This window comes from Mus musculus, chromosome 10, assembly GCF_000001635.26.
Source record: "Mus musculus strain C57BL/6J chromosome 10, GRCm38.p6 C57BL/6J".
NCBI lineage: Eukaryota > Metazoa > Chordata > Mammalia > Rodentia > Muridae > Mus > Mus musculus.
This window is the reverse complement of record NC_000076.6, coordinates 6,437,080-6,509,168: the sequence shown is the minus strand read 5'-3', so window position 1 is coordinate 6,509,168 and position 72,089 is coordinate 6,437,080.

The window sequence follows — 72,089 nt, the reverse complement described above, 5'->3', positions numbered from 1 at the left end:
TTGAGTATAGCCTTTTGTAGAAGGATCTGATGGTGTTTTGGTTTTCTTCAGGATCTGTTGTTATGTCTCCCTTTTCATTTCTGATTTTGTTAATTAGGATGCTGTCCCTGTGCCCTCTAATGAGTCTGGATAAGGGTTTATCTATTTTGTTGATTTTCTCAAAGAACCAGCTCCTTATTTGGTTGCTTCTTTGAATACTTCTTCTTGTTTCCACTTGGTTGATTTTGCCCCCGAGTTTGATTATTTCCTGCTGTCTACTCCTCTTGAGTGAATTTGCTTCCTTTATTCTAGAGCTTTTAGATGTGTTGTCAAGCTGCTAGTGTGTGCTCTCTCTAGTTTCTTTTTGGAGGCACTCAGAGCTATGGAATGCTTTCATAGTGTCCCATAAGTTTAGGTATGTTGTGGCTTCATGTTCATTAAACTCTAAAAAGTCTTTAATTTCTTTCTTTAGTCCTTCCTTGACCAAGGTATCATTGAGAAGAGTGTTGTTCTTTTTCCACGTGAATGTTGGCTTTCCATTATTTATGTTGTTATTGAAGATCAGCCTTAGTCCATGGTGGTCTGATAGGATGCATGGGACGATTTCAATATTTTTGTATTTGTTGAGGCTTGTTTTGTGACCAATTATATGGTCAATTTTGGAGAAGGCACCATGAGATGCTGAGAAGAAGGTATAACCTTTTGTTTTAGGATAAAATGTTCTGTAGATATCTGTTAAGTCCATTTGTTTCATCACTTCTGTTAGTTTCACTGAGTCCCTGTTAGTTTCTGTTTCCACAATCTGTCCATTGATGAAAGTGGTGTGTTGAAGTCTCCCACTATTGTTGTGTGAGGTGCAATATGTGCTTTGAGCTTTACTAAACTTTCTTTAATGAATGTGGCTGCCCTTGCATGTGGAGCATAGATAGTCAGAATTGAGATTTCCTCTTGGAGGATTTTACCTTTGATGTGTATGAAGTGTCCCTCCTTGTCTTTTTTGATAACTTTGGGTTGGAAGTCGATTTTATCCGATATTAGAATGGCTACTCTAGCTTGTTTCTTCAGACCATTTGTTTGGAAAATTGTTTTCCAGCCTTTCACTCTGAGGTAGTGTCAGTCTTTTTCCCTAAGATGGGTTTTCTGTAAGCAGCAGAATGTTGGGTCCTGTTTGTGTAGCCAGTCTATTAGTCTATGTCTTTTTATTCGGGAATTGAGTCCATTGATATTAAGAGATATTAAGGAAAAGTAATTGTTGCTTCCTTTTATTTTTGTTGTTAGAGTTGGCATTCTGTTCTTGTGGCTGTCTTCTTTTTGGTTTGTTGAGGGATTACTTTTTTGCTTTTTTTAGGACGTGGTTTCTGTCCTTGTATTGGTTTTGTTTTTTGTTTTTTTTTGTTTTTTCTGTTATTATCCTTTGAAGGGCTGGATTCGTGGAAAGATAATGTGTGAATTTCGTTTTGTCGTGGAATATTTTGGTTTCTCCATCTATGGTAATTGAGAGTTTTGCTGGATATAGTAGCCTGGGCTGGCATTTGTGTTCTCTTAGGTTCTGTATAACATCTAACCAGGATCTTCTGGCTTTCATAGTCTCTGGTGAAAAGTTTGGTGTAATTCTGATAGGCCTGCCTTTATATGTTACTTGACCTTTTTCCCTTACTGCTTTTAATAGTCTATCTTTATTTAGTGCATTTGTTGTTCTGATTATTATGTGTTGGGAGGAATTTCTTTTCTGGTCCAGTCTATTTGGACTTCTGTAGGCTTCTTGTATGTTCATGGCATGTCTTTCTTTAGGTTTGGGAAGTTTTCTTCTATAATTTTGTTGAAGATATTTGCTGGCCATTAAGTTGAAAATCTTCATTCTCATCTACTCCTATTATCCATAGGTTTGATCTTTTCATTGTGTCTTGGATTTCCTGGATGTTTTGAGTTAGGATCTTTTTGCATTTTGTATTTTCTTTGATTGTTGTTCTGATGTTGTCTGTGGAATCTTCTGCGTCTGAGATTCTTTCTTCCATCTCTTGTATTCTGTTGCTGATGCTTGCATCTATGGTTCCAGATTTCTTTCCTAGGGTTTCTAACGTTGCCTCACTTTGGGTTTTCTTTATTGTGTCTACTTCCCTTTTAAGTCTTGGATGGTTTTATTAAATTCCATCACCTGTTTGGTCGTGTTTTCCTGCAATTCTTTAAGGGATTTTTGTGCTTCCTCTTTAAGGTCTTCTACCTGGTTAGCAGTGTTCTCCTGTATTTCTTTAGTGAGTTATCAAAGTCCTTCTTGATGTCCTCTACCATCATCATGAGATATGCTTTTATATCAGGGACTATTTTTTCAGGTCTGTTGGGGTGCCCAGGACTGGGTGGGGTGGGAGTGTTGCGTTCTGATGATGGTGAGTGGTCTTGGTTTTTGTTAGTAAGATTCTTATGTTTGCCTTTCACCATCTGGTAATCTCTGGAGTTAGTTGTTGCAGTTGTCTTTGGTTAGATCTTGTTCCTCGGGTGTTTATGTTAGCCTCTATTACCAGACCTGGGAGACAAGCTCTCTTATGAATTTCAGTGTTCAGAGTACTTTGCAGGCAAGCTCTCCTTTTGCAGGGAAGGTGCCCAGATATCTGGTGTTCGAACCTGCCTCCTGGCAGAAGTTGTGATACACTCACAGAGGTTTTAAGATCCCATGGAGGGTCCTGTGTATACCTTGTGGGTGTCTTTAGACTCCATGCCCAAGGTACCCCGGTGCTGGCGTGGACCGGAAGGGACTTGTGCCCCTGATCAGGCTGGGTTTTCTGCTTCCCTAATTAATGCAGTCTCAGGACCCGGGCAATTGGATTGGAGCAGCAGCTGTGTTCCACTCACCAGAGGTCTTAAGATCCCGTGGCAGGTCTTGTGGGTAGCTTGTTGGTATCAGCAGTCTCCGTGCCCAAGCTACCCGGTGCTGGTGGGGACCAGAAGGGTAATACATAACTTTCTGTTTTGAATTTTTAAGAAGCTCATTGAAGAATATTCTTTGAATCTCAGAAAACTGGAAGAGCACATTGCCCAATGTCAATCATGTTGTATGTCTGGTACTCTTGGGCGGGACTGAATGTCCTCTTTATTGTGAGATATGTAGTGTGTGTGAGTGATTGGAAGTCAACAGATCATTAGAGTTCCAGTCTGGAATGTCCTATAAAGATCCAAACTGTTAAAGGATTTGGTTGAAATGTGATAGAAACTTTAAGTTAAGAAATGTACCTAGGATGATAAAGTCTGGCCTTCAGGAAGATGCATTTAAGAAGACAGTGGACTCTTAGTCTTTATCTTTGGTTACATAATATTTATACTATATAACAGTATATAGTATATATAAAATATATAAAAATTGTTTTGGTTCGTTATGTGTTCTTTGCATGTTGTATTGATTTACTACAGGTCCAAAGCCAATGATCACAGACTGAAACCTACAAAACTATAAGCTCAAATGAACATTTTCTCTTCACGATTTTTGTCACATAATGTATTTTTCATAGCAAAGAAAGTCCTTAAACAGTAGAAAGGGGACCATGAAGCCAGAATTAGCTAGTGTGTATTCACTATTTATATACATTATGTTTATATACTATGGGCATACCTTCACAGTGAAACCTTTACAATAGATGTTTGCACTCAGATGGTAACCTTGGAATAGACTTGGCCTCTTGCAAAGTGTGGGAACTTAGGGGCAAGGGCTAGACCATAGGCATGAACATGTTTTCTCAAAGCCTCTTGTAGTTTACAAAGTGATTCCCAGTGTATCTTTTATTATTGAGATTTAGACAAAATTCCTTTAGGTCCTTTGAAAACGAGTTTATCTCTCTTACTCAAGATGTAAAACCACCTGCTTTTAGTACAACCCCATAATGAAATGACCTAGCCTTATATTTTGAAAGAACTTGGTGACATTTTCTACATTGTTAAGGGCTATTTTATTGTTGAGAAGTAAAGAGAGGGGAACACGTGGCTTGTGTCTTTATATTTCTAATTCACATTTGTGACAGAGACAGGGATTCATGAGTAATATATTATAGACTTTAAATTTCTCATTGTGTTTATATACTAGGTGTATTGAATATTTTTATGATAACTTGACACAAACTACAGTCATCTGAGCAAAGGAAACCTTGATTGAGAAAATACCTCCGTAAGATGGGTATGTAGGCAAGCCTGTATATTTTAAATTATTAATTGATGAGGGAGCACCCAGTCTATTGTGAGTAGTGCCATTCTTGTGAATAGAAGAAAGCAGGCTGAGAAAGACATGAGGAGTATATGATTATGCATAACTATATAAACATAGTAACTACAAATAAAAGAAAACCTGATATGTTTGTCTGCAATCTGATTCATTTGCTATAATGAAGTCAAGTTGTGTACATTTTCTAGAAAATGAAATAATTCCATTCTTCTTCATGCATGAATAAAATTCTATTTTACATCCTACACATTTGTTATCCATTTATCTACTAATGAATACCTCCTATGATCCCACAGCATGGCCACCATGAATAACTATGCAGTATCAATGATTGTGTAACTACCACTCAGGAGTACTGACTTGGCATCCTTCAGGTTTAGACCCAGAAGTGAGGTAGTCAATCAGAGTGGATCAAAGACCTTAATGTTAGAGCTGTAACTCTGAAGCAGAAGTAAATATAGAGGAAGGTCTTCATGGCATAGGAACAGGTAAGGACTTTCTGAAAAGGACTTTCATGTCTCTAGGAAACACACCAAGAGTTGGCAAATGAATGGGACAGCTTCTGCACAGCAAAGGAAATAACTGAAAGAAAACACAAGTAAAAGGAGGCATGGAATATCTGTCAACTACATATCTGACAGGAATCCATACATATTCTGACTAAAACTCAGAAAACCAAACACCAGATACAACACTGTCTTATTGGTTCTGTTAAGCTATTATCTTTTTTTCTTCATAATGTACTCTGGTAGGATGAAGAGAGAGAGAGAGGGAGAGAGAGAGGGAGAGAGAGAGAGAGAGAGAGAGAGAGAGAGAGAGAGAGAGAGAGAGAGAGAGAGAGAGAGAGAGAGAGAGAAAGGAACAACAAAAGGAGAAGTGCACTGCTTTTCTTTTTCCATGCTTTATCTTCTCTGGTGTTCCTGATATGTTTTGTGGGTTTGAGTTACTGCCTACCATTCCTTCCTTGCACAGCCTGGGTGGGAACAAAACCATGCAATGGGCTAAACTGACTACTCTAAAGTGCACAAATTGAAGTTATAACTCCAAACATTGTCAATGGTAACTGCATTTGGAAATAGTCTTAAGGAAGTAATACAATTTAAATGAGATCTTTGAAATAAGCCCTTAGGCAATGTAGCCACTGTTCTTAAAAGAAATGGTATTTGGACACAGACCTGTGTGTACATGTAGGAAAGACAGCAGGAAACTAGAGGGCGAAAGAGAATGTCTCAGAATTCTAGAAAACATAACAGAAAATTTAAGGATGTAGAACTGTTTACTGTTAAGGCTATCCCACTGGTAGTACCTGTGCTATGGAACCCTAGCAAATTCATACAAGTCAGGATGGTGAGGACCATTGGTGGCTACAAATAAATCCATAGGAGGAACATCAAACAAAGAAAATCTTTTCTCTCACAACAGTAAATGAAAAGCAACAAGAGAGGTCATTTGACTCACACTTGGCAGAAGAACATGAATGCTTAATGTTGTACATTAAAGGAATGAGCAGATAGAACATAGAAGAACATGCATAGTTGGGTTTTGAACACACTGACATCAAGTTGCTTAATGAAGAAATAGGAAAAGATACCTGGGTTTATTTATTTATGTTAGTATGAAACCGAGGCTAATATATATTTCACAACTCATATTTCACATCCATTTCACAACATAATTTCAGCTATGAAAATTAAATCTGGAATAATGCTTATAAAGAGCCCAAGATGTGTATGTTAAAAAAAACACCAAAAACCAAAACCATGAGGACTGAATTCCATTCACTGGTCCCTTAGCAATTGAGTGGGTGACAGCTACTTTGCACAACATCCAGTACACACGTAGTTCTATCATAAACGCTCTAACTAAGCACTTCATTGTGAAAATGAGATTTATGTTAGAATACTTATTACCAGGGAAAGGAAACAGTTAAAAGGACTCTGCTTCTATGTTCAAGTTCATCTTATTTGGAGTTTGCTAGGCTTTTGTAAATCTGGATTCATTATTGCTTTCAAATTTGTAGATATTTTGTGTTAGAACTCATATTTAAATATCTTAAGGAAAGGCCATCTAGAGACTGGCCCCACCTGGGGATCCATCCCATATACAGTTACCAAATCCAGACAGTATTGTAGATGCCAACAAGTGCTTGCTGACAGGAGCCTGATATTGCTGTCTTCTGAGAGGCTTTGCCAGTGCCTGACAAATACAGAGGTGGATGATCTCAGCCAACCATTGGACTGAGCACAAGGTCCGGACCCAAGGAGCTGAAGGGTTTTGCAGCCCCATAGGAGGAACAACAATATCAACCAACCAGTACCCCCAGAGCTCCCAGAGACTAAACCATCAACCAAAGAGTATACATGTAGGGACCCATGGCTCCAGCAGCATATGCAGCAGAGGATGGCGTTGTCAGACATCAATGGGAGGAGAGGCCCTTGATCCTGTGAAGGCTCTTTGCCCCAGTATAGAGGAATGCCAGGACATGGAAATAGGAGTGGTGAGTTGGAGAGCAGGGGGAAGGGATAGGGGGTTTCTGGAGGGAAAATGAGGAAAGGGGATAGCATTTGAAACTTAAATAAAGAAAATATCTAATAAGAGAAATTTTTTAAAAAGATATGTCTTTTCTGCAACTTTGTCTCTCCTGAGATTCTGGGGTTTTATTTGTTTGTTTGTTTGTTTGTTTGTTTTTCTGGCTATTGTTTCAAGACAGGGTTTCTCTATGTAGCCCTGGCTGTCCTGGAACTCACTCTGTAGACCAGGCTGGCCTCGAACTCAGAAATCCACCTGCCTCTGCCTCCCAAGTGCTGGGATTAAAGGTGTGCACCACCACTGCCCTGCTGAGATTCTGTGTACATGGGTACAGTATGTATATACTACTGATTCACTTATGTCAAGACTTGGTGAATCTATTGGTTCTCTGCAGGGCTCAATGGTTCTATTCCGCTCCATCCTTCCTCCCTCCCTCCCTCCCTCCCTCCCTCCCTCCCTCCCTCCCTCCCTCCCTCCCTCCCTCCCTCCCTTCACTCCTAGATGAGCCACAGTGAAGCTAGCTGTTCACTTCTCTCTCACCCATTACTCTCTTCTCACAAACATTCATTTTTCTTATTTTCCAAAGCTTGGTTTTATATTTGAATCTCTTTATAATGTTCCCACTTTCTGGTATTTTAGGGAGCACAGTTGTATATGCCAGTTCCTTGGCGAGGCTCACCTGTTTAATGGATATTAACAATCAGAACAGCTTATTAAAAATGTTTTCTACCAGATCCAAATCTAAGGTCCTTCATTCACGGTTTCTATTGACTGCTTTTTAATTCATTTCCTGAATATCTTCTAAATGTTTCTGAAAAGGACATATTTTTAACGCTAGAAATCAGAAATTTTTCTTTGCTTCAACTGGGGCTTGCTAGTTCCTTATTTGGTGACTTTTCTGGATTCATTCTATGAAGTATGCACTGGATGCTGTGTGAAGGGGCTGACACTTATTCAATTAGTAAGTGACCAGTGAATGGAATCCAGTTTTTTTTTTTCTTGAATAAACTTTTCTTAGGTTGTTTATAAGCATCAGTATAGAACTAATTTTCAAAATTGAGGTTGTGTGTGGAGCAATGGGCTATGAACAGACAGCCTGGTCTCCAGTTAAGCGTAGGTCTTGAACCCCGGTGGGATGCAGTGGGTGTCAATTTCCACCTACATAGGGCAGAAGGTGTTCAATCACATCTCCTGGACTTCTGTGGAAGTTACCACTCCTACAGCCCCCACAGGAGAGGCATGTGGATATCAGTCACATAGACAATGTCCTAAGGTTCTGGCATTCTGGCTAGACTCCTCCCCACAGTTACCTAGTAACAGCAAGATAGTAAAGCCCACTATAAAAAGGTGTTTAACCCCTCCTCGCTCTCTTAAGCTTTCACCTTTCTTACTTTCTAGCTCTTTTCTCTCTTTCCCTCCCACCTCTCTCCACGTGGCCATGGGCTGCCCCACCCCCCTCTCTTTCTACCTTCTCTCTTTCCCCCTGCCTTTCTACAATAAAGCTCTAAAACCATACTGTCTCTCTGATCTTGAAGGCCCGCAGTGCTTGAACAATGGGATAGGCTTTCTCCTAAGGAGCCACATCTAATATCCTGTCAGAAGGCCATCCTATGAGCTTTGGGCCCCCTGTACCATCATTACACTAGCATATCCTGCAGGCAGTATATCATTGTGGATAAGGGGTTTGTGGCTGAGTTGGTGTTTAGATTACTCCTTTGATAGTGTGCAGAGTACCATTCTGTACTAAAGATGCTGGAACTTAGAGGTGAAACCTCTCTGTCTATAGGCATCAACTCAATACCTCCATGTTAAATATAAGTGTTGTCTTCAGCAATGAGGACTTGCTGTCCATTGGTGACAGGAAACCTATAGTTTTTGCAAAAGCCTGGGTTATTTGGGGATACCCATGGGTCCTTTTGGCCAACAACTCAATAAGCTTTGTTGGGTGACAAGATATGGCCAGTTGGGATTCCATTTTCCCTATTACTTGGTGATTGATTAGATCACCTTCATATCTATATATATTTTAGGAAGTTTCTACTGTATTAGGTTTCCATGCAACTTTTCAATTGCCCCTTAATTCTAGCTACGTCTCCCTATGTTCCCTCCCACAACACCAGTTCCTTTTCTTCCTTGCTTGATCCTCCCATTCCAGCACCCTTTCCATCCATAGCTACATGTTTTATTTCCCTTTACTAATGACATTTATCCATTTCCTCTAGTCTCCTAGCCTATACCCACCCTTGTGCTTCTTTGGATTGTAGTTCATTATCATTGACTTAACAGTTAATATCCACATATAAGTGAAACATACCTTATTTGTTTTCCTAGGTCTATCTGGGATACATCACTCAGGAATATTTTAAGGGAATTTACTTAAGAACAAACAAGTAATATTGAAGGGTATTTGTATATATACTATCAATTCAATTACATTAATGCTTTTACTATATTTAGTCATATACTCTGTGATTCCAGAAGTCAGATGAGCCTCGTTCACTTGAGCTTCCAATAAAACAATGGTATGGTAAGCAGTTTTGATCAAATATGACAATGCTTCTTGCTGTCACTGTTTTGAAGGGTGCATATCCACACATTGTGCTCTGTTTGAAAATTGGCTTCTCTGTCTTATGACTAGACTTTTAGATGCTTAACTTACCCAAAGGAGGAACATTAATCAAACACATCTTGTCACATTTTCTTTTTAATAAACTTACATTTATGACTAATAAATCATCAGTATTGACTCTCTAATTCTAACATGGCCTGATAACATTTTATATGGTACAGGAATGGTTCCTTCTGATTAATTATAGCAGGTACAACATGTGAAACCTAGTTCATCATCCATAATTAATGATTATGTTACAATTTAATGTAGTAAAGTTTAAAATGCTAAACAGAAATCACCAAGTCTATAAAGATGTCAAAACCAAAAGTATCTAATTAAGTCACAGCACTGTTTTATAATATGTGGGTCCCTCTGGGTTTAATCATTAAATAACTATAGGATCTATAGGATGCATCCCAATTCTCTTATTTTTGACTTAAATGTGATCACAACATTGTTTTTTACTTTAAGACATTTTTGAGATTATAATATAATTACACTATTCCTCCCTTTCTTTTTTTCCTTCCAACCCCTCACAGGTACTTCTCCTTTCTCTTTTGAATTCATAGCCTCCACCCACAGTTTTATATATGCATATTCTTAAATGTAACCTGCTTGGTCTGTATAATGTTACTTGTATGTATATTTTTAGGAATGACCATTTATTATTGGATAACCATTCAGCATGCTCTTCCAGGGTGAAAACTGCTTTTCTTGCTCTCAACAGTTGTTAGTTGCCTGTAGTTCTTTGTAAGTGTTTGAGGCCTTTTGGGTTCTCACCTCCCTGACCCCATCCCATGTAGCATGTCTACTTCTGTTGTCCTTGTTTAGTTTATGCTTGAAAGGTCATGTAGGCAAGGCTTTATAGATGTATCTTCTGACATTCCTAAGATACACAATCTCACAGAAACTCTCTGATCCTCTGACTATTAGAATCTTTCTGTTTTCTCTTCCACAATGCTTTTAGAGTATTAAAAATGAGATTGCTTTGGAAATGTATCTATGGGGACTCTGCATTTTGATTAGTCTTCTACAACAGTGTATGACTGCTGCAAAGAGGTTTTTCTTGATGAGAAGTAAAGACTATACTTACTTGTCAGTATAAGAACAAATATTTAGTTTGTTTTTTAGGGGTTGTGCTGGCTTAGTAAAGTTACTAAGTGGTTATAGGTTACCTTAGTGGTTATAGGTTCTCTAATATTTATGTCAATAGCATCAAGAATTTAGCTAGATTTCCGGTAACAGTCATGGTTTCCCTTTTGCTGAATGGGTTTTAAGACTAATTAGAGAGCTGTTAGTTGCTGCCAAGATGGCAGTGCCAGCACTGTACCCTTAAGGTTACTGTGACATGCTGTATCTTGAATCAGCTTCTTCTAATACATTTTGGACAGTTGGTGTGGAAGTGTGTTGACAGTCAAATTCAAACTTCAGTTATTGAGCTCTCTAGAAAGTTCACAAGTTACAGTGAGTTTGCTGAGAAATACGGACATATATACATATATAGACACCTCAGAGAGATGACCAGGATGTAATGTGAGGCTGTTACAAATCACTGAAGTAGAAGATCTTACAGGCAGATTCCTACGGAGAGTGTCTCTAGGTGTGTGAACACTGGAAGATGAGAGAATCCAGAGAATTATCCTTCCTGGCCATTGAGGTTTACTGGCATGATCTGTCTTAGGTATAATAAATGTTTCAGAAATCATGAAAAATTTATCTCTTATACTTTAGAATCTCATCTTAGGAGTCAGAAGATGTCTTTTAATGTACTCATGATAGTTAGTTTGAAATGTCAACTTGGCACACTCAAGGATCACCTAGGGAGAGAATTTCAATGATGGGTTATCTAAATCAGCTTTGATTATTTTAACTGAGGTGGAAATCCTCAAGCACTGTTGGGTGTACTATCAGTTGAGTTTGAGTCGTGAATGGTATAAAACAGAGACGTGAGTAGGACACTACACTCATTCTCTCCTTGCTCGTAGGTGGGATGTTGACCAGATCCTCTTTTCTTTTCTTCTTTCTTTTTCAAGAAAGACTACCGCACAAGCATGGGCTCTAGTCTGCAACTAATATAAACTCCTTCTTCTTTATGTTGTTTAACCAGGAAATTTCATCACAGCAAGAGGAATGAACCCAGTACAACACTTCATATACATGGGGGAAACTTGTTGGATAATTTTTATTTTATAAATTTATCCTAATAAGTACACGGGAAGCAAATGCCTCATTATGTTGATAGGTGTCCTTAATAGGAACACTTCTGAGGGTTTAATTATGGATCCTCTCATAAGTAATTAAAATTATTTTCATTTTTAGCTCGGAATATGTTTTTCACCATACAGCTTTGATTGATCAAAATGTGATCTGATGCTAGATATGATGTTTTATCCATCTTTCACCTTTTAAGTTAAGCTATGTTTCTCCATTTGGTGGCTGTTTTCAAGAGCTATTGCTTTATTTGAGGGTCAAAATATTGCATTAATGTATCCAATGTTTGATGTCAGTGGGAGTCAATGTTCTGTGAAGCATTGTGACTAATGTCTCACTTGATGCATATACATTCTATTAAATAATAAAGAAAATAAATTAGTTAAAATAGAAGAAGGTGTCAAAGTAAGTGGATCTGCGTCAGGTGAGATGGTCCTTTAAGAAAAACAAAAAGGGGGTTTACTGTACTGAAGATGTGGACAGAGGGCTATACTGTGCCTGCCCAATGACAGGGCTTTTTATAGAGAACAGTGAACTAGACTAGAAAGAACCAGGTGCATGAAAACAGTAAGAACCAGCATAGTGTTCTCTCTGTAAAGTCCTTTAATAAAGAACTATACTGTGTTCCAAAGCTGGAGGGTGAATCACAGTGCAGGTGGAGAGAGGGAAGCCTGATTCAAATTTGACTAAATTTGTAGGCATTTTGTTCTGCTCTTTCCAAATAAATGGAAAGATGAGCTTACAGGTTGAGAAGTAAGGAAAGGGATTAAGAAAGACCTATGCAGGGCCTGGTCCTGAGTGAACACATGGTTGGTCCAGGCATATTCTCTGACTCCTATGTAGTAGGGCTATTCTTTATATGATGCTGTGCTCTGGACCAGTGGTGGTGAGATGTCTATATTCCTATGTTCCAAGGAGCCAGCTAAGCTAAACTTGTACTTATTATTCTGCACTGTCCAGATGTTCAGAGTGCTGTGCAAACAAGTAAGAAAGATAGGGAGGACATGAAAGCAAATTCTACCAGAGGAGGATACAAAGACAAAAGTGGCTACCTCCTGGAGCCAGGCAGATCTTATAGAGGAGGGAGGAGAACATCAATGCACCCACAAAACTTTCAACCCAAAATTTGTCTCACCTACAAGATGTACAGGGATAAAGATGGAACAGAGATTGAGGAAACAATTAACCAATGACTGCCCCCAACTTGAGACCCATCCCGTGGAAAAGAGCCAACCCCTGGTATTATTAGTGATACTCTGCTATGCTTGCAGACAGGAACCTTGCATAACTGTCTCCTGAGAGGTTTCATCCAGCAGCAGATGGAGTCAGATGCAGAATCCCACAGCCAAATATCAGGTAAAGCATAGTCTTGTGGAAGAGTCTGAAATAGAAGTGAGCAAGCTAGAGAGGTAAATGACACCACAAGAAGATTCACAGAGTCAACTAACCTGGAACTCTGGGCCTCACAGGGCCTGGGCCACCAATGAGGGAAAATGTAGGAGCTGTACTTAGACCCTCTATACATTTGTAGCAAATGTGTAGATTGGTCTCCATGTGGGTTCCCTAACAAGTAGACAGAGGACTGTCTATGTCTCTGTTCCCTGCCATTAGATCCCCTTCCTTCTACCTGGACTGCCTGGTTGGGCATCAATGTGAGAGGATGTTCCTAGTCCTGCTGGGATAAGATGCCTCACGGTGGAGTGGTACACAAGGGGAGCTCCCCTTTTCTCATGAGAAGGGGGAGAAGGGAATAGGTACAGGAATTTGTGAGGGTGGGACTGGGAAGAAAAGAGGGAGGGGCTGTGATTGTGATGTAAAGTGAAGGCAAAAATGAAAATGAAAAAATATACACATTAAAAAATTCTCATTCTAAGAATTCTTAGGAGTTAAAGGGGCAGACAGATCAGTGAAATTAAAGGCAGAAGGGAGTCATAATGATTAGAGGTTCTAAGAAATTCTTAGTTACATGAGTTCAAAGGTGACATGCTTCCAATATATTTAATAATAATAATAATAATAATAATAATAATAATAATGTAAAATAGGCAAGCTACAAGTCATATCTTTTAATGTCAACTTGACACAGAGCTTAAAGTCATCTGAAATGGTAATCTCAATTTGGTGATCACCTAGGCCAATTTGGCCTCTGGACATGTCTGTGGAGGGCTGTCTTAAATATTAATTAATGTAGAAGCACCTCACCCACCGTAGGCAGTAGAATTCGCTATGTAGTTGATCCTGAGCTTAATAAGAAAGCTAGCTAAGTATGAGTCTGCTCATCATCAACAAGCAGCATCTTCCAACATTCCGGCTGTCCTTCTGACTGTGAAGTGGTTTCCTTAGTTGGAATTAATGGTGCTTAGAGTACCAGATGGGCCTGGCTTTGTGTTTCTGCTTGGCTTCCTTCTCTGCTTCCCTCCATTGTTGACTATAATCCAGAAACTGAAATAAACCCTTTCCTCTCCTAGGTTGCTTTTGGTGATAGTGTCTATCCTAGCAACACCATGGAACTAAAGCACAAAGTATACTATGTAGCAGAACACAGGACTGGCAAGAAGGCATTGCTGCTGTGTAGCTGAACAAAATGGGGTGAATTCTACAAATGAAAGAGCTTAAATAACATTCCTTACAGTCTCGTTGTCTTGTGTGATTGTAGTCTCACTTTTGTATTCAGAAGGCAAATCGGGAGAATTTGTTTATCAGGATGCGCCAAGCAATTAGAAATTAGAAAGCAGTTTCTAATTTCTGAGACCCAACTGGGTTATGTGAACACCCAACTAGAACTCAAAAGCATAATTCTGTAGGTATTAAGTAGAAGGGAGAGATTACATGTGTGGTCAGGACATATGCATGGGGGGGGGGGACCCATTGTCTGTGAGATAATGAATCTGGATGGGAGGCATGAAGGGAAGGAGAGTTGCTTGGATCCACGTGTATCAGGGCTGGTAAATAAATGTAACTCTATGATCACTGCTCCATTTTAATACTACCATTTTGAAGTATTTCCTGCTTTGATCAGATCAACCTGAGGTTACACTTTGCCACCAATAGTGGTTTTTAAACTTTGTCCAGAATATAGGGTGTGTATCAATTCATTCAGCCTTCTCAGCAGGCTTTGGATCTGTGCTAGTGAGCACCGTTTAGAGAGGAGGAAACAGAAACACAGGAGCTTCATAATTTCTCCAGGCTTCCAGGAAATGATGATAGTCACATGACATATTCAGGCAGCCTGGCTCATGTCTGAGCTTTTCCATACCACACTACACTGCCCTGCTCATGCATAGTGACCAACGTCCGAGGAGCAAAGGGAGATCCAGGGATGTGGTCCAACCTGAAGTCCAAGTGCAGACGATGTCTCTAGCTTGAGGCTCTTTCCCACAGTCTGTGTCTCGAATATATTTATTAGAGCAGAGGCAAGAAGACATGTTTCTGTATGAATGCAAATGATTACACATTGACTAGTAAATTACCAGTTCTCTGAAGAAGTTCAGCAGGTACTATGAAAAGAGGAATGTGGCTGGAAAGAAAATCTGTTTATATTTCCACAATCTTGTTCACCTTGACTAGACCTGAGCCCTGAATTGGAAGACAGCTTTGCTGTTTCATTCACTTGATACTGATAAAAGAACCATGACAGATGGGTCTATCTCAGTTGCTCAAGAGTGTCTTTGGAATAGCAAATCAACATAGATATACATTATCTATATCCAACATCAGCAAACAATCCTCCCTCACAATCCCATGACAATATTTCATCTGAAGACAAAGAGTTTTACAGTACTTTTCCTAATTGAATTTTAATAAAAATTCTTAAGTTTTTAAAGAGCAAATGCCAAATGAAATCCATCACTTTCAGTCAAATGTGTGAGTGGCTGATTCATAGACCTACTTGGAATATTGAAGGGGAGGTATGGATTCTTTCTTTGTCTTTTTTTGTGAGACTCTAACTTGTTGAAGAGTGCTTCCACCTGGACCAAGGACTCTGCTGCATTGATTATCATGCCTTAGAAACTCAGAGGAAGTAGGAAGCAGGTTTCTACTCCAAACTTTAATGTTTCCCACAACTAATAATCTTTGGACCTCTCTATCCTGACTTCACCTACTCTTTGTTTAAGTCCATGCAAAAAGAATATTTTGTTGTGATATTATATTGATAAAAGTTTTGTTTAGTAGATATAATGAGTGTGGTTAGAGGACTTTTCATTTGTATGGACTAACTTCTTTGTCATTTATTTCTTATATAATTTTATTTTACTTAGTACCTTCCTATGAATACCTCCTATATGTCTCTGTCTTCGTTTGAAGTTGGATTTCATGCTCTTGGATATATCTGTATGTCATGTGAACATAAATAAATCATCTTGTAATGTTCTGTTCAATAATTCATGGTTCTTGGTAATACAAACTATATATTTAGTAATTTAAATGTTTTTAGATATTTCATGCATCTTTACATATAATTTTATGAACTTATAAACTTTATAACACTTCTCTGTATAATTTTATACATTTGGAATCTTATAAGTATCTTTATTTATTTTTTTGAGACAGATTGAAACAATCACTTTTCCTGCCTCCTGAACGCTGGAATAACAGTGTACCCATCTATATGAGTTTGCCACAGTATTGTTTCTTAGATAGCATTAAGTTAAGCAGGTGGATTTGCTGGGCCCATTAAGCTGGAAAAGGTCCATGGCAATGCCTATTTATACAGAATCACTGATTTGAGGTTGATCTGAGCAGACAGCTGCTAGCACAAGCATTTGGCCTTTTTCCTCACAGGCCGTAACGGAGGGAGATACTTGGAGTAGTGATTTCATTTGCCATGTCTGCACGCTGGTTCAATAATGATCTTGAAATGAAAGGACACAATTCCAATAGGCAAAGGGAATGCTCCTAAATGCACACCACTCAGTATTGAAAATACACAGTAGCCATCTCCTTGAGACACGTACTGTACGCAGAGATAAGAAAAGATACATTGTATGTGCTGATCTCTCCAGCCTGTTCTGGAAACTCTCCTTTGCAAAGCATAGGAAATGGATTCAGTTTGAATGTGCACGCTGTGAGAGAAAGCAAGGGACCAAGCTCTCCCATGTGAAGGGACAGCAGACCTGGTTCAGCATTACAGCTGAGAGCACACACACACACACTTATCATTTTTTATTATCAGCAAGAGCATTTTTATAGTTGTTAGCATTTCCATTTGCCTCCAGTTACATTTTTTTGTGGTTAAAATGTTGAGAGATACTTTCTTCCAAGCAAGGATTCATGAACAACCTCCCTATTATATCTTGGATAACCTTGTGAACTTTCAAGTTGAATTTCAATTTTGGGACCATTCAGATTTTCTGTTCTCTTTGGATCTAAGTGGGTGGAATGCAGAAGAAAGAAAAATACTCTAAGTATTTACCGAGATTAAAGTTCCAGAAACTAGAATTTTCTTTTGAATGTGCATGGATAAGATAAAACCTCACATTTTAAGTGTCCTGTTAAGCCCTTTAAAGTGCTTAAATTTGAACTTTTTCCTTACTGGTGCTAAGGCATCCTCTGCCTATATGTGTGTGGGTGTTCCCTCTGAGCACTGTGTTTGGGTGAATAATATTTTTATCCCTCCAGAGTCTTTGTTTTTCATATTAAAGTCACTGACATTTGGTGTAAAATATATGTATTGATGCATCTCATTGCATTTTAAATAGCTTGTAGAATTGAACCCTGTCAGACTGAAATTCTTATGCCCCATAGCATCTGTCATGAGTCAAAGCATAGTGAGAATCTTGTAAATATGAATTTAATGCACGAATAAGCAAATAAATTAACGTCAGGGATGGACATGTTAAACGATGGTAACTGTCAAATGTGTGGATGATGTTTAGTTTTCGTAAATGAAATCATTTATTTTATTGATCATCTTGGATAGTTTACTTTAGAAAATAGAAAACCAATAATAACCAAAGGAAAAGAGGCTATCAACTTGAGAGTTGGAGGGAGGGCATGGTAAGAGTCCTGGAGAAAGGAAATAAGAAGTGCCGGAGGAAGGAAGAAAATGGAGAGAATGATGTAGTTAGTTGCATTCTAATTAAAACTTTAAAGAACTTCAAAAATTAAGTCTTGAACTTAGAGACAGTACTTTACAAAACTAGTTTTAGATTGAATAGTTTCAATTATGTATGTGTCTGTGTTCCTAGGTTGGCCACAAAGAAGCTCAGAAGCATGAGTAAGTCAATGTTTCAGACATGAGCCACCATGATGCACCTGTTCACAGCTGGGATGCATCCTTGGAAATGTAGTACTAAATGACTTTGCCATGGTGCTAATGTCACCAAATGGCAGTATACAAATCTAGAGTGTCTAGCTTACTACATACCTAATTTAAGCATTTGGCTATTTTTAACTTTATTCTTCAGTTGTCCTTGTTTATCATTATTATTATTATCACTACTACTACTGCTATTATTATTATTATTATTATTATTATTATTAATTTTAAAACTTAGGCAAGTCATTCCCACAGACCTAAAGTGGATCAGGATAGCATGTCACTATTGTCTGTCTTCATGTCTTTCCCCACTGTGAGATCTTCACAGGCAACAAGTGCAAAGTACTGTCATCTGCTAAGACTATTTCTTCCAGAATCATCCCTACAGGGCCTGTGTGAGGCTGTTGTACAGTTAATTATAGAGAAATATAAGTGTGAGGTATATAAGATAGTGATGAAACTTATTGTATTGTATGCAGCTGGTATCATATGAACCATCATAATTGACAGTGTGCACTGTGCCTCTCATGAACTGTAGCCTTAGGAGTGTGGCAGATGCTGGTTCATTATTGTCAGCATCAGGACAGATGTGGGTCATACACAAGCTCTGCTGATAGGATATCATTAGTGTCACTAAGTGAGAGGAATGTGTCTCCTTTACTATAGTCTTAAACATCCATTAGGAAGAGATAGAGGCAAGTAAGCTCTGCTACACTGATGAGCTTGTTGGGCAGAAATTGTGAAACCTCCATCAGGATTGGGAGGCCTCTGGATTAGAGGCTGTTTCTGCACTCACAGCAATGTGCTTCTGTGCTCTGTGGCATGTGGCTCCACTCCCTTTGGATTTTATTCTGGAATATCATGTTCCAAACCAGTTCTATGACTAGAGCTTAAGCCCTTCATTCTGTTTGGGATTTCATTGCCTTTAGAAAGTCCTTGAGCTAAAGAGATCTGCAACCCTATCGGTGGAACAACATTATGAACTAACCAGTACCCCAGAGCTCTTGACTCTAGCTGCATATGTATCAAAAGATGGCCTAGTCGGCCATCACTGGAAAGAGAGGCCCATTGGTCAGGCAAATTTTATATGCCCCAGTACAGGGGAATGCCAGGGCCAAAAAATGGGAATGGGTGGGTAGGGGAGTGGGGGGGGGGGATATGGGATATGGGGGACTTTTGGGATAGCATTGGAAATGTAATTGAGGAAAATACATAATAAAAAAAAAAGAAAAGAAAAAGTTAAAAAAAAAAAAGAAAGTCCTTCTCTGGGTTATTAATTTGAAAGATACTGAAAGTTGCTTTAAACCTAGACAATGAAAATGTCATTTCAACCCATAGGATTTTTCAAGTATGTAGTTACATAAAAATCAAAGTGTAACCCAACAAACTGCCCCCACACCAAAATCATTAGTCATGCCTGGTGGAGGATTGCTCAGAGTTCTTAGTTTCAAGGTCAGCTTGATCTACCTTGTGAAATCCATCTCAAAAATAAACCAGGGCCAGGCAGTGGTGACGCATGCCTTTAATCCCAGCACTCGGGAGGCAGAGGCAGGCAGATTTCTGAGTTTGAGGCCAGCCTGGTCTACAGAGTGAGTTCTAGGACAGCCAGGACTTCACAGAGAAACGCTGTCTTGAAAAAACAAAAACAACCCCCCCAAAAAATAAGCCAGTCAACCAATCAAACAAACAAAAACAAAACTGCCATGACCATCTTCATAAACAACAAAAACTTCAATGTTGGTTCCACCCATCATTCCCTGAGGTCCTACATCCACTAAACATCTTCAGAATTCTTTCTATGTGTACTTCTCTATCCTCAGCTAAACAGTGTCTAGTGTTCTAACTCCCATTCATCTTTTCGATTCAGGATGTATTGGCTGCATTATTGCAGGCATTTGAAAATTTAGGTGAGATTTTCATTGTTGTTTTGTTTTGTGGCTGTCACACGTTTCATTGAGAATCTCTGCAGATCTTAAAGGCTTACTATTTGTGACTTGGGCTACAGGCTCAGCTGGATTTGCAACCTTTGAGGGCATGTGACATCATCTCAGTACTTTCTATTCTATACAAGCATTGCTTGCTTCTTCTTTTTTTTTTTTTTTTTTTTTTTGCTTAAGCTTTGGAATATGTTTGCCTTGTAATGCCTTGCAAAAGGCAGTTAAGTGTGTCCAGCAAAACAATGCCTCTCTGTTCCTAGCACACATGAGCAGTACTTTCTAAGGACCTGCAGACAATTGTGTGTCCCATACTGTATTGGTACTCTATATTCTTCTGGCTTGTGGCCTGTGCATAACACATTCTGGGAAAAGATGCTTTCAGATACTGTAGATCTCTTAATTAGAGAACCTTGGCCTTATGCTTATTCAAACATCCATTATTGAGAAATTGAATTTACAATATGAGGACTTACTGTATTTTAGATAAACTAATTGTCTATCATAAGAACTAGCCCTCTCATAGGTTGATGGAACATTGCTAAGCTTTTTATTTACACTTAACTGTTCAGAACTCTTTGCTTCAGCTCTAAAATAAAGAGGCTGATGAGTCATCTTCCTGCTTTTGTGATCCAGTTTTTCTCTCATCAGACAACTGACACACAAAGCAGAATTTATCCGTGTGAAGCAGTGAGCTTGGATACATCTCTCTACCTTACTTTCTTTCTTTGTTCTGTTACTTCCCAATGGCTAATTCTTCAAAGAATCTACAAAGAGGTTAAGGCCTCACTCATGCCTTTATGGACTCATTAAAGTGAATCTTTATTACCAAATTAGAACATTCTACCTTGTGATGTGGCTTAACAGTAGTTTGTGCAAAATGCTATGAAGGGAGTTCATCTTCTTAATGAAGATCAAATGTTGTACCTAACAGAAAGGGAACTTCCAAGTGGCATTTTAGGAAGCTAATGGGATTCCTTTAGGGTAGGAACACGAAGAAGGCCATTTGGGCAAGGAAATAAGATGCAGAGAGGACATGGAGTTATAGCAATGCTCACTGTTACCTGTCCAGAGTCAGGAAGGTGCTATGTTTATGTACAATAAGATGAACAGTATTATAACCTACAGTCAGTTTCACTGTGGGTTACAGAGAAACCCTCACTTGAAAATTCCTTGCTTATTGAAGAATTGTATTGATCATCTTTTAAAAAGCGTATTCCCATTTTCTTCTACCTTTACTGAGAACTGTGCCATAGTTCATTGTGGGCACTAAAGGGGGCAGGAAGAGGGGGAGGAAAGATAGCTTACATCTGGCCAGAACTTCTGTGCTCTGGGCAGGCAGATGCAGGAGGGCTGCCAGGTGCTTTCCACTTGGCCCCAGGTGGGCATCTAAGCCACTGACCCCACTCGGCGGGTGTGGACAAGGGGCAGCCCCCAATACCAGGGGCTACGGGGCAACACCCTTCACCCCAGGGATATTTGAGAGAGGGCAGAAGGAGAGAGGTTCCCATGCAGGCGAGAGTCCTTAGTCCGGTCTGAGGCCTTCCATCAGGAGATTAGAAATGGCTCATTAGGAGAAAGCCTATCCCATCATCCAAGCGTAGCTGGCCTTGATGAAAAGAGACAGGCTGTGGTTTTAGAGCTTTATTGTAGAAAGGAAGGGGGAAAGGAGAGAAGAAAGAGAGAGAGAGGGAGAGAGAGGGAGAGAGAGAGAGAGGGAGAGAGAGAGAGAGAGAGAGAGAGAGAGAGAGAGAGAGAGAGAGAGAGAGAATGGTCATGGCCAAAAGGAGAGAAAGGGGAAAAGGAGAGAAAGAGAAGAAAAGCTAAAGTAAGAGGGAGAGAGCAAGAGGGAGAGAGAATAAGAGATGAGAGGAGAGGCTGAGGAGTGAGTGAGGTGGGGCCAAGCAGCCCCATGTATGATGGGCTGTTATCTTATGGTTGCTAGGTAACTGGGAAGAGTCTAACCTGAAGGTCAGAAGCTTGGGACATTGTCTACGTGACTATTAGCCACAGCTTCTCCTGTGGGGGTTGTGGGGGTGGTAACTTTGACAGAAGCCAGGTGTCCAGGAGACATGGTCGAACGCCTACCATCCCATGTTGGTGGGAATTACCACCCATCGCATTCTCCCGGGGTTCAAGATCTAGCCTCAACTGGAAAAAAGGCTGTCTGTACATAGCCCATTGTCCCACAGTTCATGAATTCCTACAGGCATGCACTTATTTTTATGCAGTTCTTCCGTGGACTTTGGTTTATTTCTCTTTTTCATATGAAGCATAGCAAGGTTCCAAGATTAACAACTATGCTACTAATAATGCACAGGAGTTGGGGTGTGGCTCAGTCAGGAGATTACCTGCTACACAACCATCAGGACATGGATTGGGCTTCCTGAACTCCTACAAGAGCTGGCAGCCTATGGCAAGTGTGCCTCATAGTTTTAGCACTGAAACAGGAAAGACATGGACCTCACTAGCCAGCCAACCTAGCCAAGCTGGTCAGTTTTAGGTTTCTTGAGAGAGCCCATCTAAAATGCTAAGTGGACTGTGACTGAGAAAGAGCTCCTTCCTCCTTCCAGCCTAGCAAGGCTGGCCTCAGACCATCCAGGCTGAGCCACAGGCTGTGCTGCTTCTCATCCCTCTCCTTTGATGTTACACTGCCTGCTACCTGCCTGAGGCTGAACCAGTTCTCCAAGATTTTCTGGAGTTAACACCGAACTGTGATCTTTGCGAGTTCCTACTAAAAGGCTAATCTGACAGCTTCAAAGGAACTTTGCATGACTGGGAATGGGCCTCCCCTCTTCTTTATAAAGCATGTTTGCCGACATTAAAGTGGAGCCTTGATCAGAATACAGTCTTGACTCCATTTCTTTCTTTACCCGCCTAGATTCCCTCTTTTCTTTCAGTTCCAAGATGCATCCCAGGCTCGAACCCAGACATGAGAGCTGCAGGCCGGCCCCAACAATTCAGGGCCATGCATGTGCACCCACACAGACAAATAAATACACAAACACAATCATAAATTCATGTGTATTATTGCATTGTCAAAAACTGACTGGTTTTGTATGTCAACTGTCAAGTTGACACAAGTTAGAGCCATTAGAGACAAAAGAGTCTCAGTTGAAAAAAGGCCTCCAAGAGATCCATCTATAATGCATTTTCTTAATTAGTGATTAATGGGGGAGGGCCCAGCTCACTGTGAGTGGTTTCATCTCAGGGGTAGTGGTCCTCGGTTTTCCAAGAATGCAGGCTGAGCAAGCCATGAGGAGTAATTGATCACCCCTTCCATGGCCTCTGTATAAGCTGTGCCTCCAGATTCCAGCCCTGTTTGAGTTCCTGTCCTCACTTCCTTTAGTGATGTAAGTGTAAGCCAAAAAAGCTTTTCCTCTTCAATTTGTTTTTTGGTTATGATGTTTCATTGTAGCAGTAGGAACCCGAACTAAGAAAGGCACCAAGGGGGCAGGCGGGGGGGGGGGGGGGTGTCCAGCATTGTGTGTGTGTGTGTGTGTGTGTGTGTGGTGTGTGTGTGTGCGCGCACACACAGAAATTTGAAGAAGCTAGAGATTTAATCCTAGTATCCTAGTATAGTTCCTCAGGTACTGTCATTGTTTACCTTGCTTTTGAGACAATGTCTGAAGTTCACTGATTAGGCTAGGTTGGCTGGCTAGCAAGCATCCTCATCTGCTTATCTCCACCACTCTGGGAGAACATTTTAATGTACTTGTTCAGGGGATTAGTTCTTTGTGCCTATGTGTTAAACACTGTACTAAGTTGCTTCTAAAGCTCCAAATTCAACTCCCATTTCTTTCTTCCTGAATAATTTATTGTTCTTCTGCTAGAGAGGAAGGAATAGGTAATAGCTCTTCACCATTCTGAACAAGAACAAAGAAAGAATTTCCTTCAGGGAGCCTCACTGAAGAAGAGCACGAGCCCCAGAGATTACTCTAGAGTACAAGAGTGATATTTGAAAGCTGATGTTCACAATCACTGCCAAAATCTATACTCTCTGGGGAGCCAAATTCTCATCTCAGATGTGAATGACCACAACTGAAAGATTTATATAAAATGTTCTCCATATCACTGCTGAGTCATTTACAAGTCTCTTGGCCTATTTTATCTGTGGGGTGTGCAGTGGTCTTATCTTTAGACTGATTTCCAATGTCTAACTCCAGAATCCAGCCTCAAGAGACCAATTACTAATAAATACCAGATGGTATTCAGCTATCTCATCCTCTGAACTGTTTGGAACAAGCTTGGACTGTGTCTGATATGTATATGTGTATGATATTTATGTATATGTTTGTGTTTATCTATATCTATAACCCATCTATCTCTGTATCTATATCTAACATATATATTTGTATTCCAGATACTGTTAGATTTATAGCTAGAAGATATTTTTCTCCGTCTTTATACGCTGTCTCTTTACTTGTTTTTTTTTTTTTTTTAAGCAGCAGCTTTTAAATTTCCTGAAATCTCATTGGTCAAATGTTGGTTGTAGTTCCTGTGCTACTAAAAATCTCAATCTGTTAAACCCATGAGTTATATACAGGATAACTTGTACCTACTTATTTTTTATTGTAACCAGTGCCCTTAAGCAGCTGAATACAATGAATTCATCTTTTCAGTTGCTTTTTATAATCTAAATTATCAACCAAACAGACAAGTTGGTATCTATTTCTGACTGAATAGCAAGTACCTGAATTGTTGCCATGTTATACCATGTTCTTAGAAATAAGATTTGAAGTATAGCTCATTATTTATGGCAATACTTAAAGACATAGAATTTTAAATCATTTTTCTACTGTGAAGAAACAAAAGAAACAGAAATTTAAAATTAAACTATTTGAGAGCTGAAGAAAACACAAAATAACATCAATTGAGAAGAACATGAAAAATGGAAATTCAGTAGCAAAAGTTTTAAGGTTAGACTGCAAGGATGAATTCAGAAAGATCTATGCTCAAATTGACACGAATAATGGTAGAAAATTATATATATACATATATATATATACATATATATACATATATAAGTATATATATGTACATATATACACACACATATGTACATACACATGTGTGTATACATATATACAATTTGGCAAGAGAAAAAGAAAAATGATGAGACAGGAGAACAAAAGTGTGGTTTTGTTATCTATGTATATTTAAATAAAATTGAGAAAATGATAGGAATCTTCAAAACTGCATCCATTTTGACATTGTAAAATGCAAGTCAGGTTTTACAAGTACACGAGGAGTATAGATGCCTCACCTCTATGGGCTGATGATTGTTGCCAGAGGAGAGTTAGCTTTCTCCTAGCAACAGGAAGCTAGAAAATTGAGTTTCAGCATCCTAAGTGGAGAGAAATGCCATGAACCAAGGCATGGGAATAAAAGTGATGCATCAGGGGGTGATTAGCAGGTCAGGTTCTATGAAAAGTGGTCACTGAGGAAGGACAGATAGATGATGACCAGCCTGGCAGGAAACATAGCTGCAAGGAGCCCAGAAAGGGCTAGGATTTCAAGTGTTATTATTTCCCAGTCAATCACATCCCAGAGCACATTGTATCTTTAGTTGAAAATAAAACTACAGTTTCCCTTAGTAAATTGATGCAATGCACATAGATGGAGATCAAAGTTGCATTTCCAAAGCAGTTAGTTCTAAAGGATTAGAAAATATTTCATGTGGGCTGGAGCATCTTGAAGCAATCTGATCCCAAGACTGATTCTTAGAATCCACTCAAGTGGTTCACAACTGCCTATGACTCTGGGGATCCAAGGCTCTCTCTACCCTCCATGGGCACCCGGATGCACATGCACATACATAACCAACAGACATACTCCTTAATAATAATGAAAAGTAAAAGTGAGTGAGCTGCACAAAATTGTAGGAACTGACATGAATTTACCTACTTGTTTCTTTTTTCAAGTACATTAAGCAAAGTTTAATGTAGATTAATAATATTACCCCCTTTTTTTTTTCAAAGAAAAGAATTTATTTAGTTTTCCTGCTTAAGAATACTCGACTTTTTCTATTGAGAGAATGGATGCACAAATTAACAGCTAGGCTAGCTGCAGAAGTTCTCCTGAATTAGTTGGGATTCTCATTTTTTGGAGCCCTAGATAGTATGGATGCTGACATATCTTTAATCTAAGAAAAAAAAATTCGATGGATAGAAACTATTTGGTGAAATAAATAGCAATGGGAACAAAATTGTTTTGGACTTTTTGGGGAGTTTTTACAGAGATTCTTGTCAAGTCCTCTCACTGTATTTAGGAAATGAAATAATGCAACAGTAGGGATCATTGTCACGCTTAAACACCAGTGACAGATAACTCCCTGATATCAGGATGCTAAAGGCAGTGATTCTGGTTGTGTCTCTTTGCATTAATCCTAGGGGGAGCAGAGCTTGCAAAACCAGTTGGTCACTTTTCATGTTCTGCAAGACAGCAAGACAATTGGGTTAATAAGAAATCTGCAGGAAGCACCTGGAGCAGAGAATTTTCAGTGGCAGGGCGTGCAGCTCCTCAGAGGCAATTCTTCTCGAGCAGCTACAAGTTTTGTCTCTGTCTAAGTAATTTACCTTGGAAATGGAGCCAAATTGGATACAGAAAAAAAAAAATCCATTCGTATTTGAGAGGATAGAATCAAAATAAATCAAAATATTTATAAAAATATGCTCAGTTTTGCACAATGACACCTTTGTGTACAAATTTTATATTGTACTTTTCCTGGATAGAAATCTTCAAAGAATACATAAAAGTTATATTGGTTTGTATTAACAATGTATGATACTAGACATGGTTACACGTATCTTTATACTTCATTTATCTCAACTGGTAAAAGTATTGAATGATTTTAAGGAAATTTGATCAAAGTTCTATTCATTTATATTTAATTTCCTTCTGCTAAAAGGAAATTTAAACATATTGTAAATAAAAACTATTACTTTCCACATCTTTAATATTCTAGTGTCAATTTCTCAACAATACTATTAATTTGGATTGCCAAAATACGGCTATTATTCTGGATACGGACCTCTGTGAATTATGATTGGTTTCATACAAAATTTTAACTTATATTTCTATTTAGTGTTTTTTTCAAACTTATTAGTTTCCAAAGTTTTTATATATTTTTTTCTATATCCCTATATTTACTAATGTCAAATCTTATCTTTGTGTCTCTCAAAATCCTCTGTAAAAGCTTGCATTTGTACAGTATCTAATGCTTTAAACAAGTTGATTCTTATTCTAAGCAATGGGTCTACCTTTCGCAAGAAATAAGGAGAGACAGATTGGTTGGTATGACCTATCTCTCCAGCCCCATGGCTCCTTCTTTAACATTAAAATACTATAAAGACTTGAAGGAACAGAATGAAAACCCTGCACATGTCTTTCATCACCAGATCTGGATTAGGTGCCCCAAATCACCAATGTTCAGCTTTCCATATGAGTCACTGGTGATCTTTTAAATCTAGACATAAGAAACACGTAAGTTTTAAAGAATTATCAAAAAAACTAGTCTTAAGCAAATACAATATCAGAAACCCAGAGACTTTCATATTCAGCAGCAGTGGATGTTTTGTGTTTACTAAGTACTCGTGAAGCTGTGGGTTAGTTCTCTAGCACGAGAAACCAATGTTGAGGAAATATATATGTTATTTGATAGATGTGTACATGCTATAGAATAAAAGCTGTGAATTGTACTCATCTCAAGACTGAGTCTGAGAAGTTTCTGTCTGTCCTCACATCTATCAACAAGCTGGCCTCTTTGATCTTAAAGCTCCTCTGTTTCTTCAGCTCCCTGGCCTCTACAAGGAACACCAGATTAGTGTTTATGGACATAGATTGCTTTTGTCTTTTAGTGGGCTTCATAAAATGAGTCTCCATGCAGCCATTCTAAGAGGTCTGAGCGCCCCTCCTCCCCGCAGTATTTGTGCTTGAGAGTCACATTCAACTAGCTGTCCTCATCCCTCATCATGAAGTGGATTTTGGAAACAAGTCAGATCCAACATTACACTCACTTTAACTCCAGACCTAACATACTTGTACAGACAACTGTTTCTGAAAAATTATAATTAGATGTGCAAATTAATAAAAACTTATTTCACATAAGTTTTAAAACGTATTTTCTGTGTCCTATATGCTGATTTTTCAAATAAAATTCTGTTTAACAAAACGTTTTCTGTTTTATTTCCTCTCCCATAAAAAAGAATTTATTATTACATTTTTATGGAAGGAACTTTAAAGGAATTATTTTTCTCCTGAGTTCTATTAAAGATCATGTGTTATTATTTTATTTTATTTGTATTTTATTTGTTCATGTCATTGCTAATCTGTGCATACAAAGATAAGGATTTAAAGAAATAAAATGTGAAGAAGCTAATCTATCCAGTTATCACTCTGCTAAGTACATTCTGAAAAATGCATTGCTTTTATCTGTTAAATTGGTTTTTTGATCATATAATAAGTATCAATATTTATAACTCTCTGCTACACAATAATGAACAAAAATTATAACTAGTAAAAAAGTATCATTATTGTTAAAGTTAGTGATTACAATGAGCTTAGGCAAACATAGGCTTAATCAAGATGAAGGAAATAAAACAGCCCGTGCCTAGAATTGGATAAAGCTTAAAATTAAACCAGGAGCTACGTGGAAATTTTCCCATAAAAGGCAACTCCAAACGGGGAAGCACGAGTAAAATGACCAAGAATGGTTTATTGGCAACACACCTTTGGAAAAGACCTCACTTGGTTGTGTTAGGTTATTTCTCTGCTGGTGAAGTGACCCAGTTCAAACCAGATTAAATTTTATATATAAGCAGGTTTATTGGCAAGCTGCTCTCCTGATGGTTCACTGGCCCCAGGGACCCTGGCCAAGAAACTCCCAGAGTGAAGGGCAGAGGGGGAAGCAAAAGACAGAAATAACACCTGCATGGAAAAGAGAGTGCTAGGAGACCAGAATATCTGGATTACATAGGAAGAGCATCTGGGGAAAGGGCAGCCCAGCCCCTGGGCTAGGAGAGTTCAGGATTTGAGACAGGGTGTGACAGGTAGGGACTGAAGGGTGTTGGAACATTGTGCTTTATGAAAGGGTGTAATAATGCTGGAGGAAGCACCTCAGCAGACCCAGCCAAGGGGATAAAGGGCACAGAGAGCAGAAACCAAATGACAGCCTCGCTCTGTCTGAACAGGTGCTAGTTATTAATGGAGAAAAAAGAGATAGATGAGAAGAAGGAGGCTTGGAATGATTTGGAACACCGAAAGTCTCAGGATATCTCTATCTACATATCTACATATCTACATATCTACACATCTACACATCTACATATCTACACATCTACACATCTACACATCTACACATCTACACATCATCTACACATCTACACATCTACACATCTACACATCTACATATCTACATATCTACACATCTACATATCTACACATCTACACATCTACACATCTACATATCTACATATCTATCTACACATCTACACATCTACACATCTACACATCTACACATCTACACATCTACACATCTACACATCTATACATCTACACATCTACACATCTACATATCTACACATCTACATATCTACACATCTACACATCTACACATCTACACATCTACACATCTACACATCTACATATCTACACATCTACACATCTACACATCTACACATCTACATATCTACACATCTACACATCTACACATCTACATATCTACACATCTACACATCTACACATCTACACATCTACATATCTATCTACACATCTACACATCTACACATCTACACATCTACACATCTACACATCTACACATCTACACATCTACACATCTATACATCTACACATCTACACATCTACATATCTACACATCTACACATCTACACATCTACACATCTACACATCTACACATCTACATATCTACACATCTACACATCTACACATCTACATATCTACACATCTACACATCTACACATCTACATATCTACACATCTACACATCTACACATCATCTACACATCTACACATCTACACATCTACACATCTACACATCTACATATCTACATATATCTATATCTATATCATCTATCTCTATGTCTATCTCTATCTCTATCTATCTCTATCTCTATATCTATGTGTGTGTTTGTGTGTATCTGGTTATGATTGCTTTTTGAAAACCAGAACAAATAATTTAGTCATCAATTTGATTTCTTTACATTAATAATTCATATTAAAGCTTGTATATGTAACTTAGAAATCTTAGCTTCATGAACAGGATGAAACATGGGTCACACTGCAAGCTTCACAGAGCAAACTTTTCCACTAAGCCAGGTGATGAGAACTGACTGTATGTGAGCTTCTGATTCTATTTTGGCCACGAACAAAACATTAGCATCCCAGGAATATGTCTACTGAGCACCAGTAATGTTGAGTACAGTAACACCCAGAAGTTTAGAACCCTTGAAATGCTCACTACACAGAGAAAAATTTCAAGCCATGGGATGTTGACATCTGTATGTTGCCTCAAATTTATTTGTTCAAGTGACTCCAGATTATCAATTAACTTTTAGCTTCGTAATTGGTCAATGCTCTCTATTGTGAAGTTATTAAAACACCATTTTCTAAAACATCATATTTGATACTCTTAGGTTTTCAAGGATTAGTTTTCTAAGGCATGATATTTGGTAAAATCAGCTCAGATTTGGAGCCTTTCTTCCTTTCCTCTGAGTCTACATACATAGCTTTGCTCTCTCACATTTTCTCTCTGCCCTATGATATCTTGCTAAGACTGCGAATAAAGTATTAAATTTATTTCTAGTTCTTACAGTTGTGCTTAACCTTCTCTTATTCACCTCTCAGTTTCCTTTTGATACAGACATGATGTTCTGTTCAAATCTATTTCTAGACCGTGCACTATTTTAAGGTCTCTGGGGATTGGCTTTTGCTGCTGGCACCAGGGAATAAAACAGGGTGTTTGTTAAGCTTGTTTCAGAACAAATTCATTAGATCCTTTTTCAGTGGTCTTGAAAGACATGCTATTTTCTGCTCTCCCATTCATAGATGTGCCTTGTTGACACAAAACTTAATAAGGCTTGAAGACACACAGGAGGAGATAACATATTTCTTAAATTTCATTGACAGGCCATCTGCCTATAATGGCAACGTCATTAAATACCCACTATTTGGAAAGATTATTGAGCTTGTCATGTCAAATGGATTTTATAAAAATCTTTTCCACTATGTATGCGTTGTTGAATCATAAACAATGGGGACCTTCACTGGATATAAAGGTTTCCCCCAAAACTTTCCTAAAAGGAAATAGTCATTCTATATTACATGATGTGATCCTTATGTAATTTGAAGACTTCATTTGAAGACCTGTAAAAATGATATTTTGTATATAGAGATTTATAATGTTTTTTCCAAAGGTTAATAGATCCAGGACATAGAGAAGATACACCCATTTTGTGGATTTTAACAAAGACTCTTGAGCATTGATCATATCCTAACTTGAGCTCTAGAGGTCCTGATGATTTGGACCAGTGAGGTAATAGGAAATGCCAGAAAGTGGTTGCACTGCAAAAATAGAGTCCACAGCGTTGTTTGATAAATACATGTCCTTTAGGTTCTGCAGGACTTTGGTCTGGAAAAATAGCAGGGATTTGTTATTTGGAAAAATGGGCAAGCTGATTCCCTAGACTTTAGGGTAAATCTAGAGGTTTGTTTGTAGAGAAAATTGTTTGAAATCACTGTGACATTAAAACAGTGGTAATAATATTTATAATAATTATCAGTTTGTTATGCAAACACGTAATTTAAAGAGAAGATAGGAAGACACTCACTGTAAGCATTTATCAGAAGCTGTCAAATACATAGGTGTTATTCAAAGTATTGAGCTGGAAGGAATCAGGAAAATAACCAATTGTCAAAGAGGAGAATTTCAATGGTGAATTATGTTCAATGTTTATTTCTTGCAGCATCATCCTAAATTTCGATTTAGAATGAAGTATATAAAGTATAATTTCATCAAAGGATTTCTATGCTATGGTGTACCGTGTTTTCCTTGCAATATTGAGCACAGAGCCAGCCGTCATTTGTTATTATTGTAAGTCTTAAATATTTACAGTTTAGTAATTGAAAGGAAACACATTGGGGTTTTGCAATGACAATATAGAATGAAATGTCACAAGAAGAAGAATGAGTGTCCCAAGTGTAAGTATAGGACACTGTAGATCTCTGGAAAATAGATTTCCCTGAAATATTTTCTTAGGAAAGGAGAGGAGGAACCAGAGTCTCTCAGAGCAACATGATGAATACTGCGTTGGGTGGGAGCAGTGTTTGTGTCGTAAGTTGTCACCTGTCACTGAGACAACATTGCAAACACACTGACTTCAAGCAACAAGGAATTGCCCCTGAAATCCCATGGTTCTAATTTAGTAAAACCATGACCTGATTTGGTGCTAAGGACAATCATCAGATTCCAGACATGAGAGCTAGCAGGTAAGGGAAGGAAACCTCAGAGACAAAACAGTAAAAGCAACAAGAACAAAGTACCCCCATGGCAAGAAGGGAAGATGGATAAGACCTGAGGATGCAGGAGAAAAGGCATCTGAGGAGTAGCAGTCTCTAAGGAATTCATCAGTGCTTGAGTTCAGTATTTCAACACAGGCACTAGGTCCTCCATTGTTTCCTCTTAACTCCTTCTCCAAGGGAAGTAACTACTGTAAAAGGTGCTGCTGCAAAGTGTTTAAATCCAAGATTAAAGAAACCATCCTGGTCATGCTGTGTCCAAATAAAATGGGTTGTTTTCCGGAAATAAGTCTTCTCTAAGGAAATGAAAGTTTAGAAGATGAACAGGAGATACGGAGGGAATCAAATTTCAGCACAATTGCTCTGTAGTTCTTTTAGAAGGGAGCAGATCTAAATGGCAAATGGAGTGGGTCTTCCATACTAGTAGGCGTCAGTCAAAAAAGGCTAAAAATATACAGTAAAATGAACTTAATAGAGTCAGAACTGAAAAATAGATAAACCATGTTAAAATCTAGAACTTAAAGGTTTGTAGATAGGAAGATGAGGAAGCACTGGGAGTTGAGGGAAGGGAAGACATACTCAAAATATATTGTAGCAAAAATTAAATTAAAAAATAATAAGCAAAAAAGGCATCAAGAAGAAACTAGGCTGTTATGAAAAAGTATTCTATCAATGACAGTGATTTTAGTTTGCTGTTTCTTTCACTTTTTAAATAATCTCTTTTATTTTTGAGATTATAACGAGGTCATTTCTCCCTTGTCTTTGCTCCCTACAAACTTTCCCACACAGTCCTCCTTACTCTCTTTCAAATGCATGGCCTCATTAATTGTTGGTGGTATGTGGGTGTTGGGTGTTCGTATATGTGTGTGTATTTGTGTATGTGTGTTTCTAAGTATAGCCTGCTCAATGTTACTTGCATGCCTGTTTTCATGGCTGATCATTTGGTACTGAACAACTAATTGGTGTGCTCTTCTTTAGGGAAGCATATTGATTGATCCTGAGCTCTGCCTGTCTTAGATGCTTGTAGCGCTTTCATTTTTATCAACCTTCCAGGATTAGGTATAAGTGAGAAACTGCCTCATATTCACTTCATTGATGGGAAATATTTTCCTAGCACTCTGCTGTGGACCTGGAGACTTAGTGCTTACATTGATGGTCCACAGATAGCGGCGCTGGAAACAGAAGAAAACCCTCTGGTTTCCCTAGTCCCGATATTGCCAATTAAATTTCCCTTTAAGAATATTTTCCTGCTGAAGTTTTAGTTAAAGACTCATCATTTTTTAACTTGTATCAAGAGAGTATACAATAATTTTTTTCTTTGAAAATAAGCACTTCTACTCTCTCTAGTCAGAGAAACAGATCAGTCTTGGTCAGCCATCTTCAGAACAGCTTCCTTCTCAGCAGATGGGAACAAACACAGAGAGCCACAGCCAGGCAATGTGCAGTGAGAGACCTTGGAAGTCAACAGCATCTTAAGCTGGATGGCTTCATCAAATCCCTCCTTTCAGAATGCAGGAATAGTGTAGAAGCCCAAGGGGAGGAAGGATGAGGATGACAAGAAAACAAGGCTCTCTAAATCATCATGATTGTCACACACATATAATCTCACAGAGATTGAGGCACCATGTGTAGAGCCTGCACAGATCTGCATCAGATCTGTGGGACCTTGAGCTGAAAGAAGTAGACACATAGCACCTGTACTGGCTAGTTTTGTGTCAACTTGACATAAGCTGGAATTATCACAGAGAAAGGGGCTTCAGTTGGGGAAGTGCCTGCACAAGATCCAGCTGTCAGGCATTTTCTCAATTAGTGATCAAGTGGGGAGGTCCCCTTGTGGGTGGAACCATCTCTGGGCTGGTAGTATTGAGTTCTATAAGAGAGCAGGCTGAGCAAGACAGGGGAAGCAAGCCACTAAGCAACATCCCTCCATGGCCTCTGCATCAGCTCCTGCTTCCTGACCTGCTTGAGTTCCAGTCCTAACATCCTTTGATGATTAACAGCAATGTGGAAAGTATAAGCTGAATAAACCCTTTCCTCCCCAACTTGCTTCTTGGTCATGATGTTTGTGCAAGAATAGAAACCCTGACTAAGACAAATTGGTATCAGCATAGTGGAGTATTCCTGTGACAACCTGACCATGTTTTGGGGAGGACTGTGGAAGGACTTTGAAACTTTGGGCCAGAAGATCCGTTCCGTGTTAAGAGCTCTGTCAGATGTTGTGTAGGAGCTTGGAAGATAATGTTGAGAACAGTGCAGAAGATGGAGGCCTGGCTTGTGAAATTTCAGAGGGAAGATTAATGACTTTTTTCAGGGCCATTGCTAATTTGACTGTGAAGATTCTGTGGTTCTGGTTAGCTGGGGCTGAAGAATCAGCTGTGACTAACAAGATACCAGAACTACTAAAGTGAAACCTTTGCATTGCTGGGACTATTGATGCTGGTTAGCTGGAGCTAAGAAATTAGTGGTGATTAAGAGACCAGCATCACTGAGGTGAAATCTTCTGGGAAGTGTTTCCTGAGAGCAAAAAGAGGCTGTATTCCAGAGATAGCCAAGGTTGTACCTTGTGCTGCAGTGGGACTTGGTAATGTGTAAGAGTCATCCAGGCGGTACTGGTTTTGAAGGCATAAAGGGGTCATGCAGAGCAACTGAGGCTCGGCACTGTGAGAGAACATGGAAGGCCATTGGTGAAGGTGCAGCCTCAGTTGCAATTGATGGCCCAGGACTGAAGGGATCATGCAAAGGAGTTTAGGCTTAGCACCATGAAGAGAGCCTATGAGAGGCTATTGTTACAGCCAAGTTACAGTGAAAGACAGCAGCATTTTGAAGATGCCAGTACCAAGAGATGACTACCAAGAACAGCAGCAGCAGTGGAGTACAGGTGGCTGGATCCTAGAAGACAACATGTGTGCTACAAAGCGCATGGCTGGAGAAGTGACCTCAGCCCTTGGAGGAGTCTAGAAGATCCTGAGTTGGATCCCAGATATTGGATGGTTGGAGGTTGATTTTTGCTTTTGATTGTGACTGTGCCCTGATATTTTTCCCTTTAGAGGGAAGTTTTGTTTTGTTTTGTTTTTAGTGAAACCCACAGTTAAAAGACTTTGAATTTTAAAGTACTTTGAATTTTAAAAGATACTAGATATTTTAAAAGGATTGAACTTTTAATATATAAAGACTGTGGGACATTTAAAGTTGTTTAGATCTTGGGGATGAATAAGAAACTAAGGGTTGAGGCTTACTAGTGATATGTTTGTATGGCAAGTTGACAAGGGGTCAATTGTACTGTCTAGTTTTATGCCAACTTAACACAGGCTGGAGTTATCACAGAGAAATGAATTTCAGTTTAGGAAATGCCTCCACGAGATCCAGCTGTAAGAAAATTTCTCCATTAGTGATCAAGGGGGGAGGTCTCCTTGTGGGTGATGCCATCTCTGGGCTGGTAGTCTTGGTTCTATAAGAGAGCAGGCTGAGCCAGCCAAGGGAAGCAAGCCCGTACAGAACACCCCTCCATGGCCTCTGCATCAACTTCTGCTTCCTGACTTGCTTGAGTTTCAGTCGTGCACCCTTTGGTGATGAACAGCAATGTGGGAAGTGTAAGCTGAATAAACCCTTTTTTCCCTAACTGCTTCTTGGTCATTGATGTTTGTGCAGGAATAGAAACCCTGACTAAGACACCACCATTCCTAACCAGAAGCAATTGCTATTTGAAAACCTCTTGCAAATAAAAATTTAGTTTCCCCCAAGGGATTCTCAGCAGAGAAACAAATCCCTCCTAAGGGCAGGCTATGCCCAGCAGTAGATGGACAGAAAAATGAACTCAACATCTTTGGAGGTTCCTTACTTCACAATTTCCTGCTAGGGCTTTCCCTTTCTTAGAAAATATATTATCTTTTAAGTTTTATTATTTATTATATATACTATATATATATATTACACGCAGTAGATAGTGCATATATTTTTTCTTTCATTTTCACTCTATAGATGTTTTGTGTATGTCTTATGTCTTCTGGTTTATTGTTTTCATGGTATTCCTGAGTATGCAAATAAGCGAGCTCTGTTTCTTATGCCTTCTCTTGGTGTCTTAGTCAGGGGTTCTATTCCTGCACAGACATGACCAAGAAGCAAGTTGGGGAGGAAAGGGTTTATTCAGCTTATACTTCCATACTGCTATTCATCACCAAAGGAAATCAGGACTGGAACTCAAGCAGGTCAGGAGGCAGGAGATGATGAGAGGCCATGGAGAGATGTTCCTTACTGGCTTGCTTCACCTGGATTGCTCAGCCTGCTCTTTTATGGAATCCAAGACTACCAGCCCATGTATGGCACCACCCACAAGGGGCCCTCTCCCTTTGATCACTGATTAAGAAAATGCCCCACAGCTGGATCTCATGGAGACATTTTCTCAACTGAAGCTCCTTTCTCTGTGATAACTTCAACTTTTATCAAGTTGACACAAAACCTGCCACTACACTTGGGCTCTATTTGTTTTTTTGTTTTGTTTTGTTTTTTTGTTTTGTTTTGTTTTTGTCTAATTCTGATGTGTTAGATATTATTATATTATATTATATTATGTTATATTATATTACCTTAGAAGCCTGTTTGTTTCCTAATGAGAGATAGAAAAGGAGGATCCGGGTAGGGGGGGAGGTGGGAGAAACTAGAAGGAAAAACGTTAATCAGAATATATTAAGTTAGAAAAAATATTCAATAAATGGGAAAAATTAGGTTGCTCAACCCAAAAGAAAATACACTCCCTATCTATGCAATATAGTACTTGAAGTCCTAGCCAGAGCAATTCAACATCAAAAGGAGATCAAGGGGATACAAATTGGAAAGGAAGAAGTCAAAATATCACTATTTGCAGGTGCTATGATAGTATACATAAGTGACCCTAAAAGTTCAACCAGAGAACTCCTAAACCTGATAAACAGCTTCAGTGAAGTAGCTGGATATAAAATTAACTCAAACAAGTCAATGGCCTTTCTGTACACAAAGAATAAACAGGCTGAGAAAGAAATTAGGGAAACAACAGCCTTCACAATAGTCACAAATAATATAAAAATACCTTGGCGTGACTCTAACTAAGGAAGTGAAAGATCTGTATGATAAGAACTTCAACTCTGAAGAAAGAAATCAAAGAATTTCTCAGAAGATGGAAAGATCTCCCATGCTCATAGATTGGCAGGATCAATACAGTAAAAATGGCTATCTTGCCAAAAGCAATCTACAGATTCAATGCAATCCCCATCAAAATTCCAACTCAATTCTTCAACAAATTAGAAAGGGCAATCTCCAAATTCATCTGGATTAACAAAAAAACTAGGATAGCAAAAACTCTTCTCAAGGATAAAAGAACCTCTGGTGGAATCACCATGCCTGACCTAAAGCTTTACTACAGAGCAATTGTGATAAAAACTGCATGGTACTGGTATAGAGACAGACAAGTAGACCAATGGAACACAATTGAAGACCCAGAAATGAACCCACACACCTATGGTCACTTGATCTTTGACAAGGGAGCTAAAATCATCCAGTGGAAAAAAGACAGCATTTTCAATAAACAGTGTTGGCACAACTGGCAGTTATCATGTAGAAGAATGTGAATAGATCCATTCTTATCTCCTTGAACTAAGGTCAAATCTATATGGATCAAGGAACTTCACATAAAACCGGAGACGCTGAAACTTATAGAGGAGAAAGTGGGAAAAAGCCTCGAAGATATGGGCACAGGGGAAAAATTCCTGAATAAAAGAACAATGACTTGTGCTGTAAGATTGAGAATTGACAAATAGGACCTCACAAAATTGCAAAGCTTCTGTAAGGCAAAAGACACTGTCAATAAGACAAAAAGGCCACCAACAGATTGGGAAAGGATCTTTACCAATCCTAAATCAGATAGGGGACTAATATCCAATATATATAAAGAACTCAAGAAGGTGGACTTCAGAAAATCAAATAACCCCATTAAAAAATGGGGCACAGAGCTAAACAAAAAATTCTCAGCTGAGGAATACCAAATGGCTGAGAAGCACCTGAAAAAATGTTCAGCATCCTTCATCATCAGGGAAATGCAAATCAAAACAACCCTGAGATTCTACCTCACACCAGTCAGAATGGCTAAGATCAAAAATTCAGGTAATAGCAGTTGCTGGCAAGGATGTGGAAAAAGAGGAACACTCCTCCATTGTTGGTGGGATTGCAAGCTTGTACAACCACTCTGGAAATCAGTCTGGCGGTTCCTCAGAAAATTGGACATAGTATTACCGGAGGATCCCACAATACAACTCCTGGGCATATATCCAGAATATGTTCCAACTGGTAATAGGGACACATGCTCCACTATATTCATAGCAGCCTTAGTTATAATAGCCAGAAGCTGGAAAGAACCCAGAAGTCCCTCAACAGAGGAATGGATACAGAAAATATGATACATTTACTCAATGAAATACTACTCTGCTTTTAAAAAGAATGAATTTATGAAATTCCTAGACAAATGGATGGACCTGGAGGGTATCAACCTGAGTGAGGTAACCCAATAACAAAAGAACTCTCACAATATGTACTCACTGATAAGTGGATATTAGCCCACTAACTTAGAATACCCAAGATACAAGTTGCAAAACACATGAAACTCAAGAATAACGAAGAACAAAGTGTGGTCACTTTGCCCCTTCTTAGAATTGGGAACAAAACACCCATGGAAGGAGTTACACAGACAAAGTTTGGAGCTGAGACAAAAGGATGGACCATCTAGAGACTGCTGCACCTGGGGATCCATCCCATAATCAGTCTCCAAACGCAGACACCATTGCATATGCCAGCAAGATTTTGCTGAAAGGACCCTGATATAGCTATCTCTTGTGTGGTGATGCCAGTGCCTGGTAAACACAGAAGTGGATGCTCACAGTCATCTATAAGATGGAACACAGGGCCCCCAATGGAGAAGCTAGAGAAAGCACCCAAGGAGCTGAATGGGGTCTGCAACCCTATAGGTGGAACAACAATATGAACTAACCAGTACCCCCAAAGTTCATGTCTCTAGTTGCATATGTAGCAGAAGATGGCCTAGTTGGCCGTCATTGGGAAGAGAGGCCCCTTAGTCCTGTAAACTTTATCTGCCTCAGTAGAGGGGAGCACCAGGGCCAAGAAGTGGGAGTGGGTGGGTAGGGCAGTTGGGGGGGGGATGGGGGACTTTTGGAATAGCATTTGAAATGTAAATGAAGAAAGTACCTAATTAAAAATATTTTTAAAAAGAAAAATAAATAAGAGAAAAAAAAGAAAATACACACTTCCAAATTTTTCATTATAGTGTGATTATTGTAGTTACTGGTAGAAGGAGTCAATGTTTAGAGATTAGAGAAAGAAGGAATCTAGAAATAATTAGGGAAACATTTTGCAAACCTGTCCAGGGTGACACACAAGGTCCTTATTTTTATTCATACCTGCCAAGATTCAAGTAGTTCCGGCTTATTCCACCTGAGTCCCTGTCCATAGAACAAGTTGTGCCAAGCACAGATAAAGGCCGTCATTAGCATTAGCTCTGAGGTGATGGTGTGCAAGCTGATTTTTTAAATGCTGGCATAAACAGAGCTTTAAAGTAAGTCTTTAACATAGAACTTTGAGGATGTCTATTTAGTAAGAGGACCTGATAACTCTCTGGGAGAAAAGAGATGCAGTGATTCTCAGAACGCGTGCTCACACCCGTGCACACACCTGTGCACTTGCTGGATTCCAAGGAAGTCTTTTTTTTTTTTTCCAAGTTACTCAACAATTTTATTAACCCATTCTATACAGACATGCACATAAAACACAGTTCAAATACAATTATATACACTTTAAATGGACCTGTTGCAATATTTCATTATCAATATCACAGGAATAAATCAGAAGGCTACTAAGGATTAACATCTTCACTCCAAGGACGTCTTATTGGAGTGATTTCCCTTTGTGGAAATACTGCCTGCAGGTGCGCCCAGCCAGGCTTGCTGCAGGAATGGTGCTGGGAGAAATTCTAAGATATGTTTCCTCAGAGTATAAGGTAATTAGAATTTCCCTCTAATTCTTCTTGCTTATTTGATACATGTATATTAATATGCCATGTATAAATTTATACATATATTTATACATGTAATGCATATGTGTGTGCATATATATATATATACAGATATATATGTATATATATAAAACAAATCTTTTTGTATATATTTACATATCAAATGCATGTGAAAAAATGTATATAGACAGATATATAATATATAAGTCAAACTATTAGTTTGAATTACACACATGTATATCTGCTATGAATGTAATTTTAAATTTACATGCTCATCCTTTTCAGATATGTAGCCCAGACTAAATTCAAGTACATTTATAAAGTTCAGTTTGTTTTAGAGCTGATACTTCAGTGCATTCCTAACTGGGGTTACTCTATGGAGCTCAGACAGTTTAGCTCAAATTTATAGTGCTGTCAATTAAAGTAGAATCAGTTCAGTGTCCTAGGAATGGGGGAGAGATCAGAGCTGCTAGAGTAAAAGCAAAAACTCCTATCTCTGAGGATTCCGGATATTAAAAATGATGGTAGCTATCAGGCTATGTATTCATATAGGATAAGCTATTCATTTCCTTCTTAACATTTGATAGACAAAACATCTTTGTACATATTTTTAATCAACTGGCCAACCAACCCCCAAGCTGAGGAACAAATATACAGTGAGTATTGATTTTATTTTATGAATTGGAGACTTTAAAAGTGTCAGCCATCTGGAAAAGAAGGCAATTCTGTTTTATCCATGGGACAATGATGTGCAACTTTTAAACTTGAATCTAGGAGGACAGAAGTCTGTTTAAAAATCAGCTGCTAACCAAAAAAAGACTTTGATCTACTTTATAACTCAGCAATATCTTTCAGAATAATCTGGGAGCCAGGTCTTTGAACAGTCCTGAAGGGCTATTGCCCTGCTTACCATCCCTGAGGTCTCGAGAAAATAAAAGTAATGGGAACTCAAAAACTATCTACTCATATAGAATAATCAATGTTGAATTCTTTTTTTTCTCTCCCGAAAGTTCCCTATACCCTCCCCCACCCTGCTTCCCTACCCACTCACTCCCACTTCTTGGCCCTGCCATTCCCCTGTACTGGGGCATATAAAGTTTGCAATACCAAGGGGCCTCTCTTCCCAGTGATGGCTGACTAGGCCATCTTCTGCTACATATGCAGCTAGAGACACGAGCTCTGGGGGTACTGGTTAGTTCATATTGTTGTTCCACCTATAGGGTTGCAGACCCCATTCTGCTCCTTGGGTGTTTTCTCTAGCTTCTCAATTGGGGGCCCTGTGTTCCATCTTATAGATAACTGTGAGCATCCACTTCTGTGTTTACCAGGCACTGGCATCACCACACAAGAGATAGCTATATCAGGGTCCTTTCAGCAAAATCTTGCTGGCATATGCAATGGTGTCTGCGTTTGGAGACTGATTATGGGATGGATCCCCAGGTGCAGCAGTCTCTAGATGGTCCATCCTTTCATCTTAGCTCCAAACTTTGTCCCTGTAACTCCTTTCATGTGTATTTTGTCCCCCATTCTAAGGAGGAATGAAGTATCCACCCATTGGTCTTCCCTCTTCTTGATTTTCTTGTGTTTTGCAAATTGTATCTTGGGTGTTCTATGTTTCTGGGCTAATATCCACTTATCAGTGAGTGCATATCTAATGACTTCTTTTGTGATTGGGTTACCTAACTAAGGATAATATCCTCCAAATACATCCATTTGTCCAAGAATTTCATAAATTCATTGTTTTTAATAGCTGAGTAGTACTCCATTGTGTAAATGTAGAATTCTTAAAGTTAAATGTTTATAAAGGTTTTAAAATAAGTTGTATTTATACATATTTTGATAAATATCTAAAACATGCATATTTCAAAAACAATCATGCATATTTAAGGATAACTTCAAAGCTATGGTTATTTATATTACATTAATATACATATAAAATATTTATATCATTTGAGGATAACTATTCATACAATTATAATGCAGAAGTTATCATAAGATTAATATGCTCTTTGTTTATAACACCAGTAATTTTCTAATGTATTCTTTTTTTAACGTATTTAATTTTAATGTGTTTTTAAATGTATTCATCAATTCATGTGTGTATTCATTTGTGAGTGTGTATGTGTGTCTGTGCCATTTCATGGAAATGGAAGTTGGATGGCAAATTACTTGCTACTAATCAAGCAGTCTAGTGCAAATAACAAGCTCAACATTTTTTGAGAGAGCTTGTTTCCAAATTCTGGGTGGAGAGTGATTGATGGAGACATTTCAGGTCAACATGTGTGCCTGTACATGCATGTGCATGCACACATATACTACATAAACACACACACATTTAAGAGATGTAGCAAATCATCTTTTGCAGGTTTATCATGGGACAACTACATGTGTTTCTACAAGCAAGGAATCGAGGGTTGCAATTCCACTTTTAGTAGAGACCCTCTGATGGAGAAGTTTAGGAACCGGTGAAAAGCGGCCCGATCTCATTATCCTTGAAAACTGAAACTTAGCTCCATCAGAAACTTGTGTCTCCTCCATTAAGGATCTCTAATTAACATGAAAAACAAAATTGTATGTATTACGTAAGACAGTTAAAGGTATTTCTAATTATTTTTTGAAAACTTATTGAGGGGCTTCCCCAAAGCCGTCCCCGAAATGTGCATTTATATACAAACAAGTTATTATAGATTTATTACCAGAGGAAACCAGTGAAAATCCACAAGCACAAGCAGGCTAACAGAGTTAAGGATGGAAGAGGATTGTCTGCATCTAGCAGCCAGGGCTATCCTGCTGCTTGTAAAGCATATTGTGTTGTAAAGCGACTTTGCCTCCATTTAGGTCACCATGGTTACTACCCTATTCATGAACAATCAACAAAGTAGCCAAGAACATGCTGGCCAACATCTGCTGGAAGAGTCATCTTGCCTCTCTAATATATTTGCTGTGTCTTTTTTTTTTTTTTTTTTTTTTTTGCAGAGAATGTAACCCTAGGGTTATTATGCAAAGCAAGCAGACACTGTGGTCTGTGTGTGTGTGTGTGTTTGTGGGTGTGTGCACATTGTTGTTTTTGTTTGTTGCTTTTGTTTTTGTTGTTGATTCTCATAGTCCCATCCGTAAGTTTGATCCAAGGACGCTTTACCCATAAACTTTTCCCAATGATCCTTTATTCCAGATCCCTAACCTTTCTTATTTCAATTTCAAAAAGGCAGCCCATATTCTTTTTTATTTATTTTTATTTTTTTATTAATCATTCCATTAATTTACATCTCAAATGATAGCCCCTTCCTGATCACCCCTCCACAACCCCCCAGCCTACATCAGCCCTTTTCCCCCTCCCCTTTGCCTCTTTGCAGATCTATCCCCCAACTCCCACCCCACTGCTCCAGTATCCCCCTACTCTGGGGCACCAAACCTCCAGAGGATCAAGGACCTCCCCACTCATTAATGTCAGACAAGGCCATCTTCTGCCACATATGTATCTGGAGCCCTGGAGCCCTCCCTGTACTCTTTTTGGTTGGTGGTCTATTCCCTGGGAACACTGGGTGGTCCAGCCAGATGACATTGTTCTTCCTATGGGGTTGCAATCCCCTTCCACTTCTTCCTCCAGCTCCCCCACAGGGGTCTGTGAGCTAAGTCTGATGGTTGGAACCAAGCATCCTCATCTGCATTGGTCAGGTGCTGGCAGAACCTCCCAGGGAACCAGGTTTCTGTCAGTAAGCACCTCTTGGCAATAGCAACCGTGTTGGGGTTTGGTGTCTACAGGCAGGATGGATCCCCAGGTGGGTGGTCCCCAGATGGCCCTTCCGTCAGACTCTGCTCCATTTTTTTTTTTTGTCTCTGTTTTTTCTTTGGACCAGAACATTTCTGGGTTAAAAACTTTGAGATGGGTGGGTAACCCCATTCCTTGACTGGGGACCATGCCTATCTACTGGAGGTGGTCTCTACAGGTTCTCTTTCCACTTTGCTGGGCATTTCTGCTAAAGTCATCCCCATTGGGTCCTGGGAGCCTCTCGCTTTCCCAGAGTCTGTGAATCTCCAGTGGTTACCCCCAGTTTCTCACCCCCCACACTGCTACATATTTTTATTCAATTTCCTGACCCTCTGTACCTCACTCCTGTCCCCTCCAGTACCTGATCCTACTTCCCCATTTTTTTCCTCCCTCTCTTCTCTTCCTCAGAGGCCCCCTTCCCTCCCTCCTACCTTGATGATCCTGTTCCCCCCTCTATGCAGGACTGAAGCATTCACACCCTGGTCTTTCTTCCTATTGCAGCCAATATTTTTAATGTGGGTAATTTTATTTTTCTCCAATGAAATGCAGACGATCAGATTCACCAAGTAATGCCAACTGTGTGTTGGGAGCATATCTCTTTAATGCATTGTTCTAGATTTGTCCTTGGAGAAGAATTGGATATAACAATAGCTTTCTTCTCTCTAACATGTGATTCTGTATACTAACTTCTTGAAACTTTGCATATCCCTCCACTCCCTTCAGCAATATAATAGACTACAAACAGATGGAGACGATTTTCAGAGGGTCTGAGAAGACCAAGTCACAATGGCCAACTGGGTCTCATAGTCACTTAACTTTGCAATCAGCCTCTACCAGGACCACTAAAATTACAGAGGGCTGGTTTTTAATTTTTGCGTAATCCCTTACTGCAAATCACATTGGTCACTCTAGTACTATAGAATTTACTTTGGGACTGTCTAGCAGAGCATTATAGAAATACTGCATGAACCTGTAGTACCGTGGCCAAGCTGCAAGCCAAGAAATCTGCTGCTGAATGCAACAGCTACAATGAACATCTAGCAGTCAGAAGTAGTTGCAACTTCTGCCTTTTCTCTACATTTACAAAAATGATCTCTAAATTTTTCAATAAAGGAATCAGAATATGACACTCAATATACCACACAAAGCAAACAAAACTCCATGCAAGTTTGATATATTCATCTCCATAAAGAAGATGTTCCAGCTTCTCCATATAAACACAGTTTGGGATATTCATTCCCATAAAGGAGATGTCCTGGCTTCTCCAGAATTTTGAACTCATAAACACTGTCGTTGAGGAGCCAATCCTATGAGTTCTCAATGGAATTATCTGTCAATCAACTGACATGATACTTCCTACATTTTAAGTTTGACTAATGTGATATCATTGGCAGATGGGGTCATTATGATATTTATAGAACGCTGAAATGGTACAGTTGCCTCTAGCAGATATTGCACTAGAGAATGAGAAAATAATACAGTTCTATGACAAGATTATTAACATAAAATCTTCACCCTTAAGAAGACAACTTTCTTTTGGCTTCTGCTCTGATGGCTGTGGGAGAGAATACAGTTTGCAGACCAATAGCTGTATTGTAAGCCAGACCATTTTCATAGCTTCTCTAAATCCATTGCAGTTACTACTTCAGCAGCACAAGTGAAGTCTGGGCATTCTATTGAGGAGTTTTGTAGCTCTTCATGTTCATCCTTCAGGATCCCTTTCTTTTGTGTGTAAAGATTCATGTATTTGTGCATGTAAGTGTATGGGTACATGCTTGTGGGGTCCTGAGGTCTTGACCGTGTGGGTCTTCCTTTATTTCTTGTCTCACATTTTGGAGACAGGGTTTCTTACTGTCACTTACTATGCTATCTTGACTGACTGGCTAGTGGACTGCACATCCTCAGAACAGGGATCCCAGGTGAATGTAGCTGCACACGGCCTTTATGGGTGCTAGTGGCTAAACTTGGGGATGCATGCTTGCATGTAAGCACTTTATAAACTTAGCCATCTCCCCAGACTATAATTTGTCTTTTTCAGAATCTATGACTTAAATCTGGGTATGATGACTCTATTCTTTCAATATTCTTTTAGACTTGGAAGATGCTAATTATGTACCAACATTTTATTTACTGTCTCTGGGAGGAGGATGTGACATCATCACGGTCTTCCTTTTTCCTTCCCTACTACATAATTTTCCTCTCACATTAAAATGTGAGGAGTCTGCCAGTTGCCAAGCATAATGTGTTCCAAGTCTGAATTCATAAACCATGAAGTCACAGCCAGGTTGGGTTAGAATGTCTTAGAACTCCTGAAGTTGACCTGAAGCAGGATTTCCCATGTAGTCTAGTATTTATTTTGATATTTTTAACTCTCTGTGGTTTGATATTTGTCATTGCATCCTGAAGCAATTTTATAGAAATATTATTTTGAATCATTATTTCTTTCCTTTTACCCTTTTTCATTCTGCCATTCTGATTAAACACACATTATAATTTATGTTGTTGTTTTGTGGCCCTCGGATATTCTGTCCCTTCATTTCCATTACTCTTTTTTCTGCTGTTTAGTTTTATAAGTTCCACATGACATTTTCCTTGGCACACTAGAGTTTACTGATGACCTACCGAAGCATTTGCCATCTGTGTAGGAGGATTCTCCGTTGTTGCTTTCCCGTATACTTCTTAGACACTTCCTCTTTTCATGCACATTAGATCCTGTTTTTACATCTTCCTGACTTTTCTAATTATAGTATAATCACTGTTGACTTCCCAGCCTGGCAAGCCTAAATTTTTACCATATCCAGGTCTGATTCTGAAGAATCATTTCCCCAAACAACTAAAAATGTTCATAGTATCACTTATCTAGGCATTCAGATTTCCACAACTTTACTTTTTGTTAGTCTTTTGCTGTGATACTTAGCTAGCCTTTAATTCCTAAGTTTAAACCATCCTTCTTCCCCAAACTCCCAAGTATCTAGGTATAGCAGCAGGCATATCCAGAGGTTTGTCTCCTTGTCTCTTTGATTTTTCTAGATCCTGGTTAAGTTGATAGTCAGTATTTACCATCACAACAGCGTACCCCAAGCAGAGTAACACCTAACACAAAGAAACTGTTCATCCCAAATCGTAAAATCTTAATTATGTCCTTTCTAGGACACACGTATATATAGGAAGAACACTGGGTCTACAAGCTTATCTTTCTCTTAAGTTTTACTGTTTTTTTTTTCTTTCCATTTTTTATTAGGTATTTAGCTCATGTACATTTCCAATGCTATACCAAAAGTCCCCCATACCCACCCACCCCCACTCCCCTACCCGCCCACTCCCCCTTTTTGGCCCTGGCGTTCCCCTGTTCTGGGGCATATAAAGTTTGTGTGTCCAATGGGCCTCTCTTTCCAGTGATGGCCGACTAGGCCATCCTTTGATACATATTCTAGTTTTACTGTTTTTAAAATTACAGTCCAAGTAACTGGCCCACAAGCTGCAGGAGGGTAATATCTATTTAAATCTTCTAGAAGGATATTCTGATTTTTTTCTTTCTGCATCTTAATTTGGAAACTGACTTAAGTAAATCATTTTTTTCCCTTTTCTATGAACAAATTGCACCTAACAGCAAGCAGATTACTCCACGGCCATTATCTTTATCATCATTCACAATATCTCCCAAATGTCAGAGAATATGACTGCAAAGACCAGTATCATGTCACTCTGTGACATGTCACGGGTGAACATCTTGCCAATTTCAACAACGTAGCATAGCAGAGGCCATCAACACCTCATCTGCTACAAGAAACACAGCTCCTTATTGCTACCTGAAAAATGAATGAGTTAACATGATACCACCATGAATACAGTCTATACTCTAGAATCAAATTTTAACTAATTTTCTTTGGGGCAAAAAAAAAAAAAAAATAGCCTCTAACATAAAATTCTTAGGATTGGAGAAATGGCTGTGTGATTAAAGACTGACTCCGCTTCTAAAGGATCCAAGTTCAATTCTTACCACCTATATGGAGCATACAACCATCAATAACTCCAGTTCCAGGGGATCTGATGCCCTCTTCTGGCCTCTGAGAGCATAAGGTATACATGTGGTACACAGTCATGCATTCATGCACATAAAGATGAAACAATTTTAAAACGATAAAGCTTTGATGCAAGAGGCTGCCAAACACAGAAGTGAGCTGCCATGTTTATATATTATATTGTAATCAGCCTCTCCTGATATAGCTGACGTAGTGTCCAGAAAATAAAGGAGTAAATAAAAGAGATGATTTTTACATTCTGGGCTATCCCTTTGGAAGACTACTATTTACAAATTAAATGTGTATACAGTTGCATATACCCATGTGTACGTACGTATGAACATGTGAGTGAGAGTACTTACGAAGACCAGAAGAGGGTGTCAGATCCCTCTTCCTGAAGTTAAAAGTAACTGTAAGGCACTTGATGTGGATACTGGAAACTGAACTTGGGTCCTCTGCAAAAGCAGTATTCTCTTAACATCTATCTCTCCAGTCGCATTATTTGTTGTTTTGAATGTATACAAAGTGACTTTCATTTTCAATATAGCCCTATACCCATCCTGTACTAATTGTCGTAAACATTGGTGGTAAAATTTCATATTTCCTATTTAGTTCAAAATAGACATTAAACACCACAACATGTAGCCTACTCTAAACAGTGAATCATCCAACAGTATGACCTCTGTCTCTTAAGTGATAGTCTGCAGTGTCTTGCAGACATCTGCGTTGACACTTTTTTTGATGAATGGCAGAAGTCCCCACTCTAAAGAGAGGTATACAGTCTTCAGGATGCTGAGCATGTAATGAATGGGATGCAGGACCTTCTTTGGGAAGTAGCAACCCAGTATGGCCTTACCATTTATTCTTCTCTGTGAAGAAAAGCTGAACCCTTTGATCATAGTTACAAAAGTTGTAGGTAATTCAATTTTATTGATAAGTTTTAGTTATAGAGATATATGTAAAGGGAAGGACATTTTCTTGTTACAAACTTAGAAAACCAGAATATAGACTCATCTCAGAAAACTTTATCCAACCAGGCAGTGGTGGTGCACAGTTTTAATCCCAGCATTCAGAAGGCAGAGGCAAGCAGATCTCTGAGTTTAAGGTGAGCCTGGTCTACAGAGAAAGTTCCAGGTCAGTCAGGGATACCTATCTTGAAACAGAAACAATGGCTTGAAAAATCAAAAAGGAAAAAAAAAATAAACTTCACCCAGATTCATCTTCATTGATTGACTTGTTTGTTATTATAGAGTTTTTCTAGTCTTTTAATTAAACATATATAAATTAAGCATTAATGTGATTCAGTACAATATTTCCAAACATGCTCAAATTCATCCTCTACTCCAATATGTGTGTGCATGTGTGTGTGTGTGTGTGTGTGTGTGTGTGTGCATGCACACACAGAGACACACACGGACACACACACACACTTCAGTGTTTTGTTTTCAGGTTGCTTAAATTTCCATGTTTGGAAAAAAAACCAATTAGTTCTCCTTCTGTCTCATTTATTTCATTTAGCACAATGTCCAAAGTTGCGTTGAGTTTGATACAAAAGTGATGACATTTTGCTCTAGAACCAACACTCCATTGTGCATATGTACCACCGTATCTTAATTACTCCATCCTTTGATGGATAGCTAGACTAATTCTGCCTTTGCTCCTATGAATAGTTCTGCAGTAAACATGAGTGTGCTGGTATCTCTTTGGTGTGCTGGTTTCCTCTTATTTCCCTTATGCCTTATACTTAGAAGTGCAAGAGCTGAGTCACATGGTAGACTTGTTTTCAGTTTCCAAAGTGTTCTATACTACTATCCATGGTAAGTGTATGAACCTATTTTCTTATTAACACTCTGGAAGAGCCACATTTTCTCTAATTATGAAAATTTGTTTTTTTTTGGTTTTTTTTTTTTTTTTGGTTTCAGAAACATTGGTAGGGAACGTCTTCCAAACACCTTTAGTTTGGTAACAGAAGAACAAAGCTTGAGATCTCCAAAATCTTACATAGCTATATTTTCTTGACAGCAAAATTAACTAATATTATGGGCATGGATCAGTGAGTGCTAGCTTGGGACAAGGTTCGAAGTAGAAGACAAGACCAGACTTGGTGGCTGAGTCCTGAACCCTCAGCTGCTCAAGAGGTTAAGGTAACACTATCTCAAGTACACGATCTATTATGGCTTTAGAGAGACTTGAAGGGTCACCAGGGCAATTAGTGTGTCCCTGCATCAAAATGAGAATGGAAATAATAAAATAAAATAAAGCAGGAATGGAAATACCAACAACTTGGAATGTAGTTTGAGGATAGAACAGCTACATAATACAAAAAGATACCCTTTGTTTAATTCTACACACAAACACATAGACACACATACACATAATTTTGTTTAAAATTCTTTAAATTCTAATAAAAATATTTACTTTAGATTGTAAGTTTATTTTTTATATAACCAGGAAGGTTAGCTAATATTATCTGAGACTGTTGGATCTCAATGATTATTATATATACTAAATCAGATCTCCCAGATATCAGTGAGGTATAAAAGGAAATAGTAGTAGTTAATGTAAAACGTAACAAAATTCCTTATACTTGTCACCAATATTTTCCCAAAGAAAACATATATTTTCTTTTCTTTTATGTAGAATTCAACTAATAACCTTTGACAAGAAACATTTCCTTCTATTTAGTAGAAACCATTAATGGCTCAACATGAACAAACATTGTTCCTTGACTGTATTTATCTTCATTTGAAGTGATGGCACTATTAGCCTGAAACTGAAACTAAGTGCCTAATTAAGATGCTTTGGTTTCAAAACATGGTCAATGATTTCCATTATAGTCCAAGGAAAGCCAAATCATGAGATTTTTAATCTTTTGCTTGCCCCTTCGACAATGTGGCAAATGATGGAAACAGAAAGACTTCTTAGAGATGTTATAATTTAAATATAATTTAATGAGTGTGGCTGGTCCTTAGCAAATGACATTTAGTGTTGCAGGTGCCCATTGGATACATTATCTACTCTGTAATCATAGTGTTGTGTTACTCAGTGGAAATGGTTTTAGGGATGGGAGGGTTCTCATTCCTTAGATACTGAGGAAAACATCAGAGCGGTAATGTACTTTCATGAAGCTTTTCCTCTCATTAATTTGTTTGGTTGGCATTTGTCTTTATTGGAAAATGCTTATTATTTAAAAATGTACTCTGAATTTCCTAAGGCTGATGTGGGAGAGTGGTTATGGCTGTGGGCTGAGTACCATATTTCACTGGAGTATTTATGAAATTTGCCAGAACTGGTTACATGTTTTATTATGTATAAAAGTGCCTATCACGTATTTTAAAACCAGATCAGATTTAAACATAGAATCAATAATTCTGCCCCTCCCCCCCAACAAAAGTTAAAATAAAGAGATTGAAACTTTATTGTCACCTACTAATTATTTGATGTGCTGATATTCTCATTAATTCATAACTTAACAAATCATTGTAGCATCAGCATGTATAGACCAAGTTAAGCTGTGAGGAGGATAGCAAGAATGATTATCTACAGAGAATCAACTTTGGAGAATATCAACATATGTTCAGACAGAGAAAGGACATACTTAAAAGTTGGAAATAAAATACAGATCAGATGTAGCTGAATAAAAGTGGTGTTAATTCTCTCAAGAGCGGTAAAATATTACAGTTGACAGAAGACAGAACTACAGCTGAGCATGCACACGCTTGCACGCAGCTCCAGGAGATCCCATACCCTGTTCTGACTTGTACAGGTACCTACATGCATCTTCAAATGTACATACATACCTTCACGCACGTGTGTGCACTCGCATACACACACACACACACACACACACACACACACACGCAGATAAATAGTAAAATAAATCCTTAAAACATGAAAGAACAATGAGTTTCTGATTTTCATACTACATAAAATAATTCATTTAAAAGTTTGACCAAATTTACTTATTGACTTGTGTGTGCCAATATGTTTGCAGAAATGTGCATGGCACAGACATACTATTGTGCATGTCTCTGTGTATGTGTGTGTGTGTGAGTATGTGAGTGTACGTATGTATGTATGTATGTATGTATGTATGTATGTATGTATGTATGTAAGTCAAAGGATAATCTGCAGCACCTGGTTTTCCCCTTCCTCCATGAGGGTATTTGGCATGGAATTTAGAGTAGGCAACAGGTCAAACAGCAAGCTCTTTTACCCACTAAGTCCATTTTTCACTGGGCCCAGAAAACAATTGTTAATCTTTATATAGAATTGGTGAATTAATAATTGTTAGCCTCTGAATTGTCTCTGGTTTTTTTTTTTTTTTTGCTCAAGAAGGATTTCTGAGTTTGAGGCCAGCCTGGTCTACAAAGTGAATCCAGGATAGCCAGGGCTATACAGAGAAACCCTGTCTCGAAAAACCAAAAAAAAAGTAAGTGTTCTAACAACTCCACTGTGTGGTCCAGCCTTGGATCTAGGATGACACCAGAGAACAAGCACTCTGTTAATCCTTTCTGATTAAGAGCCATTTCCTTCCATTTTTATCTATTATTATTTTAAGATAATGTATGAATTAATTTAATTAAATTATTAACTTAATCCTCTGAGGCCTTTGCAACCCAAAGCATACACACAAGTAATCTCCCTGTCATGTAGCTGAGAGAACAGGGTTATTCAGAGCCAGATGCACTCCATCACAGGCTACAAAATAACAGTTGGCAGACTAGGACTAAGTTTCTGTTTCCCAGAAGTGGAAAAGTCCAAAACAAGTCAATTCCAGAAAAAAAAAAACAAACAAAAAACAAAAAACAAAACAAAAACAACCCACCCCTCCAGGCAGCCAATCAGGAAGCTGCCCCACCACCTAGCCTGAGCCAACCTCATAATCAGGAGCTGTAGAAGCTGCCCCACCACCTAGTCTGAGCCCAGTATGGTTAATCAGCAAAAGTCCCTTAAATCCCCCAGAGTCTTAACTAATCACAAAGGCACCCCTGGATATAGAGCCAACCAATCAAGAGAAAGAAAGGTAAAAGTCACCCACTTCTACCCTAACAGGCTTTAAATTGACCCTGCAGAGTTCACACCTGTCTTCCATCCTGACATATGGTGGACCCCTGCATACAAATTCTCTGCAGAATAAACACTCTTTGCTGTTGCTTACTATCTGAGTCTGGAGAATCAGTCTTCGCACATCATGGACCATTACATATACTGTATTAGTTTGAAAACGTTTAACACAGAGTTTCTAGACTTCTACATCTTTATTTTCATTTCATCGTTCTCAATTTCATGCAATGCTAAGAATTCCAGGATCATTGTATAAAGTTTGACATTCTCAGTTTCTCCGCGGTGATTAACAGACAAGAGCACCTAAGATTACTGGATTTCTATAGGTTGCTGTTAAGGCAAAAATCATTCTCTGGAAAACTGCCATTCTTTCTAACTTGGACCCATAATGTGAGGTATGCAATAAAGACTATAAATAGTAAGGGAATCTAATGAGGAGGCAGGTTCTTTATCCATATGCTTCATGTCAGTTGACAGCCTATGCTCTCTTGATTCAGTAGTTTTAATGACACAATTAGACATATTTACAAACTGAATATTAAATGCAAAAAGGTTTCATTAGAAAAAATTATCATCTGAGGCGGCGCCATTTTCGGCTCCAGACAACCGGCCACCTTCCTGGCCAATGCAACACAGCTTCTGAAAAAGATCCTGTTTTGGGCCTTCATCTTCAGCCAGGAGGAGGTCCAAACACCAGATAACTGTGCACCTTCCCTGAAAGAGGAGAGCTTGCCTGCAGAGACTGCTCTGACCACTGAAACTCAGAGGAGAGAGCTAGTTTCCCACGTCTGCTGATAGAGGGTAACAAAATCACCAGAGGAACAATCTGTAAACAAAGACAACTATAACAACTAACTCCAGAGATTGCCAGATGGTGAAAGGTAAACGTAAGAATCCTACTAACAGAAACCAGGACCACTCACCATCATCAAAACCCAGAACGCCCACTTTGCCCAGTCCAGGGCACCCTAACAAACCTGAAAAGGTAGACCTGGATTTAAAAGCGTATCTCATAATGATGGTAGAGGACATAAAGAAGGACTTTAATAACTCACTTAAAGAAATACAGGAGAACACTGCTAAAGAGTTACAAGTCCTTAAAGAAAAACAGGAAAACACAACCAAACAGGTAGAAGTCCTTATAGAAAAACAGGAAAACAAATCCAAACAGATGATGGAAATGAACAAAACCATACTAGAACTAAAAAGGGAAGTAAACACAATAAAGAAAACCCAAAGTGAGGCAATGCTGGAGATAGAAACCCTAGGAAAGAAATCTGGAACCATAGATGCGAGCATCAGCAACAGAATACAAGAGATGGAAGAGAGAATCTCAAGTGCAGAAGATTCCATAGAGAATATCGGCACAACAATCAAAGAAAATGGAAAATGCAAAAAGATCCTAACTCAAAACATCCAGGAAATCCAGGACACAATGAGAAGACCAAACCTACAGATAATAGGAGTGGATGAGAACGAAGATTTTCAACTCAAAGGACCAGCAAACATCTTCAACAAAATTAGTGAAGAAAACTTCCCATATCTAAAGAAAGAGATGCCCATGATCATACAAGAAGCCTACAGAACTCCAAATAGACTGGACCAGTAAAGAAATTCCTCCCAACACATAATAATCAGAACAACAAATGCACTAAATAAAGATAGATTACTAAAAGCAGTAAGGGAAAAAGGTCAAGTAACATATAAAGGCAAGCCTATCAGAATTACACCAGATTTTTCACCAGAGACTATGAAAGCCAGAAGAGCCTGGACAGATGTTATACAGACACTAAGAGATCACAAATTCCAGCCCAGGCTACTATACCCAGCCAAACTCTCAATTACCATAGATGGAGAAACCAAAGTATTTCACGACAAAACCAAATACACACATTATCTCTCCACAAATCCAGCCCTTCAATGGATAATAACAGAAAAAAACCAATACAAGGACGGGAACCACACCCTAGAAAAAACAAGAAGGTAATCCCTCAACAAAACTAAAAGAACACAGTCACAAGAACAGAATGCCAACTTTAACAACAAAAATAACAGGAAGCAACAATTACTTTTCCTTAATATCTCTTAATATCAATGGACTCAACTCCCCAATAAAAAGACATAGACTAACAAACTGGCTACACAAACAAGACCCAACATTTTGCTGCTTACAGGAAACTCATATCAGAGAAAAAGATAGACACTGCCTCAGAATGAAAGGCTGGAAAACAATTATCCAAGCAAATGGTATGAAGAAACAAGATTGAGTATTCATTCTAATATCTAACAAAATCGACTTCCAACCCAAATTAATCAAAAAAGACAAGGAGGGCCACTTCATACTCATCAAAAGTAAAATCCTCCAAGAGGAACTCTCAATTCTGAATATCTATGCTCCAAATACAAGGGCAGCCACATTCATTAAAGAAACTTTAGTAAAGCTCAAAGCACACATTGCACCTCACACAATAATAGTGGGAAACTTCAACACACCACTTTCACCAATGGACAGATCATGGAAACAGAAACTAAACAGGGACACAGTGAAACTAACAGAAGTGATGAAACAAATGGACTTAACAGATATCTACAGAACATTTTATCCTAAAACAAAAGGATATACCTTCTTCTCAGCACCTCATGGGACCTTCTCCAAAATTGACCACATAATTGGTCACAAAACAAGCCTCAACATATACAAAAATATTGAAATTTTCCCATGCATCCTATCACATCACCATGGACTAAGGCTGATCTTCAATAACAGAATAAATAATAAAAAGCCAACATTCACGTGGAAACTGAACAACACTCTTCTTAATGATACCTTGGTCAAGGAAGGAATAAAGAAAGAAATTAAGGACTTTTTGGAGTTTAATGAAAATGAAGCCACAACATACCCTAACTTATGGGACACAATGAAAGCATTCCTAAGAGGAAAACTCATAGCTCTGAGTGCCTCCAAAAAGAAACTTGAGAGAGCACACATTAGCAGCTTGACAACACACCTAAAAGCTCTAGAACAAAGGGAAGCAAATTCACCCAAGAGGAGTAGACGACAGGAAATAATCAAACTCAGGGGTGAAATCAACCAAGTGGAAACAAGAAGAACTATTCAAAGAATCAACCAATCAAGGAGCTGGTTCTTTGAGAAAATCAACAAGATTGATAAACCCTTAGCCAGACTCACTAGACGGCAAAGGGAAAGCATCCTAATTAACAAAATCAGAAATGAAAAGGGAGACATAACAACAGATCCTGAAGAAATCCAAAACACCATCAGATCCTTCTACAAAAGGCTATACTCAACAAAACTGGAAAACCTGGATGAAATGGAAAAGTTTCTAGACAGATACCAGGTACCAAAGCTAAATCAAGATCAGGTTAATGATCTCAACATTCCTATATCCCCTAAAGAAACAGAAGCAGTCATTAATAGTCTCCCAGCCAAAAAAAAAGCCCAGGACCAGACAGGTTTAGTGCAGAGTTCTATCAGACCTTCAAAGAAGACCTAATTCCAGTTCTTCACAAACTATTCCACAAAATAGAAACGGAAGGTGCTCTACCCAACTCATTCTATGAAGCCACAATTACTCTGATACCTAAACCACAAAAAGACCCAACAAAGATAGAGAACTTCAGGCCAATTTCCCTTATGAATATCGATGCAAAAATCCTCAATAAAATTCTTGCTAACCGAATCCAAGAACACATCAAAACAATCATCCATCCTGACCAAGTAGGTTTCATCCCAGGGATGCAGGGATGGTTCAATATACAGAAGTCCATCAGTGTAATCCAGTATATAAACAAACTCAAAGACAAAAACCACATGATCATCTCATTAGATGCTGAGAAAGCATTTGACAAAATCTAACACCCATTCATGATAAAAGTCTTGGAAAGATCAGGAATTCAAGGCCCATACCTAAATATGATAAAAGCAATCTACAGCAAACCAATAGCCAACATCAAAGTAAATGGAGAGAAGCTGGAAGCAATCCCACTAAAATCAGGGACTAGACAAGGCTGTCCACTCTCGCCCTACCTATTCAACATTATACTTGAAGTCCTAGCCAGAGCAATCAGACAACAAAAGGAGATCAAGGGGATACAAATTGGAAAGGAAGAAGTAAAAATATCACTTTTGGCAGATGATATGATAGTATATATAAGTGACCCTAAAAATTGCACCAGAGAACTCCTAAACCTGATAAACAGCTTCAATGAAGTAGCTGGATATAAAATTAACTCAAACAAGTCACTGGCCTTTCTGTACACAAAGGATAAACAGGCTGAGAAAGAAATTAGGGAAACAACACCCTTCTCAATAGTCATAAATAATATAAAATACCTTGGTGTGACTCTAACTGAGGAAGTGAAAGATCTGTATGATAAGAACTTCAAGTCTCTAAAGAAAGAAATTAAAGAATCTCAGAAGATGGAAAGATCTCCCATGCTCATGGATTGGCAGGATCAACATTGTAAAAATGGCTATCTTGCCAAAAGCAATCTACAGATTCAATGCAATCCCCATCAAAATTCCAACTCAATTCTTCAATGAATTAGAAAGGGCAATCGGCAGATTCATCTGGAATAACGAAAAACCTAGGATAGCAAAAACTCTTCTCAAGGATAAAAGAACCTCTGGTGGAATCACCATGCCAGACCTAAAACTGTACTACAGAGCAATTGTGATCAAAACTGCATGGTACTGGTATAGTGACAGACAAGTAGACCAATGGAATAGAATTGAAGACCCAGAGATGAATCCACACACCTATGGTCACTTGATCTTTGACAAGGGGGCTAAAACCATCCAGTGGAAAAAAGACAGCATTTTCAACAAATGGTGCTGGCACAAGTGGCGGTTATCATATAGAAGAATGCAAATTGATCCATTTCTATCTCCATGTACTAAGGTCAAATCTAAGTGGATTAAGGAACTCCACATAAAACCAGAGACACTGAAACTTATAGAGGAGAAATTAGGGAAAAGCCTTGAAAATATGGGTACAGGGGAAAAATTCCTGAATAGAACAGCAATGGCTTGTGCTGTAAGATCAAGAATTGATAATGGGACCTCATAAAATTGCAAAGCTTCTGCAAAGCAAAAGTCACCGTCAATAAGACAAAAAGGCCAACAACAGATTGGGAAAGGATCTTTACCTATCCCAAATCAGATAGGGGACTAATATCCAATATATATTAAGAACTCAAGAAGGTGGACTCCAGAAAATCAATTAACCCCATTAAAAAAAGGGGCTCAGAGCTGAACAAAGAATTCTCACCTGAGGAATACCGAATGGCAGAGAAACACCTGAAAAAATGTTCAACATCCTTAATCATCAGGGAAATGCAAATCAAAACAACCCTGAGATTCACTTCACTCCAGTCAGAATGGCTAAGATCAAAAACTCAGGTGACAGCAGATGCTGGCAAGGATGTGGAGAAACGGGAACACTCCTCCATTGTTGGTGGGATTGCAGGCTTGTACAACCACTCTGGAAATCAGTCTGGCAGTTCCTCAGAAAATCGGACATAGTACTACCGGAGGATCCCGCAATACCTCTCCTGGGCATATATCCAGAAGATGTCCCAACCGGTAAGAAGGACACATGCTCCACTATGTTCATAGCAGCCTTGTTTATAATAGCCAGAAGCTGGAAAGAACCCAGATGCCCCTCAACAGAGGAATGGATACAGAAAATGTGGTACATTTACGCAATGTAATACTACTCAGCTATTTAAAAAAATGAATTTATGAAATTCCTAAGCTAATGGATGGACTTGGAGGGTATCATCCTGAGTGAAGTAACCCAATCACAAAGGAACTCGCACAATATGTACTCACTGATAAGTGGATATTAGCCCAGAAACTTAGGATACCCAAGATATAAGATACAACTTGCCAAATGCATGAAATTCAAGAAGAATGAAGACCAAAGTGTGGACACTTTACCCTTCCTTACAAATGGGAACAAAACACCCATGGAAGGAGTTACAGAGACAAAGTTTGGAGTTGAGATGAAAGGATGGACCATCTAGTGATTGCCATATGCAGGGATCCATCCCATAATCAGCTTCCAAATGCTGACACCATTGCATACACTAGCAAGATTTTGCTGAAAGGACCCAGATATAGCTCTCTCTTGTGAGACTATGCCGGAGCCTAGCAAACACAGAAGTGGATGCTCACAGTCAGCTATTGGATGGGTCACACGGCCCCCAATGGAGGAGCTAGAGAAATTACCCAAGGAGCTAAAGGGAACTGCAACCCTATAGGTGGAATAACAATATGAACTAACCAGTACCCCGGAGCTCTTGTCTCTAGCTGCATATGTATCAAAAGATGGCCTAGTCGGCCATCACTGCAAAGAGAGGCCCATTGGACTTGCAAACTTTATATGCCCCAGTACAGGGGAACGCCAGGGCCAAAAAGGGGGAGTGGGTGTGTAGGGGATTGGGGGGGTGGGTATGGGGGACCTTTGGGATAGCATTGAAAATGTAAACAAGCTAAATACCTAATTAAAAAATTATCCAAGTTTATTATTATTATTATTATTATTATTATTATTATTATTATTATTATTATAAAGGCTTTTCCCTATGTAACCAGAGCTCCATATTTTAATCTGGTTTGTTTGACATGGAAGGTTTTCATTTGGAAAAGACTGTAAATTAGTGTGGGTAAACTGGTACAAAATGATGGTGATGATGTTTTTATTCATGGGTTCTTTGTGCTTTGAAAAGGATGTGAGATGGTTTGTATAACAAAGCCTGAGGCAGCAATAGGAGGGACTTGGGAAAGTGAGTCAGAGTGGTAGGGATTTCTAGGCAATATGGGTAAATGGGGTCTGTGAATCCACAGGTTCTGCATTCATGGGCTCAACTAATTGTGCTCAAAGACATTTTAAAAACACTAGTCTCTGTATTAATAGCATGTTTTTTCTCATCATTGTTCCCTAATAAAATATGTCGCCCTTTATATGTCATTAGTTATTCTTGGTATAGACATGATGAGATAAATGGCAGGATATATATATATATATATATATATATATATATATATATATATATATATATATATATATATAATAAACACTGTACCATATCCTATAGGAGGAGAGGGAGTCTCAGTTGCATGTGTCCACATAAAAACCACAACTCCCATCTTAAAGGGAGTAAGAGATATTTTTTTCTGGAGCCATTATGTTGACCAGGGGTCAGGAAAGTAAGTTTAAGTCACTACAAGTATCATGTTTCAATGAGGAATCAGTTTCATGCAGTTTTTGTAGTTTTATAGAACAAAGAAAGTGATAAATCAAGTCAAATTTAAAATACATTGGTGAGCATTGGTGAGTATATCAGGGAGATGGTAATCAACTAGGAGGGAGGCCATTGTGTAGCCACAAGATATTATATGTTGAGTTACTTAGTTCTTGATTAGTGGAAGTTAGTGCTCTGCTAAGTTAGTAGCTTCTAAGGGTGTTTTGTTGTTTGCTTGTTTGTGGTATTCTGTTTTTTGTATCCCAAGGTGTTGGTTCAGGTACAGATTAGGACAATGGATGATTGTTCCAGAAGGCTAAAACTGACCCAAGATAAAGTAATTAGCCCCAACCCTGAAAAGTTCCAATATCTTAGTACTGAAATTCCAGTTGTCCCACCAGTCTCCAGAGACACAGGCTTCTTCCAGTTTTCTTGTTCATAGCCAGGGATCCCTTTTATCAGAAATTTTCTTTCACACTAGACTTTTTTATTCAGAAATGAAAGGCTTCATTTTAATTTAAAAAATATTTTAAAAGAATATGATACCTGTATGAAACTTGACTATAAATAAGTGTTAGGGAAAATTATTTATGGACCTACAATATGGGAATAACAAAAATATTGGTCTACAGGTGAATGTGTGCATATAAGTGATGTTGTCTATTCAGATGACTAGGTGGTCAGAGAACAAATGAAGTTCTGATGGTGCAACTGGGATAAAACCTGAAAGCAGGACCATATTCACATGCTGTATGTAGTCATTCATGTGAAATTAGAGACTGTGAAAAATTATACCCAAATGGGACATAAATTATCATCTGAACAGGGACAGGAAAGTGGGAGTAGTTATGCTGGAGAAATGGTTAAGTGGGTAAAGCACTTGCTGCTGAGTTGAAGTGTTTGAACCCACGTAAAGGTAGATATATTTACTTCTACCGCATGATGGGAAGTTCTAACCTAGTATGCAGAGCAAAAACCAGAGACCTTGTCCCAAACAAAGTAGAAGGTAAGAGAAGGTAAGGAACAGCACCCAAGTTTGTCCTCTGACATCCACAATGGAACTGTAGTGTTCCTCTACACACACACACACACACACACACACACACACACACACACACTTCTCAAGCACACAGGCACACATATAGAAAAAAAATTATTCTATAATTAACTGCTATGATGACTGTATGCCTATATGAATATAAAAGCCATGGGACTGTACCAAATAAATGGTACACACAATAAAGGGATTAGAAAATATAGGCAAAAAGAAAATGTTTTCAGGAAATAAGATTCTACCCTCCTTTATACATGGACATCTGGCCACCAATTTTCACATCTACTAGGTAAACTTTCAAGTTCCTGTTTATTGGAAAACCCCAACCCTAAGCCTACCTTTAGCAATCTAATGACAGAGGCCAGAGGCCACCAAAATATGACACCTTTCCACTGTTGCCACGAGTATCACAGTCACCCTAATCACATGTACTATTTACACACACACACACACACACACACACACACACACACACACACAGTGGCTTTTCTTCCAGCTCTTTCCATCCTCACTCAGAGGCATGGACTCTACTCTCCCAGTTAGTACTTTTATGGTGCTGTGTCTGTAAGGCCTCCTCTTTACATTTACTCGGTACTCAGGGTCTGCAACCCTATAGGTGGAACAACAATATGAACTAACCAGTACCTCCAGAGCTCATGTCTCTAGCTGCATATGTAGCAGAAGATGGCCTAGTCGGCCATCATTGGGAAAATAGGCCCCTAGGTCTTGCAAACTTTATATGCCCCAGTACAGGGGAACGCCAGGGCCAAGAAGTAGGAGTGTGTGGGTAGGGGAGCAGAGCAGGGGAAGGGTACAGGGAACTTTCGGGATAGCATTTGAAATGTAAATAAAGAAAGTATCTAATAAAAAATTAAAGAAAGAAAAAGGGAAAGAAAGAAAGAAGAGGAAGAAAGGAAGAAAGAAAGAAAGAAAGAAAGAAAGGAAGAAAGAAAGAAAGAAAGAAAGAAAGATAGATAGAAAGATAGAAAAAGGAAGGAAGGAAGGAAGGAAGGAAGGAAGGAAGGAAGGAAGGAAGGAAGGAAGGAAGGAAGGAAGGAAGGAAGTCTTCCAAGGGCATCTCTTGGCTAAGACACTTACCTCTCCCCCTCTGTTGGAAACCTCTCCCTGGCTACATTCCTGTTTGTGACCCTTTTCCATGTCTCTCTCTTCCTTGCTATCCTTGCTCTGCTCTTAGCTTCCTACTCATCTCTTGCCTCACTTCTTGGGCTTGACCCACCTGCCTTCTCCAATCTCTTTCCTCCTTAGAATCATAAAAACCTACCTAATCAATCTCACAGCCAAAATGACATGCTTGATTTCCAAATTCTCACAGATTGCAATGTCTGCAATTGCATTAGCAAACAATCCCAAAATCTATCTCTAAACTTTCCCTGCTTACCACTCTCAAAAATCTCTTATCTCTGAGCCTTATTTGGTTTCTGCTCTCTAAAATTCTTAAGAACATTGTGTAAGCAACCTGTGCCTCAGAATTTATAAGTTTATTGGATGTGGTTTAAAAATCTGTAAAATCTTTTTTTTAAAAGTTACTTTAAAACTTGTAACAAGAAGGTTTCTAGCTTGGAAAATAATAAAAAAGAGACTGACAGATGAAGGCAGAGAGGAGGGCACAAAGGGAAGAAAATGAACCTATAAAATAAAGTCAGCATTTCCCTTGGAAAAAAAATCTATACATAAGTAATTTCAACTTGATATAGCATGCATTTATATAAGTTGGGCTTAAGTCTTGTTTAGAAAAAAATCTAATATAGCATATATGCAATGGATTAATTTTATTTAAAGAAAATAGAACTTATTAACAGCAAATGTTTGAGTAAGGTTTATAAACTCTTAAGACTATAAAGATCTATTCAGGCTGACAAAATCTGACTTATGTCAAGATTTTGTCTTATGTCTTTGCTAACTGTGTTCAACATCAGACCGTTCCCTTCCCTCAGCTGCTCATCCCTCTTGAAGTCTGGCTTCTCTTGATAAAGTTGGACTCTTGCTGTTCTCACTATTCTCTCTGTTATCTCTCCTCTGCTAGACTCCTCTCTCTCACAGAGAACCCTGTCTGTATTCAATTCATTGGCCAGACCCAGTATACTCTTTCTCTCTCTGCTCTGGACTCTTCCTCTTCCTCTTCCTCTTCCTCTTCCTCTTTCTTCCTCTTCCTCTTCCTCTTCCTCTTCCTCTTCCTCTTCCTCTTCCTCTTCCTCTTCCTCTTCTTCTTCTTCTTCTTCTTCTTCTTCTTCTTCTTCTTCTTCTTCTTCTTCTTCTTCTTCTTTGTCTCTCTCTCTCTCTCTCTCTCTCTCTCTCTCTCTCTCTCTCTCTCTCTCTCTCTCCTACAATAAAACTTCCTCATTCCACAGAGCAATTATTTCACCAGTTTTTACCAGTACCTTGAAACCCTGGTCAGTTTGCTAAGGATACTAATAGGTAAACAAACGTTCAGTGTTAGCATAGCTCCTTTTTGTCTGCAAATAGTAAAGCATCTATAAACATTAGCAGATAGATTTTTTTTGTATGCCTGTTAAAGTGAACACCTCATCAGAGAGGTACAGAATAGAGTTACAAATGGTTAAACTAAGGCTAGGAAATTGATTATAGCTATATAACTGATTAAAAGATAGAAGGAACAAGTTACTAAACACCCCCCCACACCCCGTGCCAAGTGTGGAATACCTCTAAAGGAGTTATTGGTGAGAAAAGCCCCAAAGGCCTCTAGACAATGTAGACTTTTGTCATACCAATTTGTTAACTTCCAGTTTGTAAAACCCTATTCCTGAAGAGACCACACCCATTGGATACAAGATATAGAGAAGCTAGAAGTAAACTGCTCAGCTAGATGCTGCCCCCTCCTACCCCACCAACAGGCTAGCTTTCAGAGTGTCAGATGGTACTGTGCAGACTGCTGGGCAGGAAAGGCATTTGTAATTTGTAGTTTTACCCACTTGTGAACTCTATGAGCTTCAATACTGTCTTAGTTAGGGTTTTACTGTTGTGAACAGATACCATGACCAAGGCAAGTCTTATAAATGATAACATTTAATTGGGGCTGGTTTACAGGTTCAGAGGTTCAGTCCATAATCATCAAGGCAAGAAGTATGGCAGCATCTAGGCAGGCAAGATGCAGGAGGAGCTGAGGGTTCTACATCTTCATCTGAAGACTGCTAGCAAAATACTAACTTCCAGGCAGCTAAGATGAGGGTCTTAAAGCCCACACCCACAGTGACACAACTATTCCAAAAAAGCCATACCTCCAAATAGTGCAACTCCCTTGGCCAAGCATATTCAAACCATGACAAATACTAACTTTCCAGATAACTTCTTCCCTTTATTGAAATGATGCAAAAACTGAAATGGAATATTTGAGGCCCATTAAACAAAAGGGAATCCATGCCCAGTACTGTAATCCTGGTCTAAACACCATTATCGAATAGGGTTTAGGTCCTAAAGGGAAAGCTAATACTGTTGTTTAAATGACTTAAAATAGCTTTAAACTGCCTTAGAATATCTACTTTTATACCCATAGATGAAGTGTACTTTCAGCTTTAATCAGAGAACTTGTCCTTGAAGTGAATGACACATGTCTATCTGTACAAGGTGGGAGAATAAAGGGTGGTTGAGGATCCATCCATAAACAAGATATTCTTATAATCCCAGAAGGGTCAAGGAGTATTGTGAAAGATGAAGCAGAATGAATGTAAGAGTTGGAAGATAGGGAAGAGAAAAGCTATATGAAATATCTTTTTTCTCTAAGCAAAACATGGTCTATATAACCATGAACTCATAGCATTGTCCTTATTGGTGCTGGAATAATAAGTGAAAATCCCTTTTAATAAGGAATGAATTCAGAGGTCACTGTCACTTACTGATAACAACTATGGCAACTATGTTCTAGGAGCAAAAGAGTCATAGTGCCCAAGTGTGCCCACTTGTAAACACAACAGGCTCTGATGGATGGTTCATAACCCTGGACCACACAGATGGTTGTAGCTAAACTTTGTGGGACACAGAAGAAAATGCAATGAACATGAGAAAAAAAAAGGAAGGAGAGGGGCTGGCAGGGTTGGGAGGAAAATAGGAAAAAGGGATGAAAGTATAACTGGCATGCATGATATACATGTACAAAAGTGTCAAAAAGAAAAAAGTGCATTAATACAATGGATGTAATTAAACAAAGAAAGAATAATTTTGAATGGAAATTTTTATGGGTGGTTTGTGGTGTCTCTATTACTCCAGGGGTTCCTGCCTTGCTATAGGATGTGGCCTCTTAAGGTTCCAATTCCCAATGCTTTGAGTTACAAGAAGAAATGTAGGGATAGGGGATGGAGCAGAGACTGGGGGAATGGCCAACCAAGTTGAGATCCATCCCATGAGCAAACACTAGTCCCTGACCCTATTAATGATACCCTGTTGTGCTTGCAGACAGCAGTCTAGCATGGCTGTCCTCTGAGAGGATCCACCAAGCAGCTGACTCAGACAGATGCAGACACCCACAGCTAGTGGACAGAGCTTGGGGACTCTTATGGGAGAATAGAGGGAAGGACTGTGGGCCCCAAAGGGGATAGGAACAGCATACGAAGACCAACAGAGTCAACTAACCTGGACTCTTGCGGGCTCTAAGGGCCTGAACTACCAACCAAAGTGTGCACACAGGCTAGAACTTGGATTCCCCACACATATGTAGCAGATATGCAGCTTGGTCTTCATGTGGGTCCCAAACTGGAGTGGGCACTATCCCAAAAGCTGTTGCCTATGTGTGGTATATGTTCTTCTAGCTGGGCTGCCTTGTCTAGCCTCAGTGGGAGAGAATGTGCCTAGATCCACAGAGACTTGGTGTATCAGGGTGGGGGAAGACCAACGGAGACCCCCACCTGCTTAGAGGAGAATGGGAGAGGGATGGGGAGGAAGAATTGTGGGAGGGTGTGACTGAGAGGGAGGCAATGAGCAAGATGTAAAGTAAATAAGTAAAAAATATGTATGCATTCTAACTTAGAAAATAAATAAACAACAATGAACCAAATAAAGGATAAAGAATTGAAAAATAATAAAAATCTGCTGATTTATCATCCCTCCTCCAATAGGATCTTTCTAAAGCACATTTCACAGGATGGCACTCCTATTTCAGAGTCATCTCTTCTTTCTCAATCATGTGGCCACAGTTGTCCCCAGCTCCACCCACTGCCAAGCCCACTCACTGCCACACTTCATCAACCTGAAAAGGCCAACAAGACAGTGAGGACACATTTCTGAATTCTGCAATTTTCACAGTTCTTGCTTTCTATAAATACTGTTTCTGCATCCTTTCCTTGGAAAATTTATTTTCATTTTAATGCCAGATATGACTTAATTTTCCTAGAAGGCTTTTCTTAACCATTTCCTTTCCACCAAAAATAAAGTTGATGGGACCTTTTGTTTCTTCAGGGCTTTACCTATCTATACCTTTATGTTTTAATTTTATGCTCTATTAATCTTCTTAACTCAGTAAAGAGATAGACCACTAAGACCAGGAATTATGCCAATTATCTTATGGCAGTAATTGTCAATAAATATTGAGTTTTGGTCACTGAATGAAGGAATAAATGCTGATTGAATGAATGAATGGATGGATGGATGGATGGATGGATGGATGGATGGAAGGATGAACACTTTGGAGTCTCAAAAATACTTCTCATATATCAAATCATGGACCTCTTTCATCTATAGTAAGTTATGCTAATTAAGTCTCAAACTCCATTTAGAACTAAAAAAATAATGATTCTTTTTTTAATTAGATATTTTCTTCATTTACATTTCAAATGCTATCCCAAAAGTCCCCTATATCCTCCCTGCACCCTGCTCCCCTACCCACTCACTCCCACTTCTTGGTCCTGGCTTTCCCATGTATTGGGGCATATAAAATTTGCTAGACCAAGGGGCCTCTCTTCCCAATGATGGACAACTAGGCCATCTTCTGCTACATAAGCAGCTAGAGACATGAGTTCTGTGGGTACTGATTAGTTCATATTTTTGTTCCACCTATAGGATTGCAGACCCTTTTAGCTCTTGGGTACTTTCTCTAGCTCCTACATTGGGGGCCCTGTGTTCCATTCTATAGATGACTGTGAGCATCCACTTCTGTATCTGCCAGGCACTGGCAAAGCCTCACAGGAGACAGCTATATGAGGGACCTTTCATCAAAATCTTGCTGGTGTATACAATAGTATCTGCCTTTGGTGGCTGATTATGGGATGAATGCCCAGGTGGGGCAGTCTCTGGATGGTCCATCCTTTCATCTTAGCTCCAAACATTGTCGTGCAACTCCTTCCATGGATATTTATTCCCTATTCTAGGGAGGAATGAAGTATCCACAAGTTGGTCTTCCTTCTTGATTTTCTTGTGTTTTGGAAGTTGTATCTTGGGTATTCTAGGCTTCTGGGCTAATATTCACTTATCAGTGAGTGCATATCAAGTGACGTCTTTTGTGATTGGGTTACTTCACTAAGGATGATATCCTCCAGATACATTCATTTGACCAAGAATTTCATAAATTCATTGTTTTTAATAGCTAAGTAGTACTCCATTGTGTAAATGTACCACATTTTCTGTATCCATTCCTCTGTTGAGGGACATCTGGGTTCTTTCCAGCTCCTGGCTATTATAAATAGGGCTGCTATGAACATAGTGGAGCATGTGTCCTTATTACCAGTTGGAACATCTGAGTATATGCCCAGGAGAGGTATTGCTGGATCTACCGGTAGTACTGTGTACAGTTTTCTGAGGAACCTCCAGACTGATTTCCAGAGTGGTTTTACAAGCTTGCAATCCCACAAAAAATGGAGAAGTGGTCCTTTTTCTCCACATCCCTGCCAGCATCTGCTGTCAGCTGAATTTTTTATACTAGCCATTCTGACTGGTGTGAGATGGAATCTCAAGGTTGTTTTGATTTGCATTTCCCTGATGATTAAGGATGTTGAATATTTTTCAATTACTTCTCAGCCCTTCGGTATTCCCCGGTTGAGAATTTTTTGTTGAGCTCTGAACACCATTTTTTAATGGGGTTATTTGAAATTCTGGAGTTTAGCTTCTTGAGCTCTTTGTGTATATTGGATAATAGTCTCCTATCAGATTTAGGATTGGTAAAATTCTTTCCCAATCTGTTGGTGGCCTTTTTGTCTTATTGACAGTATCTTTTGCCCTACAGAAGCTTTGCAATATTATGAGGTCCCATTTGTTTATCCTTGATCTTACAACATAGGCTACTGCTGTTCTGTTTAGGAATTTTTCCCCTGTGCCCATATCTTTGAGGGTTTTCCCCACTTTCTCCTCTATAAGTTTCAGTGTCTCTGTTTTTACTTGGAGTTCTTTGATCCACTTAGACTTGAGCTTTCTACAAGGAGATAAGAATGTATCAATTCACATTCGTCTACATGATAACTGACAGTTGTGTCAGAACCAATTGTTGAAAATGCTGTCTTTTTTCCGCTGGATTGTTTTAGCTCCCTTGTCAAAGATCAGGTGACAATAGGTGTGTGGGTTCATTTCTGGGTTTTCAGTTCTATTCCATTGATCTACCTGTCTGTTGCTGTACCAGTATGATGCAGTTTTTATCACAATTGCTCTGTAGTACAGCTTGAGGTCAGGCATCATGTTTTCCGCAGAGGTTCTTTTATTGTTGAGAATAGTTTTTGCTATCCTAGGTTTTTTGTTATTCCAGATGAATTTGCAAGTTGCCCTTTCTAACTCAGTGAAGATTTGAGTTGGAATTTTGATGGGGATTGCATTGAATCTGTAGATTGATTTTGGCAAGATAGCCATTTTTACTATATTAATCCTGCCAATCCACGAGCATGAGAGTTCTTTCCATCTTTTGAGATCTTCTTTAATTTCTTTCTTTAGAGACTTGAAGTTCTTGTCATACAGATCTTTCACTTCTTTAGTTAGAGTCACGCCAAGATATTTTGCATTATTTGTGACTATTGTGAAGGATGTTGTTTCCCTAATTTCTTTCTCAGCCTGTGTATCCTTTGTGTAGAGAAAGGTCACTGTTTAGTTTGAGTTAATTTTATATCCAGCTACTTCACTGAAGCTTTTTATCAGGTTTAGGAGTTCTCTGGTGGAACTTTTAGGGTCACTTATATATACTATCATATCATCTGCAAATAGTGATATTTTGACTTCTACCTTTCCAATTTTTATCTCCTTGATCTCCTTTTGTTGTCTAATTTCTCTGGTTAGGTCTTCAAGTACTATATTGAATAGGTAGGGAGAAAGTGGCCAGCCTTGTCTAGTCCCTGATTTTAGTGGGATTGCTTTGAGTTTCTCTCCATTTACTTTGATGTTGGCTACTGGTTTGCTGTGGATTGCTTTTATTATGTTTAGGTATGGGCCTCGAATTCCTGATCTTTCTGTGGCTTTTATCATGAATTTTGTCAAATACTTTCTCAGCATCTAACGAGATGATCATGTGGTTTTTGTCTTTGAGTTGTTTATATAGTGGATCAAGTTGTTGGATTTCTTTATATTAAGCCATCCCTGCATCCCTGGGTGAAGCCTACTTGGTCATGATGGATGACAGTTTTGATATGTTCTAGATTTACTTGGGCTGCCCATAGGTTTTTGATGTGTACTCTTTTCCTAGAGACTGGCCAATGTTGTAGTGGCTATATTCTTAAAGAAAACTCTCTTCCTCTACTAGCAGCTTAAAAATGTCAATAACTTTTTGGTTGGGGGTGGGATTATGTGCCCCTTCATGATCAGGCTTAGTATGGCTTCCGTTTGCATAGGTCTTGTATATGTCATTACAGGTACCCTGAGTTTATTTGTGCAGTTGCATTACTGTGTCTAGAAGCTGATATTTCCTTGAAGTCATTCATTACCTCTGGCCTTTTACACTCTTTTGACCCATCATTGGAAGGATGAGATGTACTATGTATGTTGTCTTTGGGGTTGTGCATTATACAATTTCTTATTCTCTGTACTGTGACCAACTGTGTGTTTCAATGATAAGCAAAATCTCTTGCAAATAGAATTTTTCCTGGAAGATTTATTGCTCTATGAGTATGATGATAAATCATTAGGACTTGGCTTAATACTATGTCCACTTAAGAGAATAATAGCCTTATCTTCTTGGCCTAACATTGGTACTAGGAATGTATTTCTTCTTGTGTAGCAGGACATAAGTCCTGACAGAGAGTAGATGTTTAGTTTGATGACATTTGTGCCATTATGGCATCAGGGAATATCTTGCCAGGCCATCCATCACTGTAGCTTCAACAGTGTATAGCTGGGCATAATTAATGAATAGTATTCTCATCTGGTAGCATACAGAGCATCTTCTAGCACTATGAAAGCTAACCTGCAGGGTAACACTTCCAGATAAGTACCGGTTTGATTTCTTCATGTTCTATAACTCATAAATGTGGTGTCTTCATGTCAAATTCTGGAGGGTGTAACTAAGAGCATTGGCAATAGACTGTAATGTTTGGATGTATATGGGCCTTAGTGGCCTACAACTTTAAAATAAGTATACTATTGCTGGCATATTAAACTAATAGTACATCCAAGGTGTTAGTTAACGAATGGGATTGGATTAGTCCTCGAACAGTAACTCTTAGCTAACAAATATATCTAACATATCACATTATTTCTGTCTTCAGTTATAAGAATCCATTTTCCAAATTTATCTTGACACTTGGCTTTTATTTCTTTATTGCTGGCTTCCATATCCCATTTAATTTTCTTCTCAATTTTATGAAACTCAGGAGAATAAGATTGGAAAACACAAGGTATATGTTAAAAAAATTCTTATCTCTGATATACACTATCCTTGGAAATTTGGGAGTGAGGGATTCAAATTCCAAATTCCAGTTTTACACTTGGAAAAAAAATGCATCTATATTAGTACCTACATAACAGGGTGTTTCATGGTGAAATGCAAATTATTATAACAAGAAGCAGATTATATAAAGTTTAATAAGTTTTTAATAATTGACAACTGTTAGAGTCACCATTCTCTAAATTTCTGATTTTGGAAAAAGAAAATTGTGATTAGTCCCAAAAAACCACAACACATAGATTTCCTGTAAGCAAGGATGCAGGATGGCTATCAAACTGACTGATCTATGGAGTAAAGAAGGTTTTTGTTATAGATAGAAAAGAGAGAATAGCCAGAGAGGCCTTTAGGAAGTCCAAAACAGCCAACTCTACTTCCCTGACAGGAGAGGAGTAGACTGCAAGTGCCAGGGCTATCTATCTTAGAAAGCACAGAGAGGTACTGGAACAGGGGAAAACTTCCTGAGTTATAAAGAAAAAACAGCCACTGGGTGTGGGGAGAGTCTTGTGAATTGGAACAACTTGAAGTTTAGGATAGCAGGTGAAGACTTTGCTAGTCAGAGGAGCCCAGTGTCTTTGATATGCACCATAGGTACTTGTCAGTGAGGACCAGAGGACCCTGGAGGTTAGCAGGGGCTTTGGTATGTGTCACTAGGGAAATGGTTCTGCCTGGCAAAGGGAAACCCTTTACATAAAATCCCGAGGAATGATGAGAGTGGGCTTGATCTAATCTCCAGCAAGCCTCCACTCATATGCACTGCCTTTGGAGTTTGGGATCTAAC